At 36.2% G+C, this 61,377-nt stretch overlaps 1 protein-coding gene across 1 annotated transcript; it reads right to left on the bottom strand.

Annotated features, from left to right (window-relative positions):
* Window positions 1-9,042: 9,042 nt before the first annotated feature.
* Window positions 9,043-37,305, bottom strand: ZNF484 (zinc finger protein 484). Its single transcript, XM_007468180.1, has 5 exons — window positions 37,266-37,305; window positions 27,153-27,197; window positions 18,721-18,847; window positions 18,350-18,445; window positions 9,043-11,832 (listed from the first exon to the last, which is right to left on the bottom strand). Exons 2-5 carry the CDS (start codon window positions 27,165-27,167, stop codon window positions 9,506-9,508), a joined length of 2,565 nt encoding a protein of 854 aa, XP_007468242.1. The 5' UTR covers window positions 27,168-27,197; window positions 37,266-37,305; the 3' UTR covers window positions 9,043-9,505.
* Window positions 37,306-61,377: the final 24,072 nt, after the last annotated feature.

Genomic DNA, 61,377 nt, shown 5'->3' with positions numbered 1-61,377 from the left:
AAGAGTTGAAGTAAATGTAGTTAAATATTAACATTCGGTGAATCTGGGTAAAGCATATATGAGAATTTTGTTTTTTCAAATTTTCTTTAAATCTGAAATAAAGATAATCTTTATAAATAAATTTATTTCTTTATAAATCTTTATAAAGAAATAAATCTTTAAATCTGAAATTATATCAAAATAAAATTTGATGCATAGCTGAATGTATCACAAGCAAAATCAATAGAGAAATGACAGATTAGTAAGAACCATATGCATGGTATATGACAAAGGCATCATTTCCTAAGTATATGGAGCCAACAAAGAAACAATAAGACAGTAAACAATGGGCAAAGAAAATAAGTAGGCAGTTCATAGTAAAAGAAAAAAAATGGCTTCTAAACACACAAAATTCTATCACATTCATATGAAAATATAATTTAAAAATATATACTTACCTTTTTCACTTATTAAACTGTCAGAAAAATTTGACAATCTTTTAACTTCTATGATGTATAAGTTTAAAATATCCCCAACCTGGAAATTCTCTTCATTAAAAACTATACACTTTCTGACATATAAAAATACTAGATACAAACAGATACCCATCAGAATGTGGGTAAATAATAATGGTACACCCATTATTAATGTATATATAGGATATATACAAGTAAGATTTTAAAAATAAGTAATACAGATATACGGGTTCTAATATCTAGACTAATTAACAAGCCATGCCTACTTTCTGCTTACATTTTCAAAGATTATAATCGGCAGAGGAATGTGCAGACCATGAAACAGTGGAGGTAGCATTTACCTGCACTTTCTTTTGTAATGTTTTAAATATTTCAGGCTGGTGCATATATTATCAATAATAAAAAATGAATCACATTTTCTCATAGAATTAAATGCCATGTCTGCTGTTTTAAAAAAACCCTGCCACTAAAATCTATTCTTAATTATGTTTCCAATGTTTGTACCAATACTTGCATTTTTCATCTTATTTCATACGTCATATTTTCTAATAGTATGTTAAACAATAATGGTATCAGTGGAAATCTCTAATTACTGATTTTAATTCAACTATTTATTTCCATTTAAAATATTTTTTGTTGCTATTAGAGAATAACTATATTTAAGTAGTTTTCTACTATGCCTATTAGTAAAGAAGGATGAACTAATCACTTTTCAGTAAATATTGATATCAACATATTGCTTTTCTCTTTTAATTTAATTATTCTAATTTCTTGATATTCCATCACTGTTGAGTTTTAGAATTAAAATCACTACTAATTTTCATTTTATATACTGCAAGATTCTATTTGCTAAAATGCATGTGTAGTCATACATAACACGAGTCAATAATTATTTTTGTATTGTATTTACTATGATGGCTGTATAGTGACAGCATATTTTTAAACCACAAATGGTGCAATGAAAATAGTAAAATGTACTGGGAAACACTATCTTTCTCTAGGACTTGGAAGATTTGAATTAAATTATCTTGTCTTTAAACATGAGCTAAATTCATATATAAGTCCATCTTTTCATGTTATTTTTTAAAATCAACTTTATTGATTTAATTTACATACAATAAACTGCACCCATTGTGTTGAATTCAATGCATTTTGACAGTTGCGTACACCAACACAATACAAATACAGAACATTTTCATCATCCCCAAAAGGTTCCTTGTACCCATTTTCTGGCCATTCCTCCCTCTGCCCCTAGCCCCAGGCAACCACTGATGTGATTTTTGTCACTTCACTGTATATTAGTTTTCATTTCTAGAATTTCATATAAATGCAACCATTCAGTATATAATACTCGTTTGTGTCTGCTTCTTTTACTCAGAATGGCTTTGAAATTCATTTATGTTGTTACATGTATCAGTAGTCCATTCCTTTTCATTGCTGAATAGTATTGTAGTATTCATTTATGAACATACCACATTTTGACTATCCATTCACTTGATGATGGACATGTGGGTTATTTCCAGTTTGAAGCTATTATGAATAAAACTGATATCAACATTAATGTACAAGTCTTTGTATGGACATAAGTTTTTATTTCTCTTGGGTTAAATATAGGAATGGGATGGCTGTGTTGTATAGTAGTTGTATGTTTAACTGTTAAGAATTTGCCAAACTATTTTACAGTGTTTGTGTCATTTTATATTCCCATTTGCCATGTATGAGTTCCAGTTGCTTCACATCTTTCAACACATGATGTCAATCCATTTTAGTGTTTTTAATAAGTGTATAGAGGTGTCTCGTGATTTTAATTTGTATTTCCCTGATGGCTAATGTTGAAAATACTTTCTTGTCCTTATTGGCTATTTCATATATTTTTTCATGAATGATCTCTATTTGAATTTGTTGCTGCTATGGGGGGGCGGTTATCTGGGTTTTTACAATTGCGTTGTAAATTTCTTTATATTTTCAGAATACAAATCTTTTGTCAGATGTCTACTGCAAATATTCTCTCCCATTCTGTATCTTGCCATTTCATTTTCTTAACAGTGCCTTTCAAAGGACAAGTTTTTAATTTTGAAAAGTCAAACTTAACATTTTTTCTTTTATAGTTCATTATTTGTGTGTCCAATCTAAGAAGTATTTTCCTATGGTCCCGGTACATTTTAAATGGTTGCTCTATAATGACATTTACAATTTTTTATGATTGTTGACTTTTTTCAGTTTTTTCTTTTTCAATTTTGATCAATTATGTCTTGCTAGGAAATCATTTACTCTTGGTAGTATCCTCTTCTGGTCCTATTGATTGACCCAGTATCTGTGGTTGTTTTTACTCATTACACAACTTGTTTAATTTTGCTATCTGTCTACTTCATTTCTGTTTCTGTGGGATATCTAGTTTACTGGGTTTTAAAAAATCTTTTCTATTTATTTTAATAGAGAAAAGATGAACTACTTTATAAATTTGGTGCCTGAATAAATTCAGGCATACTTTCCCATACAAGAGAAATCTAAAATAGAATGGTTTATACAAAGCATGTCTATTTTTATCACATAGCAAAAGTCAGGAGGTAACTTGCTGTTAGTGTTGATTACATATATGTCAGGACACGTCTCTGATTCTTTTGGCCTCTCCTCTATGGTTAAGAAAATGTTGCCTCTGCCCCAGGCATCATGTAAAAGGAAGAAAGCATAAATTGATGACAGCAGCTAAGTCTGTCCTTTTCTTTAGGAAAGCAAAGGTTTTCCCAGACCTACCAGTGTTTTTCTTCTCCTGGCCTGAGTCAGTTCACTTGGCCACTACCAGCTTCAAAAGGTGCTAATGGAGTAAGCAGTGAGAGAGGAGTACTGGAATTGCTCAGCACACCAACAGTGTCTACAACTGTGAAAGTGACTATCCATATCCAAGAAAAAAGATATACAAAGTATACAAAAAACCCCACAAACACTTAAAAATCTTATAATATGTGAAGATTAACTAAGACTAGAAATTCAGAAACTGTGGAAGAATTGATGGGCATATTTAAACATGTAAAAAGGGCTTCCCTGGTGGCGCAGTGGTTGAGAGTCCGCCTGCCGATGCAGGGGACACGGGTTCGTGCCCCCGTCCGGGAGGATCCCACATGCCGTGGAGCGGCTGGGCCCGTGAGCCATGGCCGCTGAGCCTGTGTCCGGAGCCTGTGCTCCGCAACGGGAGAGGCCACAACAGTGAGAGGCCAGCGTACCACAAAAAATAAATAAATAAATAAATAAATAAAACGTAAAAAATAAAATGGGAAAATATCATATACAAAGTCAAGAGACAAACAATAGGCTTTTTTCTTTTTAAAGGAGTTACTACCTTTAGAACATAAAAAGCTGTTACAAATTGACAAGACAATCCATAAAGAAAAATTTAGGATGGTTTATAAAGGCAACTTTGCAGATTAGCAAAGTGGCCAAGGAACTTTTAAAGAGGTATATTAACATGTCAATTAAAACTAGTTATCACTTTGAAATCATAAAATTCCTCAAGGTTAAAGAGTAACAGCTACTTGTAATACAGGGGAAGGGCATATTTTTATACTAATGTTAGAAATATGAAATGCTAGTCTTATTCCAGAGAAATATGGCAACATCTATTAAAATAAGAAAACACAATTCAGCCCATCAATCTCACTCTTACGGGGGGGGGGGAAAAAAAGCTCCAGTAGGTAAGGGCATGATTATGCTTGTCCACTAACCTATTATGCTATGTCGCCTCTTGAAGATGTTTATCAGATCATTTTTCCTAGTGACAAAAATGTCAATAAACAGTGGCAAAGTGGTTGAACAAATTATGGCATTCCACCATGACTCCACCATGACTCCACCATGGAGTCTTCAGCTGGTTAAAAGTACTGTTGAGTGCAAAAGATGCAAAAATTTGTGTATAATCCCATATTAAGACAATTGAAACACACACTCATATATGTGTGCACAGATAACATATTAATGTGTCTACATATGGTTATGAGTATAAAGAAAAATAAAAGGAGTTCATCAGCATTGCTTGTCTGTTGACAGACTGTTGAGGGCTGGAGTTGCTGAGAATGGAGAAAGTACAAAATTCAAGAGATAAACTATATTATGTCACATTTATACAAAGTTTTATGTGTGTGCACATGTGTCTTTAAATATTTTTTTTAATTAAAAGAAAGGAGATTTTTGGACTGACCTATTTGTCCACACTGGTTCTAGAAACATGGGAATGAAATTAAAGCAACAAGATGAATCATATTTCTTGAGGAATTTGCTTCTATAGGAAGTCTTCTTCCACTGTATCAAATATATAGTTTCCTCCCACTATGAATTTTGTGACATTTTAAGAAAATGATGTATTTTTAGAAGACTTATTTTTCTCAATTATTTATCTGATGTCCAGTAAGGTGTAACTCATGGACAAAGACTTTTTGACATATAACGTACAATATACAATATCATAGGGCCTCTCTGTAGTATGAATAACTTGTAATTAATAAGTTATAATTCTGACTTGTGTAAGAATACTTTCTCACTTTTAAGAAATATACAATTTTACTTGTGTATAATACAGAATACTGAAAACTGATTTCTGAATGAAGCTATTCCCATATTTAGTGCATTTGTCTTCCTCTAGCAGAAATTTTCTGATAACTTCCAGGTGTAGTGTTTTCTAATCACTGCTTTTATAGGTTTTTCTCTCCAAAATGAGTTTCTGTAATGAAGTATGATTTGTGAATGCAGCTCTACCCACATTTAATCAAAGTACTGTCCCCTATGAATTACCTGATGTATAATTAAATACTGGTTCAAGTGACCATTTTCTTACATTTACTGAATTCACAGAACAAGATTCCTTTTTGAAAAATTAATATAAAGTGCATTTTTAATTTAAAAATTTCTATTGTAAAACTGCCTTAAAATAGTTTTGCTGTAAATACAAGTGAACTGTATTATAGTGCTGTCATAAAAAGATACAGCTGCAGAGAATGGACTTGAAGACATGAGGAGGGGGAAGGGTAAGCTGGGATGAAGTGAGAGAGTGATATGGACATGTATACACTACCAAATGTAAAATAGATAGCTAGTGGAAAGCAGCCGCATAGCACAGGGAGATCAGCTCAGTGCTTTGTGTCTACCTAGAGGAGTGGGATAGGGAGTGGGGAGGGAGAGGCAAGAGAGAGGAGATATGGGGATATATGTATATGTATAGCTGATCCACTTTGTTTTATAGCAGAAACTAACACACCATTGTAAACAATTATACTCCAATAAAGACATTAAAAAAAAAAAAAAAGATATGGCTAACTCACACTACTTTCCCAAGTCAAGTCTATACTCCACATTTCCCCCAATCAATTTATACCGACTTTGGGGTTTACCTACTTAAGATTTAGCTCTCATATTCCACTGATAATTTTCCATCATCCATTCCTCAATCAATTCCCAAGTATCCCTTGAGATACATGGAGGCCCACAAAACACTCTTCCTTTCTCCTAGAGATTAATTGTGTGTTTACGAAAGGTAAAGTATCTTTTATTTTTTTGGCTTGGTAATGTAGAATTGCATTTTTAAAAATGTACCTGAGAATAAAAAAGCTGAGGGGCTTCCCTGGTGGCGCAGTGGTTGAGAATCTGCCTGCTAATGTAGGGGACATGGGTTTGTGCCCTGGTCTGGGAGGATCCCATATGCCGCGGAGCACCTAGGCCCGTGAGCCACAACTACTGAGCCTGCGCGTCTGGAGCCTGTGCTCCACAACGAGAGGCCACGATAGTGAGAGGCCTGAGCACTGTGATGAAGAGTGGCCCCCGCTTGCCACAACTAGAGAAAGCCCTCACACAGAAACGAAGACTCAACACAGCAAAAAATAAATTAATTAATTAATAAACTCTTACCCCCAACATAGAAAAAAAAAAAGTTGAGAATTAAACCTCTGGGCTTTTGTCACCAGTTTTCATTAACTTAACTTTCTATTAATTATCCAATGGGGGGGCATACTATCAAAGAAGAAATCTGAGAGGCTCTTAGTCAAGCTCCTCCTTTTGCTAAAGTTTGGCAGCTACCGTAATAAAACTTGACACCACCAAAAGTAATTTTCTCATATGTATCAAAGTTTATAAAGTGTTTAACAAAAGAGTGAATGCCTTAACATTTAGCAGCAAAAATTGGGAATAAAGTCATGTTGCAAATCAGAGCACTTTCATTTTTTGGAAAGTTTGGAGAGTTTTGGTCATTAAAAATACATATTTCTGGACTCTGCATTCCTTAAGTAGCAACAGCTATCTCAGTGAATTAAAAACTTCTGTTAATGGCAATGTAGGTGGTCTGTACCAGTACTCCCTCTGAGAACTAAAAAAGGTGGAAGAAAATATTAAAAACGTTTGGCTTTGTGACAGCACTGGAGAGCTACCAAGGAAGTGAGAAACTGCAAGAATAAGATTAAAGACATAACCTCTGGAATTTGGAACTATTTATTAAAAAGAGTTGTTTGCTAATTCCTAAAGCAAATACTGGTCAAGAGAAACTTAAGACAGTTTTTTGACAAACTTATGGGACTAAAGAGACAAATAGTAGAATTAAGTTCCCTCTAAGGAGGAGCGTCCTGATAAATCTCCCAAAGTTCTAAGTCTTGAGGGTACCCCCTAAGAATAAGAGTGAAAAAAAATAGACAAGCCCTCACAGGGACCACAGCCGTTTCGAATAATCTCAGTACATGATTAGATGAAGGTAATCAGGGATTGCTCGTGTTCCTAGGCTGGTCACCTGTTAGAAGCAAAGGAAATCCTCTCTGAAAGATATATCCAGGCCATCTAATCATATCTACAATTTTTAATATATAATGTCTAAGCAGTTCACTTAAAATCACCAGGTATATGAGAAGACAAGACATCACCAAAACCCAAGATAAACAATAGTCAACAGAAAAATACTATTGGGATCTAGACAATGGGGTCATCATTAGGAGGAGAGGAACATAATGAAGTGAATGCATAATTTGAATAAATAATAGCTAGAAATTTCCCCAAATGTGCAAAAAAAAAAAAAAAACCAAAGAAAAAAACCATTAAGCTCCAGATTTTAAAAAACACTGCAAACTCCAAGCAGGATAAATACATAGAATATCATACCTAAGCATATCACTGTCCAACTGTTGACAGCCTAAGACAAAGACATAGATTTTAAAGGAGTGAGAGAAAAGAATAATTTTTAAAAAACATAACCTTCAAAGGTAACTGGAAAGCTTACTTTTCAACAAAACAATGAAATACAAATCATAACAAAATATCTCAAAATACTAATAGAAAATAACTGCCAACTTAGAATTCTATACTCAGTAAAAACATCCTTTAAAAATGAAGGCAAAATTAAGACATTTTCCAACAAATGAAAAAAAATTGTCACTAGCAAACATACACTAAAAGAAATACTAAAAGGTGTTCTTCAGTCAGAAAAAACAAATGATTCTAGAGGGAAAATTCAAGAAGAAGAGGGGAAAAAAGTAACAAAAAGGGTACATATATGGATTAATTTAAATGCATATTGACTCTGAAACAGTAATGATTGTTTCAACTACATTCAGAATTAAAATGCATGCTACCAATACCATATAAGTCAAGAAGGAAATAAAGTTAATGTTCTAACTCTTCACCTTATACAGAAAGTGGTGTACTAATTTACATTAGCCTTTAATAAGTAAAGTATGCATATTGTATTATCTTACATAGTAAATTTTGAGACAAAAAGCACCATCAGAGATAAAAAACAGACATTTTATAATGATTGTTTCAACTAACCAGAAAGAGTATAACAATTCTAAATATGAATATATGTAAAGACAAAGACTTAAAATATATAAAACAAAAACTGGTAGCTCTAAAAGAGAGACAAATTCACAATTATTCTGGGAGATTAGTACACACATTCTTTTAGTATCTGATACAACATAGAGGATTAAGAATTTAAGAATATAGAAGATTTGAAAACAATTGATTAATTTGTAGAGATTGAAAGGAAATAGGAGTACTCTTCCAAATGTGCAGCTATCTTCTAAGAATACAAGCTCAAATGCAAGACAATTACCTCATAATAACCTAGTATGTAATAATAAATATGTAGAGAATGCATTAATGAAATTGGAAGGAAAGAATTCTAGGTTTTAAAACTCATTTTCTTAATTTGTCTCTTTTTCAAACAGAAATCAGTAAAAAGTAGGGGTTTCTGTGGAAGATGCTGAGAATTCAGAGTGCTAAATCTGTAACCTGCAGCTAAATTCCATGATCTCAGGGATAGTTCTAGTGTGACAGGTAGTCTATGGGGTGCTGCTTACATCATTGATCACTTTTGGGATACAGGCTGGGAGCAGTTTATACCTCTTGGCCATGAGTTACCTGCTGCCATGGCAGGGAATTAGTAAACGAGGGAACACATTGGTTACCTAAAGATGCCTGTGAATATTCAGGTAAGTCTGTGGTTCTGATTTGCCAGTCTCAAAGTCAAATTGTTAATTTTAAATTTAAATATCAAAATTTCCACACACTAGTAAACATTATAAACAATAAATAATACTGACTTCCCAAAGAAAAAAAAAAGTAGAGTCCTTCTTTGTGCCTTTAATGTCAATTTTCACAAAAACGTCTAGCTTTTCTTCATTATGGACCTGAATTGTCTATACTGTTGCCTTGATTTCAGTGTCCTTAGGGTGCTTGGACAGTGAAAAATTTTCTTAGAACACTGTTCATTAAGAAATTCCTTTGGTCAACATTGAATATTTTTGCTATGCAGGGCATGAAAAACTCAACAGCCCTGATTTATAAAGCTCCTTATCCAAAATGTGAAACAAGAAAGATTTCCAAGTTACCTCCTTCCAAATGTACTATTATTTGCAGGGGCTTGACAATCCCAAGTAACCAAGCATGGCCATTAAACACTGCTTAAACACTTTCTCCAGAGTGTCTCCCCATATGTATAAAACTGGACGTCAGCTATGAGATCCAGATATTCATACTTCTGACTAGATAAAGTGACTTTGGTTACCTCTTGCTTCTTAGTCAAGCTATAGCCCCTCAAAACTTTTATCCCCACACCATGATTGTGGCATTGAGCATTCTTCTTCCCCAGTATCAGATTTCTGATGTATACTGAGTTGTACTTTCCAGTTGAAGGCTTTCTTAAAGTCACTACATTTATAGGGTTTCTGTTTAGTATGAATTTTCTGGTGTTTAATAAGATTTGATCTGATGGTGAAGGCCTTTCCACATTCAGCACACATATATGGTTTTTCTCCTGTGTGAATTCGATGGTGTTCAAGGAGTTGTGTCTTCTTAATAAAGGCCTTCCCACAGTCACTGCATTCATAGGGCTTCTCTCCAGTATGAATTCTCCGATGTCGATTTAAGTGTGACTTCTGGATGAAGGACTTCCCACATTCAGTACAAATATAAGGTTTCTCTCCTGTATGAATTCTCTGATGCATAATTAGTGTTGATTTTCTTGCAAAGGCTTTCCCACATTCACTGCACTCATAATGTCTTTCTCCAGTATGAGACTGCTGATGTATATGGAGGCCTGACTTCCGAGTGAAAGCTTTTCCACAGTCATTACATTTATAGGGTTTCTCACCAGTATGAATTTTCTGGTGTGTAAAGAGATTTGATCTGTCAGTAAAAGCCTTTCCACATTCAGCACATCTGTAGGGTTTCTCTCCTGTGTGAATTTGCTGATGTACATGAAGCTGTGATTTCTTCGTGAAGGATTTCCCACAATCACTGCATTCGTAAGGTTTCTCTCCAGTATGAATTCTCTCATGTGTAATAAAATGTGACTTATGGAAGAAGGCCTTCCCACATTCAGTGCAAACATAGGGTTTTTCTCCTTTATGAATTCTCTGGTGCATACTCAGTGTTGACTTCTGAATAAATGCTTTCCCACATTCACTGCATTCATAATGTCTCTCTCCAGTATGACATTTCTGATGTATCCTGAGCCGTGACTTCCAGGTGAATGATTTTCCACAGTCACTGCACTTATAGGGTTTCTCTCCAGTATGAATTTTTTGGTGTTTAATGAGATTTGACCTGTCAGTAAAGGCCTTCCCACATTCAGTACATATATAGGGTCTCTCACCAGTATGAATTTTCTGGTGTATAATGAGATTTGTCTTGTGGGTGAAGACCTTCCCACATTCTGAACATATAAAGGGATTCTCCCCTGTGTGAATTCGCTGATGCACATGGAGCTGTGACTTCTTTATAAAGGACTTCCCACAGTCACTGCATTCATAAGGTTTCTCTCCGGTATGAATTCTCTCATGTGTAATAAAATGTGACTTCCGGATAAAGGCTTTCCCACATTCAGTACATACATAGGGTTTTTCTCCTGTATGAATTTTCTGATGCATACTTAGTGTTGATTTCCTTGTGAAAGCTTTTCCACATTCAGTACATTCAAAGTGTTTCTCGCCAGTATGAACTTTTTTATGTATATTGAGGTTTGAATTCTGAGAGACATTTTTCCCACATTTATTATAATTATAGGGTTTTTTCCCACCAGTATGAATTCTCTGGTGTCTGAACAGATCTGACTTCTGGATAAAGGCTTTTCCATGTGGACTGAATTTACAATCAGTCTCCTCAGTGTGAGGAGTTTTCTCATGGTTTGAGTTGAGGGAAAAGTCCTTCCCATATTCAGTGCATATATAAGGTTTCTCTCTTGTATAAACCTGAGGTACAGCAAATTGGAACTTCCGAGTGAAGACTGTTTCACATTTGCTGCACTCATGATGTTTCTCTTCAGTATGAATCCTTTGATGTGCAAAAAGGTGTGACTTATGGGTGGAAAGTTTTACACAATCAGAAAATAAATAGAGGTTATCCCCATGAAATTTTTGATGTTGAATGAGAGTTTGCTTATGACTCAGAAGTTTCTTACATTGATTATATTCACAAGCATTCATTTCTGTATGAGAATTCATATGAGTAAAGATATTACCATATCCAATAATCTTATCAAAATTTTCTGTTACATTGTGTCTATTATAATTACATAGGCTTACAATAGGCTTCAAACTCTTTTGAAATGCGTCATAGTTATGGAGTCTTTTTCTTGAAGGAACAAGGTATGTGTTTAAATGAAACATTTTCCTAATGTCTTTATTATATTCACAGTCTCCCTCGTTAGCTAGTGTATCCTTGTTGATGAAGGCAACATGACTTAAATGTTTGTTCTGGTTTTCCTCACATCTCCCTGTCTGTTCATCATCTTGCCACAATTCTTCTAAAATGGAATACAGGTCATCTCTTGTGAAGAGATTAATTCTCTCAAATGGGATTGAAACTTCTTCAGACATTCCCTGTTGTGACGTTTCAAAACCAATACCCTGATCTAAAAAATAAAATAAAATAAAACACACAAAGAACAGTTAGCAGAACACAGAAGGGATGATACATAGAGTGGATACAGGGTGAACAAAGAGAAATGGAAGAGGTTTATATAAACATAATACTAAATATAAATATATAAAATATGAATAAATATATGTGTAGAAATCTCTTTATATATAATAATATGCAATAATAAAATAAACATTTACATTACATTTACTGTCTGATAAACAATAGCATTTAGATTTGCCAGGCATTTTTCCAAGTTCTAACTCATTTAAACATCATCACAAGCTTTTGATATTGGTGTTATTATTGTCCCTATTTTACAGATGAGGAAACTGAGCCACAGAAGAGTTAAGTAGTGTGTCCAAATCAAATGTTTAGTAATTGGGGAAGATGAGATTCAAACTGAAGTACATCAGTTCTGTGCATGTAGCAGAACTACATAGTAAGGGGTCAGAAAAACAAAGTGACAAACTAAGTGGCTAAAAAGAAGTGTTTCTGAGTCTAGATTCTTACTATCCTTCATCTATAAATCTTAATCTCCCTGCTTTCTCTTTTCCCTATTAACCACTGTGCCCTATATACCAACTTATTTATGTTTAGAAAACTATTGTAGCCTCAGTCATCCTGAATTAGCTTTACCATTACAAACAATAAATGTATGTATATGATTCAATTCTTTATGTCCTGTTTAGGGTGCACATACATGCATCTAATAGGAAGAATATAACAGCAAAAAGGGCCAGCTCTGAAGCAGAGACTGAAAGTTGTCCATCTGTCCCCTTCCTTCAACAGTATTAAGCTTGTAGCCAAGCATGTATCTGCCTCAAAACAATAGGTCTAAAAAAAACAAAAAAACAATAGGTCTGTGCAGCCTCATTTGTCATTAGGTAAAGCCAAGTAATTCAGTTATCACCAATCAAATGGGAGTAAAAATTATATTTGTTGTAATCGAGCCAAGGTCTTAAGGAAGTGGGTGTGTCTCCCAAAACCCTCTCCTCTTCCCACTGGCTATATTCCAGACTTGCAGCTGGCAATGCCCAAGGCAGAGATCAGAAAACTACAGTCCTCAGGCTAAATCCAGGCCTCTACCTAAAAGCTAAGAAGAGATTTTACAGTTTTGAATGGTTGAAAAAACAAAAGAAGAGTAATACTTCATGGTACATGAAAACTATATGAAATTCAAATTTCCATGTCCATAAAGTTCTTATTGGAACACAACCACATCCATTCATTGATGTATTGTCTATAGATGCTTTGGGGTTTCAAACCAAAATTGAGTAATTATGACAGCAATCACATGCCTCACAAAACCTAAAATATTTACTTCTGGGCCTTTACAGAAAATGTTTGCTGACCCCTGCTCTAGGAGATCATGGTGCAATGACTTTCTAGAAACTCTGTCCCTAAATAGTCATTGGAAGCAGAGTGGCCTGGCAGACCTGGACCACTCACTTTGGAACTGTCATGTGATGGGTCAATGTTTATATTCTCTAAGTCACTGTTTCTTGGGGGTCTCTCAGTGACAGGGGCTTAGTTTTACTCCAGTATACCATTCTTGCCCAGAATAAGAATCACTAATATTCCAAATTCTGGAATAGTGTGTAAGACAAGACTCTCAGTAAATATTTAAGTAAAAATTAGATTATTCTTGAATATAGACACAGTCTAACCTCATATCCATTTCATTCTATCTCTAGGGCCTTGTAATGTCCCCAAACACATTCTTTAATTTTTACATTACATTTTTACTCACACACATTAATGGCTTTCATTAATCCTGAGGACCTCTAATACTGATTTCTAAACATGGATTTTCATCTTTTGCAACCTTTCACTTTCTTTAGCTTATAAACCCATTGCTACACCTGACAACATTTACATTATTACCAACAATGTTCAATGTAAAAAGTTTATCCATAATTCCTCTGTCACACATTGAATTACTCATTCAATAAAATACAGAGTCATAATTCAGGCCAATAAAATGAATGTATGCAAGCTATCTTTCCACCAGTCACTAAAGTCTATTTTATTACTGAATCCAAACATATATTCTTTTCCTTTTCCCCATTAAACTTCCTTTTTCTGGTCCTCTGTTCCTATTCAAAATTCATTTTCTTCATGGATCATTTAGGGTTCTATGCTCTGAAAATGAATCTCAAATCTCAGCACAACTCTAGGAAGACTCTCTTTTCTTTTAACTTAAAAACAAACACAGATATTTCTGAGCCTTTCATAGTCATATTTAATTGGCATAGATTTGCACAATAACAAATGCTTAATGCTCAAAGCCTGAAATTTTAAACATTTCTTGCAGTTATCTTCCCTTTCTAATTACAATTATTGGCCCTTTGAATTACTCCTAGCAGAAAAATTTTCAAATCCCTCTGAAATAGCACAAAATAACCTCCTCTGCCTATCACATAAATTAAAGAAGTTAATTTCACTAACTATTCTCTAAGGAAACATTTTTAAAAAGAGGTAAAAGACTCAGTTATCACACAAATTAATGTTGTTTTCTCTGAATTTCTGGGGGTTGAAGAATTAGAAAAGGGAAAAGCAATGTATGCTGTAATAGTTAGGTCCAATTCAAGGAGTAAGTGAAACCTGAGAGCAAAGCATAAGTATGTGGATTATCTGAATAGGCAGATAGGCCGGAAAATAAAGGGTCAGGCACAGGGGTATCATTAAAGAAAATGTTAAAACAAAGTAAATATGATTATGGAAACTAAATACAGATAAATGTGAATTGCAAATATGAGGCATGTTCTTCCTTTAGTTTATAAACCCATTGAGAGAGGAATTTGTCATATGTTAGATAATATTTTGCACCATGTAGCTATGACAAGATAAGCAGAATATTTTAATCAGCATCTAAGAAAAAAAGTTAAAAAAAAAAAAAGGAAACAGTACATCCAAATAGGGTTAGAATAATCCAGGCATAAGTAAATACAGACATGGTTTTGGTGATATCACTGGAAAGTAAAAGGAGGAGGGCATCTAACTGATATTTTACAAAAGAGAAAAATTAGTAGAAGAGCAGAAAGAATTGTTTGAGAAGATGAGTCACAGAGAAATGCAAAATGCACAATAAAATATGACAAAATTTTGAAAGGTGTACCATCTGCTGTTAGCATGCTGCACTGTAACTGCTCTTCCTCCACACAAGCAGCCACCTGATTGGCCCTTATATGTGTAAGGTATCAGTTGTTCCCCTGAAAGCTCTATACAATGGGGGCCAATGCCTCCTTGAGACACCCAACCAACAGTGACAGGTTAAGACTTGTTCCTGGTTCTGGAGCCAATCATGGCTTATGCCAGAATTGAGACACATGATTCAATCTGAGACACACAGATAGGTCTAGACCACTTTAAGGAAGGCGTTGTCCTTTACATATGTCCCATAATGCCAATAACTCCCAACTTCAATTGGTTAAAAATATGACAGAGCATTATAATTTATTTATATTGTTTAAAATCTTATGAACACTGCTAAGGTCTGTGTGTACATTATATGTATTTAAACTCTGTGTTGATTATTTGTTTTTGCTTCTTTCACATAACATTTCATAGTACATTTCTGTATATTAGTACTTCCTATACTTATAATTGTTTTTATAGCTATGGTAGCTTTTCCTCTGTTTGGACCATTTGGGATGTTTAGTTTATCCTCATACATAGTGTAGCCATAAAAATCTTTGTGTCAACTTCTTGACTTTTCTTTTGCTTACTTCCTTGGAGTATGTCCCCAAAGTAGAATTTCCAGGGCAGAAAGCATGTTCAGTTTAATATCACTTATTATATGTTTCCAGAGTCCTTTCCAGAAAGATTTAGCTAAACTTACAGTGCTCTCAGCATTGTATCTGTTTCTCAATGTACTTGCCATCATTGTTTTAACTGTTATTTGTTTTTTGATGTTTTCGTGTTTGGTATTTTTATTTCAATTTCACTTATTGCTAATCAGCCTACAAAATATACATATAAATGTGATTATTTACTCTGATTCTTATTTCCACTTATTAAGTATACTCTGAGAGAATAAATATATCCTCACCCACCCACAGAGGAAAAAAAAAATGTGACAGAGACTTGTGGGACTCAGCAAATGCAGCACAAAGTAGCACAGCTCAAAGTGTATACTCACCAGAGAGCAGTAAAGCCACAGAACAAGAGAAGAAAGACCCCCTGGTGGTGGTTATCGTCTAAAGATCCTGCTTACTACACCAACTGTTAAGTCACCTGTGGAGGAGGAATGGACTCCCACCCCAAATTTGGTTCAAATGTCAAGAGTGATGATTTGACACACATACCAATAAGGTGTGAAAAGGTTCATTACTCACACAATGAGGCTTTTAAAGGGAGAGCTCCCAAGCAGGTCCAAAAGTGACTTAAGAGAGCAAGAAAAGGAAACTGGCTTGGGTTTTTTATGGTGGTTGGGATATGGGGCTAAGCTGACTGATAGAGTGCAAATTCCCACTAGTACCAAGGGAGAGAGCACCTGGGCTTTCTTGTCAGTTTGCCCAGATGTGGGGCAGAAGGTGAAGAGACAGTGGTGAAGTTTAGAAGGTGTCAGCAGTCAAATACCAAAAATGAAGTCAGAATCTACTACAAGGTACATGATAAGATGTTCAAAATATTTTGTTATTAGAGAAACACAAATTAAAACAATAGTTAGAAATTAAAATCCATCAGATTAGCCACATTATGTGAAATTATTAAAAATATGGGCAGGGATGTGGAGAAACTGATGCCCTTTTATGTTCAGGGGATTGCAGACTAATACATCCAATCTAGAAAACAACATGTTTATACTTAGTGAAATAAAGTACTAGTATACTCAGTAATAAAACAATCCCACTACTCTTCCTCAAGAAATTCTCATTTCCTATAAGAACAGTTCATGAAGACATTTATTACAGTACTAGTTGTAGTAGCTAGAAAGCTGGACAAGTAAATGTGTTATATATACACACTATGAAATGTATGCGTCAATTAGAAGAAATGAACTAGAAAAACACATTGTAACATGAACCAATTTAGTTCTGAGAGAAAAAAATAAGAAACTGAGTAGGACATACAGCACAGTACCATTTCTATAAATTAAAATGACCAACAATTTAAATTTTACAAATACAAAGATAGATTGCAAACATATCAAATATAATAGAGCAGTTGCCTCTGGGAAGAATAAAAACAAATAGGGAGTGAGGATTAAAAGGGATAAGTAAAGAAATAAAATAAAAAATTTTTTAAATTGTAAAATAGGGAATTCCCTGGTCATCCAGTGGTTAGGACTCTGAGCTTCCACTGCAGGGGGGCATGGTTCGATCCTGGTCAGAGAACTAAGATCCTGCATGCTGCAGGGTGTGGCAAAAAAAAAAGAAAAAAGAAAAAAGTTATGAAAGAAATAAAATAAGAAGGGGAGCTTAAACAGAGTGATGAATATATTGACTACAAACTGAGGACTATAATTTATTCAATTTCCTGCACACAAGGTACAGAAAGTTTTTGTAAAATACCAAGATTAATAAATTAATCAGAAAGACCTAGTGAGTGTTGTGTTACACTAGCCAAGTAGGAAGAAAATGTCAGGAAGCATAATTACTAATGTCACATACAACAAAAAGCTGTCCCCAAATGTAGGTAATGGTACCCTCAAAGTCAACAGTTGGAGGAGAAGCATGGGAGAAGATATAATAAGGCCATCTCTAGGTGACAATTCTGAAGCACTAAGGGAAAAGAAAAACAATGAAAAGAAATCAGCAGGAGTGTGACCCACAGTAATTTGTTTAAAAAGTAACTCTATGAGCCCCTGAATGTGTAAGAAAACAATTTAAGACCTTGATGGAGGTAAAAAGAATTTAAAAATGCTATAAAAAGGGGGGAAAAGCAAAAAAGCAGTATCCTAAATCCAACATACCAGTAGATGTAGCACATCCCTCCTAAAAAGGCAAGCAAAGTGGGATGAAGAGAGTGGCATGGACATATATACACTAGCAAATGTAAAACAGATAGCTAGTGGGAAGCAGCCACATAGCACAAGAAGATCAGCTCAGTGCTTTTTGACCACCTAGAAGGGTGGAATAGGGAGGGTGGGAGGAAGACACAAGAGGGAGAAGATATGGGGATATATGTATATGTATAGCTGATTCACTTTGTTATAAAGCAGAAACACATAATTGTAAAGCAATTATACTCCAATAAATATGCTTTTTAAATTAATTAATTAATTAATTAAATTAAATAGACAACCAGCAAGGACTTACTGAATAGCACAGGGAACTCTGCTAAAAAAAAAAAAAAAAAAAAGGCAAGCAACAAAGACACTGATATTGGAAGGGGCCTGAAGTGGGGATGGCACTTAGATGTCCAAGGGGCCAATATCAACTCTATCCATGCAGTTCCAAAAGTTCAGAATGTTGAGAAACATCATATTAAAGTTGTCAGCCTCTGCCAGTACAACTGCAGTTCGGTTGTGCTATCTCTTATGCTGTTTGTTCCCTACTCACCTAGATAGCTCTGGCTTGAGATTTCACCATCCAACATACATGGCTCTTCTCCCCGCTCCAAGTTGAAAATGACTTCTGGTTTGGGAACTTGACACCCTAATAACAGGAAATGATAAAATACTTGATTTCAGAGGTCATACAATGAAATATTCCATTTACTTTCCAGAAAAGTTCATGGGGAACAGAAGTATATTCCTAATATTGTTAAGAACATAGGACAAAAAATAAGGACAAAACTATTACACACTTCAGATGTCCTGCAGTCTTTAGAAGTCCCATGTACCTCAGAAATCTCACAGATTTCAGAAATTCCACTGAGAAAGAAAATACACGCAATTAGGTACAGCCTTACCCAGCAGAGCTGTGCTTACCCACTGAGATCAAGTTGAAATAGTTTTCCAGCATTACATCCCTGTATAGACTTTTCTGAGCAAGGTCCAACTGTTGCCACTCCTCCCTGCTGAAGTCTACAGTTACATCCTTGAAAGACACTGATCCCTGGAAAAACACATGCTTATTCAATGTAAAGGATCAGGATTGCAGGACAGGAACAAGATATTTAGAAACTTATTTTTAATAATTTTTAACATGATATGACATATCAGATTCCCACTAAATACCTAAATTTTACATTATTATTTCAAAGAAAAAATAAATATTAAAAGTATCATGCCATTCTTTCTATGGTTCTGATAATATTCTGGAGTTTTATTTTGTTTTGTTTTTATCTGTGTGCTGGTTACAAAAGAATAAGCTGTGAAAACTCATCAAGCTGCATACATGATTTGTGCATTTTTTTCTATGTATCCCATATTTCATTAACACTTCACTTAGAATATATCTTCTGCTTTTCACTTTGCACTCATCAATCTACTAAGTCAATTCTTTCTTTAAAAAAGATAAATAAAATAGGCTTCTTTTTCCAATAAACTGTGTGGTATTGGTATAAGTATAGACGATAGAATTCAATGGAATGTAACCAAGAATCCAGAAATAAACCCTCATATTTAGGGTAAACTGATAATTCAACACAGGTGTCAAAACAATTTAAAAGGGGAAAAATAGTCTTTTCAACAAATGATGCTAGGACAAGTGGACATCCACATGGAAAAAAATGAGGCTGGACTCCTACCTCATGCCATATTAAAAAAATAAACTCAAAATGGATCAAAAGACCTAAATGTTCTTAAGTTTTAGCTAAGAAGGGTATATCTTTGTGACATTGGATTTGGCAATGATTTCTTTTTTTTTTTAACAGATCTTTATTGGAGACTAATTGCTTCACAATACTGTTTTAGTTTCTGTTGTAGTTTCTGTTGTACAACAAAGTGAATCAGCTATATGTATACATATATCACCATATCCCCTCCCTCTTGAGCCTCCCTCCCACCCTCCCTATCCCACCCCTCTAGGTCATCACAAAGCACCCAGCTGACCTCCCTGTGCTATGCTGCTGCTTCCCACTAGATAACTATTTTACATTTGGTAGCATATATATGTCAATGCTTGGATATAAAATCAAAAGCACAAGCAACCAAAGAAAAAAATAGATAAATTGGACTTTATCAAAATTAAAAACTTTGTGTTTAAAAGGATACCATCAAGAAAGTGAAAACACAGGGAGAATTCTCTGGTGGTCCAGTGGTTAGGTCACTGCAATTCCACTGCAGGGGGCATGGGTTCGATCTCTGGTTGGGGAACTAAGATCTCACATGCCCTGCGGCGCAGCCAAAACAAACAAACAAACATATAAAAGGTGTACTTTTAAAAAAAGAGAGTGAAAAGACAACCCAAAGACTGGGAGAAAATGTTTGCAATTATATATCTGACAAGGGACTTGTGTACAGAATAGATAAAGAACTCTTACAACTCAATAAAAAGATAAATGATCCAATTAAAAATGGATCAAGAATCTGAATATACATATCTCCATACAAATGGCCAAAAAAGCACATGAGAGGGTCTCAATATCTTTAGTCATAAGGGATATTGAAATTCAAATCAAAGAGATACCCCTTCAAATTCACTAAGATGATTATAATTTTAAAAATGCTGTTTGTGCCTATTTGTATTTTTATTATTATTTTGTAGCAAAATAATAAATGACATTAAAATTTTCATTCTGACATTTAAAAAACTGCTTAAATCATTAGTCATTAGTCATCAGAAAAATGCACCCATTAGGATGGCTATAATTAAAAAAAAAAAAGATACATAATAACAAGTGTTAGTGAGGAAGTGGAGAAACTGGAACCCTCATACAGTAAAGGTGGTAATGTAAAATGGTGCAGTCACTTTGTAAAACAGTCTGCTACTTCCTCAAAAGGAATAATATGTCCCAACGGTTCCACTTCTAGGTACATACCCAATAGAAATAAAAACACTTATCCACATGAAACTTGTATAGGAATGTTCATAGTAGCATTATTCTTAATAGTCAAAAATAAAACCAATGCAACGTCTGCCAACTAATGATGAATTTTAAAATGTGGTATATCCATACAAGAGTTTATTCAGCCATAACAAGAAATGAAGTACTGATTTATGCTACAATATAGATGAATCTTGAAAATACTATGCTAAGTGAAAGAAGCCAGTCACAAAAGACCACATATTATATGATTCTATTTATATGAGGTGTCCAGAACAGGCAAACCTATTGAGACAGAAAGAAGACTACTGGTTGCCCAGGGCTAGGGGGGAATGGAAGGATGTTGGGGGGGTGGTGTATGACAGCTAAAATGTATGAGTCGGAGTAGGGAGGGAAAGAAAATGTTCTAAAACTGTGAAAAAGGGTGCACAACTCCATGAATATACTAAAACCCACTGAATGCACACTTTAAATGGGCAATATATATGGTATGTGAAGGAGACCCTTTTGAGGCACTGTCATTTCCAGATGGCATACAATAGTTTGTGGCAGTCCAGTGTTTTTTCCAAGAATAACTATAAATGCCAGATGAAATACCGAAATCATCTGTTTGGAAGTACTGGAAGCTTGTTAGGTACTAAGACTCTCAAGAGAACATTGAAGATTTAAGTTGATGTACGCAGACACTTTTACACTGGGAGTATTTACCAATTCTGGGTGTGGCAAAAGGTGAAAATCCAGCTTTGAACAAGTAGAAGGCTACAGTTGGGTGACAGAGAAACCAGAACTCAAGCACATGGCCAATTTTCCCCTCAGGACATCTGCCAAATTCTAGGGTTGTATGGGCAGAAGACTAAAAACTTAAGCAGAATAACCTCTGAAAAGCAAAGCAAAATTTTAGTAGTCTGGTAAGAAGACAGAGTTGGCATCTATCAGGAGGGGCCACAGAGGACAAACCAGGCTCTCAGCTGAAAATCTTAGATGGCCAGAGTGAACCAAAGGTAGACTATTATTAGGACTTAAACTCAGCCTTGATTCAACATAACACTGTGCCTGACTGGATAAAGATGTTCGTCTTCTACTCTATCTGCTCAGGGAAAGATGAATCCACTACTGAGAAAGATATCATAATCTAGATCTTCTACAATGCTTTATACATGTTTTGATACAATAAAAGAAATCCTATGCCTATCAGAAAACAGGGACAAATATCCAAAACCAGAGGAAAAAAATTCAAAAGAAACAGTCCTACAGTGCTTTGGAGTTAGAATAAAAGATGGAAAATTTCATTAGAGAAAATGGGACTTATAATAAAGATATCAAATGAAAACTGAAAAATTCAGTATCTAAAATTAAGAACTGAGGGAGGTTTAATAGCAGAATACAGAATTACTGAAATGGAAGACAAGCAAACAGAAAATATACAAACCAGACCACAGACTTTTTTTTTTAATAAACACAAGTGCATGTGACGTATCACATGTACAACACAGTGAAAAGGAATAACATATTGTAGTCTGAGAAGATAAAGAGAGAGAATATGAGGCAGAAGCAAAATTTGAAAAAGTAATGGTGAATGACAGCAACTCAAAGTTTCAAGAAGTTTCTCAAATCCCACTTTACAATACTGTAAATACTGACTATGCAAAAACAGTAACAGTAATATCTTGTGAAGTTTAAAATATGTGTAGAATTTAAATGCAGCAAATGGAATTAAGGTGTTTTAGTATCTACTGAGAAGGGGGCAAGGTAATAATGAGTTAAAAATGGATATTGTAATATCTAGGGAAACAAATAAAAGAATGTATAACAAGCAAGTTAACAAAATTAAAATTAAAATTTTGACTAATCTAAAAGAAAGTCAAGAAAGGAATGTAAAAATAATATTAAACAGACAGTTCAAACATAAAACTAATAAAACTGGATATAGGACTTCCCTGGTGGCATAGTGATTAAGAATCTGCCTGCCAATGCAGGGGACACGGGTTCGAGGCTTGGTCCAGGAAGATCCCACATACTGCGGAGAAACTAAGCCCTCACACTACAACTACTGAGCCCGCGTGCCACAACTACTGACGCCCGTGTGCCTAGAGCCCATGCTCCACAACAAAGAAGCCACCACAATGAGAAGCCCGGGCACCACAACGAAGAGTAGCCCCCCCTCACCACAACTAGAGAGAGCCCGTGCCCGGCAACAAAGACCCAACACAGCCAAAAAAATTAATTAATTAATTTAAAAAGAAAGAAAGAAAGGAAAAAAAAAAACCTGGATACAAATTCAAGTATATCAGTAATTGCATTAAATATAAATAAACTAAACAATCAAATTAACAGCAAAGATTGAGACTTCCAGTTCAAAAAAAAAAAAAGTTAAATGCATTCCACCCTATTCATCCTGCTAAATACCTAGGTTTTTTTTCTAAAAACCTAGAAATATATACAAGCATCTTTCCACACCCTTGACTTTCTCTCAAGAGCATACTTTCCTACAGTGAAACTAATTTTAGCATCTTTTGGAATCTTGATAGCCCCCAAATTTCCCAAAACATCAAATCTAGTTCCTTTTTGCTCAACAGTTCTTCCTTCAATCTGTCTCTTAACATTCATACTTTACTATAAGCAATAAGAAGAAACCAGGCTACATCTTCAACCTTTTGCTTGAAAATCTCCTCAGAGAAAAATACAAGTTCATCATTGACAAATCTGCTTTTCACATAACTACAGGACAAAATTCAGCTAAGCTTTCTGCCACTGTATAACAGAGATGTCCTTTTCCTCTAGTTTCCAGTAACATGTTCCTCATTTCCTTCTGAGTCTTCAGCAGCGGCACCATTAACACCCATATTTCTATCAATAGTCTGTTTATAATAATTGAAATATTCTCTAAAACAATATAGCTTTTTTCCTAGTGTGCTCCTCACTTCATTCTGGGTCCTCTAGCGGAGTTAACATTCATATTTCTATTATCAGTCTGTTCGAGGAAATCTAGGCTTTTGTTATTATACTCTTCAAAATTTTTAGTTTCTATTACCAAATTCTGAAGCCATTTGACATTTTTGGGTATTTGTTACAGCATCATTCCACTTTCAGGTACCAAAATCTGTAATGGTTTCCTATTGCTGCTGCAACAAATTGCCACAAACTTAAAACACAAATTTATTATCTTATAGTTCTGGAGGTCAGAAGTTGAAAATAGGTCTTACTGGGCTAAAATCAGTGTGTTGGATGCAGTCCTTCTGGAGGCTATAAGGGAGAATCCATTTCCTTGTCTTATATGACTTCTAAGAGGCTCGTGGTCCCTTCCTCTATCTTCAAAGCCAGCAGAGTAGCATCTTCAAATCTCCCCTTGACTCTGACCCTTCTGGCTCCCTCTTTCACTTATAAGGAACTGTGATTACACTGGGCCCTCCCAGATGACCCAGAATAATCACCCCATCTCAAAATCCTTAACTTAATCACATCTTCAAAGTCCCTATTGTCATGTGAAGTAACATATTCATGGGTTTCAGGAATTAGGATGTGGATACCTTTGGGGACTATTATTCTGCCTATCACATCCAGTAAGAAAAGATGGGATAGTAAAAGTAAAAAGAGTGGCTTAAGATTTCTGAGTAAAAATGACTTACAATATAGAATTAGCTATGAAATTACTGAGGGTAAAATAAAAATATTTCCAGACATGCAAGGTCTCAAAAAATTTACTTTCCACACAATACTTTCTAGAGAGCTACTGGATAATATTCTCTAAAAATGAAAGCATAAATCAGGAAACAGCCAGAAAACAAGAGCTCCAATACTTGAGAGACATGAAAGGAATTCCTAGTATCATGCCAAAGGGAGACTCCCAAGTCAGTGGATGAGTATCAAATAGAGAGCAACTTCAAGCAGGTCAAAGACTCTAAGGGAAGCTTCTTTCAACAGCTGAAATAAATACCTATATTCTGGAGCCAAATTGCTTGGGTTTTACTTCTGGCTTCACCACTTACTAGCAGTGTGACCCAGGGCAAGTTACTTCTCTGTGGGTCTGTTTCCTTCTCTGTAAAATGAGGATAATGATTATAGATACCTCAAAGGGGTTATGATTAAATCAGTTTATAGAGAATGTTTTTAGTGCCTAGCATATAGTAAGCCTATATTAATGTTTGTGATTACTGTTATTATCTAATATATTTTAACATATTGAGAAGATATTTAAATACCTGGGAAGAATGTGGAGTTGAATTAGTGATCCAAATATGGAAAATGAAACAAATGATTAAACCAAACAATAATTAATTCCAGGCAAAACAAAAAATAGTGCATAAAAGGTAAAATAAATGGTTCAGCTGTGAATATAATTAAAATAATCATAATAATAAATACAGCCTCTTGATTTACCCAAAATTATGATATACCTATATTAGAAGGAGGGGAAGAAGAAATGTGCATATAAGTGTTGAAGCCTTAAGTGTCTGAAAGAGAGTTAAATCCCTATTTTCCATTGTGCTAAGTCAGTAGAAACTGCCTAAAACTGAAAACCAAAAGGTACCAATATAAACATGTTATTTAGACATGGGAACGTAAATACTAAAAAAAATTAGTTCAATTGAGTTCAGAGTGATGTGATTACCTTTAAGAAGCTGCAATTTGAGGGATAAGAGAGCAACTAACAGGTGGTTTTTTTTTTTTTTAAATGAAGCTTCAAAAAACTATTTGATTGAGTAAACATATCTATAGCCTTAATGATATTCAAAATTAAATATTTACTTTTAAAAGTTAAAATGCAGGGCTTCCCTGGTGGCGCAGTGCTTGAGAGTCCGCCTGCCGTTGCAGGAGACGCGGGTTCGTGCCCCGTTTCGGGAGGATCCCACATGCCGCGGAGCGGCTGGGCCCGTGAGCCGTGGCCGCTGAGCCTGCGCGTCCGGAGCCTGTGCTCCGCAAATGGGAGAGGCCACAACAGTGAGAGGCCCATGTACAGCAAAAAAAAAAAAAAAAAAAAAAAAAAAAAAAAAAAAAGTTAAAATGCAAAGAACAAAGAGGTAAAAAAATTGAAAACAAAAAAGACCATGCTTAATATATAAATAACTCCTCCTTTAAAAAAAAAATCAATGAACTGACTTCAACCCCTGGAAAAACAGGGTAGATGCATTTGTCCCTATTCACCCACTAAGTACATCTAGTAACCATAGACATTATCCATAAAGCAAACATAAGAAGACTGAAAGCTTAAAGAAAAAAAAGCAAACTGTCTAGGGACCTCAGGAACCAAGGAACTACACAGCATGAGTTTCCTGAAGTCTATTGACTCATACAGCCCTGACCAAGTACTAGAAAAGCCTACAACCCAGAAACACCAACAAAGGCACAACAAAAAAACTCAGAGAAAAGTCTGCTCTCTCTAGCTAAAAAACCAGGAAAGGGGCAATCTAGAAACAGAAAACCTTTAGGCAAAACATGCTCCAGCCAAACATAACAAATAAACAGAAAACTCTGGGCCTGATCCCATGCCCATCAGCAAAGACCCAGTGGGTAGCTTAGATTCCCACTCTTGCCTGGATGAACAGAGGGGCCCCGTCACACTCCAATGGAGTGGTATGGAAAAAGAAAAAAGCCAAGTGGAGTTTTGGGACTTTCATCCATGCATAGTAGTAATGAAAGAAAAAAATAGAACAATATCCCTCCTAAACATGATACAAAATCCTTAAAACATATACTAGCAAATACAAATATATAAAAAGAAGTGTATGTCATGACCAAGTGGAAATTATTCAGAGGTTGCAAGGCTGCTCAATATGTGAAAATCAATCAATGTAATCTACCACAGCAATAAGCTAAAAAGGAAAATCACCTGACTATGTCAACTGATGCAGAAAAAGCAACTGACAAAATTCAATATCCGTTCACTCAGAACTTTGCCTCACAAGGTGGTCCTTGCACCAGCAGCACTAACATCCTGTGGGAATCCCAGTCCTATTAAATCAGAATCTGAAGTCATGTGCAAGTGTGAAAAGCACTGCTTTGTAAGTCACTATAGAAAACCTGTTAGTGAACTTCTAACAGGGTTGTTAAAGACACTGTCCTATCTCCATTCACCTGAAGATCTATCAAAAATTTTCTCAAACATCAAAAACCAGGAAATAGTTACTATAGATGAAATAAATTACTTTTCAACAATATAAACCATGTATTTAACTTCCATCAGTGCTATGTCTTTCAGGAAGATCAGAGACAATTTTACAGTTCAAAGTTCGTAACTGTGTGAAGCCACACAACTCACATATACCTATAATCCAAGTTTGACTTGGAGTTGATAATCTCTTCTTTACTTTCTCTGATCTTAGTTTTCATTTATTTATACTTACACATTTACTATATGGGTTAATAGATGCCTCCTAAAATCCACTAAAAAATAAAGAAAGCAACAAATAAATACATGAACAAATAAGAACTCACCAGGGACTCGGTCATTTCTGGTTCTTCTGGGAAAGGGGCAGAGATCTGAAAAAACAGATTGACAGAGGGACAGATGAGAGAAGGAAGTTTGTCAATGGCACACATGGACATATACATCATGTAGTGTCCATGCAACTGACCCAAAAACTTATTCCTATAATTACATCATAAAAAAATCATCCTGTGTTGCACAAAGATTTAAATCCAGGAGTTTTACCACAACTAATACCAAAAAAAAAAAAAAAGTTTAGAAATATCTTGATAACAATAATTGTGGACAGCTTTAAATACTTTATAGGGCATCCATAGACATAATGTCATGTAAAATTAAACTACTGTAGAAAAATATGTTAAAATGGTAAGTAAAAATAAAATGTACCAAACAGTATGAGTCCATTTTCACTGAACAATATGTGTGTACATACACACATACATGAATGCATTCATGCACGTAGAGAAAATTATCTGGAAGGAACTATATGTTAACAGATATAATATTTGGGTGATGGTAAAATTATAAGTAATTTGAATGTTTATATCTTTCTTATTTGCTAGTAAAAAGCAAAGTAACTTTTTAATGATTTTGCTCTGAGCTTCTGTGACCAGCCCATCACAAGTAGTGAGAACATCCATAAGTAAGACCAAAAAAAGGGAGACTGCTAGCTTTTTCACTGTTCTTTGCTTACAGTTCTTTTTTGGGGGGGCCACACCCCGCGGCTTGTGGGATCTTAGCTACCAGAACAGGAATTGAACCAGGACCCAGCAGTGAAAGTGCTGAGTCCTAACCACTGAACCACCAGGGAATTCCCGCTTCCCATTTTTAAAAGGGAACTATCAATGGAAACTTTGTCTTAACTACAATATAGTAAGTGGATTTGGTTCTAGTTAATAAACCTTAAGACCTAAGTCACTTACTGACTGAAGCCACTATTTTCTAATTTTTTTTTTTTTTTTTTTTTTTGCGGTACGCGGGCCTCTCACTATTGTGGCCTCTCCCGTTGCGGAGCACAGGCTCCGGACGCGCAGGCTCAGCCGCTCCGGGCCTAGCCGCTCCACTACATGTGGGATCTTCCCGGACCGGGGCACGAACCCGTGTCCCCTGCATCGGCAGGAGGATTCTCAACCACTGCGCCACCAGGGAAGCCCCTCTAATTTTTTTACTGAGTTTTCTAACATAAACAGTTGAATTATTAGTACAAGAAATACACATATACCTTCCATCTAGTTTCAACAATTAGTATTTTGCCATATTTGTTTAATCTTTCTATATACACATATAGTTACATGTAAATGCATACATATATATGAGCATACTAGTGTATATACTTTTTTTTTGGCTGAACCATTTGAAAGTTGCAGATGTTATGACACTTCATGCCTAAATTCATAACATCAATCTCCTAAAAGATTATTATCATGCCTGAGAAAATTATTAGCAATTCTATAACACTTTAATATTCAGCTCATATTCAAAATTCCCAATTACCCCAGAAAAACCTTTTCTTGCTGTTTTGTTGAAAGCATGTTCCAATCAAGACTCCTACATTGGGACTGTGTCCCTTTTACCCTAGACCTATCCTCCCCAGTATCTTTTTATGATGGACTTTTAAAATTTTTGCTTCTAACATACACTTTCTAATATAAATAACATTTTGGTTACTTCTTTGCTAATTTTTTTGTGTGGTATAACTTATGTAAAGTACATTAATATTAAGTATACAGCACTTTCCCCTATTTTTCACACCTGCCATCCAGCTCAAGAGAGAGAACATTTCTAGCACCTTTGGAAAGTATTAGGGAATCAAACCGTTATTTTTGAAACTTGTCAAAAAGCAAAAGAGTCAGTCAAGCATAACCAAACACTTCATGAAGGAATTTCTTTTTCTGCTTATATAATTATTCCAGCTACAAGTTGCCAACTAAAAATTGGCACTTGCCATCTGCCTCTACAAGGGTTAAGTCACTAGCCACTGCAGCTGCTGACCTTCAACACATCCTGAAAGGAGTTCAGGGTGGAGATCAGGAATGAGGCACTTGATGCTCTGGCAAAAACTGGCAGAACAGCCCTGCAGATAGTAAGATATTTTCAGGAGAATATTTTATGAGCCCAAATTCTTGCATCTCCTCATACCTAGAAAGGCATTAAAATCATTAACAGAGACATCTGCTCCTTGTGACTAGCAGCAACCTTCACAGGACTAGCAGCAAGACTTTGCCAAAATGTGTGCTTGACTGTACGTACCACCCCCTTCACCTGAATCATATATGATACTGACCCTCTCCGCTAGCTCTCGGAGCAGTTTCTCAGAGCTATATAAAACAGTCTCCTGGGCTATAGTCCTCATTTTGCCCCAAATAAGACAACTCTCAACTCTCACATTATGCATTTTTATAAGTCGACAAAGTAAAGGAATGGTAGAAATAGAAATAGAAATGTCCATTTTGCACACATAATGAAATATGGATCTAAGAAACAATGATCAATGGCTGCTCACATCACAAAACAGATAACCAGACATTATGTGCCTCATATCACCTGGGAAGTAGTCTTGCTCCCCAAAAAACAAAAATAAAAAAAGGGATCTGAATCTGATCAAGCCTCTAAATCTTACCAATCCAATCCACATAAAATGATACTTTAAAATGTACTGTAATTTTTTAAGGTGTGATAATATCACCGTGGCTATTTTTACTAAAGGAATTTTACATATTGAAATATTTATGGATAAAATGACAAAATCTTTGAGATTTGCTTCAAAATAATCCAGCAGAAGAAAAGAAATATTGGAGGAAGGGATAGACGACAAATGACTGGGCATGAGTTGATAATTGTGAAAATTGACGGGTAATTGCTGCGCGAGGGCTTCTCTCTAGTTGTGGCGTGGGGTTTTTCTCTTTGCTAGTTATGGCACACGGGCTCCAGAGCGCATGGGCTCTGTAGATTGTGGCACATGGGTTCTCTAGTTGAGGCGCACAAGCTCAGTAGCTGTGGTGCACAGGCTTAGTTGACCCGTGGCATGTGGGATCCTAGTTCCCTGACCAGGGATCGAACCCGCATCCCCTGCATTGGACGGCAGATTCTTTACCACTGGACCACCAGGGAAGTCCCCTAAATGGAGCTTCTTTATACTACTTTCTCTACATTTGTATTTTTTTAATTTTCATAGGAAAAGTTTAAAAAGTCATTTTTTAGATAACATCAGCTGAAAAAAATGCACAACCTAAAAGGTGAGAATTATGTTTTATTCGGCGGACTTGTTGAGAAATTAAGCCCAGGATGCAGCCTCTCAGATAGCTCTGAGGGACTGTTCCGAAAAGGTAAGGGAGGAGCCAGGATCCTAGCACAGGGAACTCTACTCACTACTATATATAAAATAGATAACTAATAAGAACCTAGCACAGGGAACTCTACTCAATACTCTGTAATGGCCTATATGGGAAAAGAATCTAAAAAAAAAAAGTGGATATATGTATAACTGATTCACTTTGCTGTACACCTGAAACTAACACAACATTGTAAATCAACTATATCCAATAAAAATTTTAAAAAAAGAAAAGAAAAAGAAAATCCAGACATCTCAAGTTAATGAATTTAGCAGTTCTCTATGTATGGGAAGATTCGAGAATCTGGGCTCATTAAATCATGGCTTTGATATGCACCTTAAATATCTAGGGCCAGTATCCTGGTTTTTTTCCATCCTGAATCCCCTCAGGGTGCACAGTGGGGGTGAGTGCAGTGGCTGATGGATTGTTGACCACAACTTCCTTTGTTTACTGATACAGCAGATGACAACTTTCTTTGTCCACAATAATCAGAGAACTCTGACTATAGACTGAATAGCAGATGATATTAAGGAGTTACCATAACTTTTGTTAGGTGAGTAATGGCCTGGGGGTTATGTGGGGGGAAAAAGTCCACATCAGTTGGATTTGCATGCTAAAGTATTTGTGGGTGAAATGACATGGTATCCAAGATTTGTTTTAAGATATTCTAACTAGAACAAAGCAAGTGAGAAGAGATAGGTGAAACAACACTGGCAAATAGTTGATAATTATTGAGACTGGGTGATGAGGGCATTTGTGGGTTCATTATAACATTTTCTCTACTTTCCTGTATGTTTGAAATTTTCTATAATAAAAACTTAAAAAAATAAATCCTCTCCCACTACAGGGAACAGCCTTTGAGTACATGACATGAGCCATGCATTGTTCACATTGCAAAGGATCATGCTTTGTTTCAGCAAGTCCACCTCTGAGAAGATTCGTGCTTCTGGGCTTCCCCCTCCCCACTCACAGGAACTGTCATATTCCTGCCAAGCCAGGATTTGAACTGGAAATGGGATCTATGAGACAAGCTCTTTTTGGCTGGCATGTTCACAATGAGCTTCACCTCTGTGTTTTCTTAGAACTCCAGTCTTCCCAGGAGCCCTAAGTTGAGTGAGGGTCCAAAGACTGCCAGTGATTATCGGGCCAAGTTGGGCTGCAGTCTGAAAAAAACAATTCTGAAGGTTCAACTAAGTGGTCTGACCTCAGGGCTCTGTGGAAACACAAAGGGATCCTGACAGAGAGAGTGCCACTCAGTGACAGCCTCTCAGCTGTCCTCACAAGAGTGCATCAAACAGTATGGAACAGGGTGGCACAGGGGAAATATATGAGGTGTGGAGCCAAATCAATGTACATTTGAATCCCAGGTCTTCCACCTTCTAACTGTGACAATCGGAAGAACTTACTTCAGTCTCAGTTTCCTCATCCTTATACTTTTAAGATAAACAAACCAATTTTATAATACTTAAAAAGCACTCAGTCCATGTGTGGCACATAAGTGCTTGTTACATATTAATTACTGCTATTATTACAAAATCAGTAACCCACATAGAATACAATTACTGTATCAAACATTATCTGACTTCACCAGCCCCTCAAGTCATCACCAACCCTGACACTCAATTCCTCACTCCCACTCCTCAATCTGCTTACTACAACTGTCAACTGCTGCACACTGACCTCACCCCAGCAGCCATTACTCACACATCAGAATCACTGGTTCCCTTGTCCTGCTTCCCACAGGCCGCAATTGAGGCAGAATATAGATGGGTTCCAGGCTAGACATTTACAACCATCCTCTGTTTATATTTCTTGAGGCAAGAAATAGATGGGCTCCAGGTTAGACATTTACAGCCAGCTTCCTGTTTACACTTCCAGATAGAAAGAATACAAGAACAGGGTAAACAGCTGCACTTTGCCTCCAGTGGACACTTTAAGATAACAGTAATGGCAGGGGCAGACAGGAGCTGAGTCCTGCCCAGATAAACGATAAAGAGACCACATATTTCTCATGTTTGAGGTCAAGGAGACCTCCCCAACTACACATGCATAGAAAGGCTCCTCAGGGGTCAAAAAAGGGAGGGGGCGCCACCCCATAATAGGTGGTGTCAACCTTCCCACAGGCTTCTGCACTGGAATCCATCTTGGCAAAAAGATGTGCATACATGTGAGGGAGGGACCTAGGATAGGTCAGGTGTGGAAAAAAAAGTGAGATAACTGGTTAAAGATAAGCAAAGACCCAGATGAAATGCCTTATATAAATGATTTAACCACCTCTTTACTTCACTCCTCCTCATTAGAGAGGATGCCCATACTCTTTCTCTCCGGGTGTGTATCTCTGCCTTGCTTCTGTCTTAACTACACAAACTGTTTCTCTATGTCTCTCCCACATGTTGTGCTGTGTCTCTAATAATAAACTTTGTACCTGTTTTTACGGTTTCTGCCTCCTTGAAACATTCTTGCTTTCAAACGGGGCAAGAGCCAGGGAAACTTTGCCCTTGCTGGTCTAGGGGCTAGGATTCTTGGTTTTCAGCCAGGCTACCCAGGTCCAATTCTTGGGCATGGAACTAAGATCTCGCTTCAAGCCACCACTCACTGCTCTCTCCATGAGATCACAATCACTCATTCTACAGTCCCTGATCACAGAACCTCCAACATCTCTACCTCATGGTCCTGGTTCTACATCAATCACGCCCTGAAAAGGAAAAACTCCTCCTGTGTGTTTTTCCTCTATTCTCAACACTTCTGGCCACCAAATGTGTGTGTGTGTGTGTGTGTGTGTGTGTGTTGTGTGTGTGTGTTAGGAGGAGGGGGCCGCAAACCAAGCAATTCTACAACACCAGCTGGGTGTCCTACAATTTAACTCAGTTCTGACACCATCTACTTAAGAGTTAGCACTAGATCACACAGGTTAAGGGCTTAGTCCTACGAGGCTGTCCCCACCCCAACTTCAGGTGCCAATCACAAGTTCAGGTTGTTACTTGTCCTCTGACCAACCGGTTATAATCAGAGGTTCCCACGACCTCCTCCTCAGTCTCCATTAATTTGCTAGAGCAGCTCATAGAACTCAAGAAAATATTTTACTTATTAGATTACCAATTTATTATAAAAGAATATAACTCAGAAACAGTCAGGTAGAATAGAAGAGATGGTTATGGCAAGATACGTCGGAAGCAGTGCATCTCTCTCCCAGAATCTCAACATGTTCAATCCAGAAACTCTCCAAACCCCACCCTTTTGGGTTTTTATGAAGGCTTCACAATGTACAAATGATTGATTAAATAACTGGCCATTGGCAACTGATTCAACCTCCAGCCAGAGAGTGGGTTTCAAGTTCTAAAACTCTAATAATTTGCTTGGTTCCCCTGGCAACCAGCCCCCATCCAGCAATTCACTAGGGCCTTTCCAAACATCACTTCAGGTGTGGTTGAAAGGAACGTTTTATAGCAAAAAAACCCCCACTAATTTCACCCTATCCCTTTGATGCTATTTCAAGACACAGGAACAAAAGAAGCCCCTATAGCCCTTATCACTTAGGAAATAATAAAGGTGTTAGGAGCTATGTGCTGGGAACTGTGGATGAAAACCAAAATATATATTTCTTACTATATCACAATACCACATGTACCAATAACTGGCCTCCACACTGTTAACACTACTGTCGACTGAAAAAAAAATGCACAGCCTAAAAGGTGAGGATTATTATTTATTCGGCAGACTCACTGAGGACTTAAGCCCAGGATACAGCCCCTTAGATAGCTCTGAAGGACTGTTCCAAAGAGGTAAGGGAGGAGCCAGAATATATATGAGTTTTTGCAAAACAAAACAAAACCAAAACCATCTAATTGGAACATCAAAAGATTACTGTCAATTAAAGAAAATCCAGACATCTCAAGTTAATAAATTTAGCACTTTCCTATATATGGGAGATGCAAGAGTCTGGGCTCACTGAAATCATTTCTTTGACATGCATCTAACTATCTAGGGTCAATATCCTGCTTTTCCCCATTCTGGATTCCCCTCAGGATACACAGTTGGGGGTGGCTGCAGTGGCTGATGGCTTGATAGCCACACCATACTTTGTTTACTGAAATGGCAGGCAGTGTTCTTTGTCCACACTACCCACAATGCATCTCCATCAGTGATGCCAAGACTCCAATTCCAGACATACCTGCACCTGTGATGGACTCTGAGAAATCACCCAAGGACTCCTACCACTATCCACACCACTCACTAGGCCTACACCATTAGCCTTTCCAACAAATTTACACACAAACACGCACACCAGTTGGAGCTCAATCAGTGAACAAATCTAGGAATATTCTTGAATTTTAAAGGTAAACTTTAAAATCTAAAACACATCTAAATCTAAACCATGTGTGAAAGAACAGATTATTTACAGAAAAAGAATTAAGAAAATCAAGATGCCCCATCTGCAGTAATGAAAGATAACTGACATCAGAAGTAGCATCTAAAGGACCACTTCTGTTAGGGCCAAAGACATTTTCAGAAATAAAAGCACTTGAAGAATATCTCTTATCATTACCTGAGGAAAATACCCACAAAAGTATTCCAAACAAATGTAAAATAAATCAGATGAGAAACAGCAAATAGAAAAATTGTTCAGCAATAATTTTTGCAAGAGATATATAATTATTTAAAAAGATGATGATTATGTGATAAGGAGGGCATTAAACAGAAAATTAATAATACTATCCTATGACAAAACATTTTTAACTATCTCAGGAAAAAAACAGGAGTTATCTGGCGTGTACAATGGAAACAATGAACAGAAATTTCATCAATCCAATAAAAGTATGAAAAAGGAAAATAAAATGAGTTAAAATAAATAGTAAACATTAAAACAGAAGGTATAAAAATCAGGTAAATCATTATTACACTAAACTGAAAAGGTAAAATTATCCAATTGACAAACAAAGACTAGGTTATAGGTTGGATATGAGAAAACTAAAATGTATTTATTATAAGTAGTTAACCTAAACAATGAGACAAATAGAAATATGAAATAAAGAACTGGGCAAAGATAAATCATCCAAATGAAATGAAAGTGAAAGCAGGGATAGCAATATAAATACCAAAGTGAAATTCAAAATTGAAATTGCTTTTTGTTGAAAAGAGGGATCCTGTAATAATAGCATCCAATAAATGAAAAAAAATGATACAAAATGCTTTAACCATTAGGTTTATGTGTGTCTCTCCCCCAAACACACACAAATAAAGCTAGCAAAAAAGCACATAGAACTACAAAGTGAATTAATAGTGAGAGATTATTTTTATATATTTTTCAGAATATGATGAATCAAGTAGACCAAAATTAGGAAAGAAAAATACTAACAGGCTATATTTAATATACATTAAGAGAAGTTTGTACCACACAAACAGAAAATATACTTTCTCCTATAGCCATTGAACAAAGTTCAATGTAACTTGTGTAACTTGTCTTCAAGGAAAATCTTGACAAATTTTTAAAAGTTGAGACTTTGTAGTCTACAGTTTATGACAATATAATAAAATTTAAAATAAACAAAACATATCAATAATTTGGGAATGAAGAAACTCCAATAACTCAGGATCAAAGTGGAACATCAAACTGAAATTGTACATTTCAAAGATAAAGATGTATATAAAAGAAACTTTATACCCCTAAACGTATCCAGTATAAAACTGGGAAAATAAGGGAAAGAATAGCAATTTACATAAAATGGATATAAAAGAGAAACTATCTAAAAATACAAAGATAAAATTAATAGAAAAACAGAAGAGAGTATAAACACAATCGGTACTTCAAAATGACCAGTAAAGTAAACCTTGAGATGACTGATAATAAAAAAGGGAAAGAAAACTAATACATAAATATTAGAATGACACAGTAGCTACTAATCTGGATATGGAAGGGATCAAAAAATCTCTAGCAAAGTGTACCATGATAACGATAAAGAAAATTTTCACATACAGAGGTATGGGGAAGTCATTCTGGCTTATACATGGTTCTGCCTGAACTTGTGTGAACACATACAGCACATCTGCTTTAACCATTAAAGTAAAGAAGTCTGTTTCGAAGATAAAAATAACTCCCTTTCCATGGCATCCCCTTCCTAGACACCAAGGTCCTGCTGTCTCACTTTATATGTACTAAATCTGGTGCTCTTAAAACCTTGAAGGAATATATCCCTGTCATGTTTGATGTATGATAAGGTATAAGACTCTGATAAGGTATAAGACTATGCTAAAAATCATGCTTCAACCCAGAGGTTCCTCAGAGCCTTCTGAGACGCTATCTCCTGCGCTACAGTCCTCAGTTTGGCTCAAATAAAACTCTTTTCTACTCCTATTATGATTATTTATTATTTCCATCGACAACTTTTAAAATATCAGAAATAGAAACAAACCAGTAAGCAGAAAAAAAGAGAGGAAATCAATGAAGATCTAGCATCCTTCCCCCTCAGAGCCTTCATTACTCAGGCCCCACAGTTATCCTCCCCAACCCCCACAGACTCCGGGAATCCGTCCACAGATCCAACATCAAAGATCCCACAGACCCCATCACTCCGCCTGGGAATCCACCATCATAGACCCCATCACTCCCACCCCATGTCTCCGCGGATCCACCATTAAAGACCCCACTATTAATCCGCCGGGAAGCCACCATCAAGACCACACCGACCCCTATTATTCCATCCACTGACCGCCTCCATCACTGACCCGATTGTTCTTCACGGACATCAGAGACACCTCTTCACTCAGCCCTCGGAAACTCCCTGCACTCACCAGCCCCTCACCCACGCTCTTTCAAGACAGTGGTCATTTAATCACTGGAACGACAACAGCACCCACTTCCTTTTTCTGGATCCCTCCCTGTCCTTGCGGAATTCCTTAGGCGCCTCCTGGGTGTACGCATGCTCAGTAGCGGCTTCTTTGCCAAAACTTGCCAGTATCCAACATGGCGCTCTGCCGACCCCCGCCCCTCTCTAAATGTCTTAAATTTGAAGTCATTATGGCGGCGCCCCTGTAGTCACTCAGGCCTGTGGGCGGCCATGTTGAAGTGACGTAGACTTGTGTGTAGTTAAGAGTTGTCAGGAGGAAAGGTGGACCAGAGGTATGTATCCTGGAATTAAGCCAGGAACAACCCAGAGCTCTGGGTGACCAGAGTCGGTCACCCCAAGCAGCCCCAGGCCTTTCCCTTACTCCTGTGGCTTCAAACACCATCAAACAATAATATCTAATCAGCAATTATTAAACACTCCACCCCCAAACAGTAGAATAAACATTCTATGCAAGCACCTATGGGGCATTTACCAAGGGATACCATAAGCTGGGCTGTAAAACAAATCTTATCAAATTTAATAGAACTGAAATCTTAGAGAGTATTGATGGAAATAATAAGTACACAATCTAAGACAGGAATATAAAAGAGTTTTATTTGAGCCAAACTGAGAACTGTAGCCCAGGAGACAGCTTCTCAGATAGCTCTGAGGAACCACTCCCCTGAAGCATGGTTTTTAGCATAAGCTTAAACCTTAACAGAACAAAGAGCATACATCAAACATGACAGGGGTATATTCCTTCAAGCTTTCAAAAGAGACAGATTTATTACATATACAGTGAGACAGCAGGACCCTGGTGTCTGGAAAGGGAACTTTATCTTTGAGGGAGTGTTAACATTGGAAGCTATAGGAAGGGAGTTATTTATCCTTATCTTTGAAACAGACATTCTTTACCTTAATGGTTAAAGCAAATGCACTGTGTGTACTTGACAGGCCATGAGTCAGGCTGCTTTAGTTCACCCAAAATTCAGGCTGAACCATGTATAAGCCAAAATGACTTCTCCATACCTCAGTATGTGAAAATTTTCTCTATCAAGAGTATGTTCTCCGGACACAATAGAATCAAATAAGAAATCAGTAACAGAAAGACAATAGGAAATTATCACTTGTAAATTAAACAACACAATTCTAAATAATCCATGGGTCAAAAGAGAAGACTCAAGGAAATTTTTTTTTTTTTTTTTTTTTTTTGCGGTGTGCGGGCCTCTCACTGTTGTGGCCTCTCCCGTTGCGGAGCACAGGCTCTGGACGCGCATGCCCAGCGGCCATGGCTCACGGGCCCAGCCGCTCCGTGGCATGTGGGATCCTCCTGGACCAGGGCAAGAGCCCGTGTCCGCTGCATCAGCAGGCAGACTCTCAACCACTGTGCCACCAGGGAAGCCCTCAAGGAAATTTTTTAAATATATTGAAATGAATGAAAGTGGAAACGAAATGTATCAAAATTTGTAGTTGGCAAGTAAAGTAGTGGTGAGAGGAATTTTATACTGCTAAATGTTTACATTAGAAAAGAAGAAAATTCTCAAATCAATAACCTAAGTTCCCACATTAATAAACTAGAAGAGGAAGAGCAAAAAAAAAACAAGAAGGAAGTAAATAATAAAAATATGAGCAAAAAACAATAAAAATGAAAAAAGAATAAACAATACAGAAAACAAAACAATAAGCTAGTTCCATGGGAAGTGTGATAAAATCAACAAGCCTCTAGAGGAGACATAAGTTACCAAAAACAAGAATGAAATGTAAGATACCACTGTATATCCTACAGATAACAAAAGAATAAAATACCAATAGAATTACCATATGACCCAGCAATCCCACTACTGGGCATATACCCTGAAAAAATCATAATTCAAAAAGAGTCATGTACCACAATGTTCATTGCAGCTCTATTTACAGTAGCCAGGACATGGAAGCAACCTAAGTGTCCATTGACAGATGAATGGATAAAGAAGATGTGGCACGTATATACAATGGACTATTAGCCATAAAAAGAAACGAAATTGAGTTATCTGTAGTGAGGTGGATGGACCTAGAGTCTGTCATACAGAGTGAAGTAAGTCAGAAAGAGAAAAACAAATGCCATATGCTAACACACATATATGGAATCTAAAAAAAAAAAAAAGGTCATGAAGAACTTAGGGGCAGGATGAGAATAAAGACACAGACTTACTAGAGAATGGACTTGAGGACACAGGGAAGGGGAAGGGGAAGCTCGGACAAAGTGAGAGAGTGGCATGGACATATATACACTACCAAATGTAAAATCGATAGCTAGTGGGAAGCAGCTACATAGCACAGGGAGATCAGCTTGGTGCTTTGTGACCACCTAGAGGGGTGGGGTAGGGAGGGTGAGAGGGAGGGGATATAGGGATACATGTATATGTATAGCTGATTCACTTCATTATAAAGCAGAAACTAACACACCATTGTAAAGCAATTATACTCCAATAAAGACGTTAAAAAAAAAGAGGATACCCCAGACCATTCTACACACATAAATTTGACAACTTAGAAAAATACACCAATTGCCCATAAAAGCACAAACTCCAACAACTTTCACAGCAAGAAATAAATATGTTGAGTAGCTCTATAATTGAAGTCAAAATTTAAACATCTGAAAATGAAATCTTCAGGCCCAGATGTTGGAGATTGGAGATTTCTAACAAACATTTAAAGATTAACACAAATTCTACACAATCTCTTTCAGAATAAACAATTAAAAGGAACGCATTCCAACTAACTTCATGAGGCCAGTATTGCCCTGATACCAAAATGAAGGACAGTACCAAAAAAAAAAAAAAAGAATACAGATCAATATACTTCATGAATGTTGATAAGGAAAAAATCCTTAACAAAGTATTAGCAAATAGAATTTTTAAATATATTAAAAATAAAATTCAACTGAGTAAATTTTAAAGATCTTATTGGCTTTATTCAACGATTCATGAATCTGGCAGCATCCAACGTAGCAGATAGAAAGGAGCTCTGAGAAGCTGTGCAAAATGAAATTTTTTTATGGGCAGAAGAGAGCAGGAACAAGGAAGTTATTTCTATCAGGCAGAAAGCAGATTGGTTATTGCAAGATTACTTTCCTTTAGGGAATGACAGGGGTCTATCAGGCAGATTACCTAACAAGTGCTGATCAGGAGATTCCGTATTGACTGGTTTAAGATTTTATTTCTTGGAGAACTGGAACTGTAATTAAGGTATGTGTCGGTTTGGTGACATGAGGTTTAGCATAAGTGACTCCATTTTGGGCCTGTTATTTTGTTTTTAAGAAACATATAAAAATAATCATACACTATTACCAAGTGGTGTTTATTAAGTCATGGAATAAATTAAACCAATGTAATCAATCATTGTAATCCATCATATTAGCAGGATAAAATTAAAGATATTACATGATCATATCAATTGATGCAGAAAAGGCATCTGACAAAATTGAACAGTCATTTCTTGTTTTCTTTTAACTGTCAGGAATTAAGAGTAGAGGTGAACTTCCTAACTTCATAAGTTAGGGGGGGAAACTATAGCTAATATCAAATTAAATTATGAAAGACTGAATGCTTTCCCCCTAAGTTTGGGAACAAGGCAAATATGTTTGTTCTCACCACTCTAATTCTACCTAGCCCTGGAAGACCCAGCCAGCTCAATAAAATAATTTTGAGACAAAATAAAGTGGAAATCATTCTACTCATTTTTTAGACTTATTATATAGCTACAGTATCAAGACAGTTTGATATTAGCAAAGAGACAGACAGTTCAAAGAAAAAGAATTGGGAACCCAGAAATAGTACACAAGTACAGCCAACTTATTTTTGACAAAAGTGCAAAAGCAATTCAATGGCAGGATAGTCTTTCCAACTGTAACAGAGGAAGAACAGAACTAACACCATGTTGGAACAGCCTCCCTCATTTTTTAGCTTATACTCTATTACTCTAGTCCTGTGCACAAAGAGTTAAATATTAGAGAAATATTGCTTGTGCCCAAATAGCTCATTAAGTTCCCTGAGGAAAGTTTCCATCCCCTGGACCCGAGCTAGTTATGGCTACTACTTGTTGTAGATAAGTTCGCTTTCAGCCCAGAAATCTTGCTAATAAGCAGAGATAAGAATGGTAGAGTAAAAATAACTGCTAACAATTTTAAGTTTTTACAGGGGGCTTGTGATCCAGCCTACATGAGCAAGCAGAAGGACAAAGAAATGTTATGTTTCCCTTGAAGGCCAGGTGGCTCCAAGAAGTCTGCACTCCACTTTTACCATTTAATCTTGAATCCTCCTGCTTCCCCTTTCCCTTAACATGAAAGAAGCCTGAATTCTATTCCAAGTTAAGATGGTTCTTTAGGACATTAGCCAGCCATCTTCTCAATTTTCTGACTTTCCAAATAAAGTCGCTATTCCTTGCCCCAGTAACTTGTCTCTCGACATATTGGCCTATTGTGGGCAAGCAGTACAAGCTTAGACTCGGTAACACAACAAATGGTTCGGAAGCTGTGATATTGTGATTTATAAAAAGAAATATATATATTTGGTCTTTGTCCCTCCACTCCTGGCACAAAGCTACTAAAACATTTGGAATTTCCTGAGTGATAAGAATGAAACAGTTGTCTTTTGTTATGTTAATGAGGTGACTTTGGGAAACCACCTAAGGATGGGGGCTAGTTATCAGGGGAGCTAACCAGGGGCCCCTGACCTCCTACCTAACTTTCAGTCTCACCCCACTGACCTCCAGGGAGGGGAGAGAGTCTGAATCAAGCACCAGTGGCCAACAATTTAATCAATCATGTCTATGAAATGACACCTCCGTAAAAATCCAAAAGGGTGGGGTTCAGAGAGTTTCTGAATTGGTGAACACATGGAGATTTGGGAAGAGTGATGCTCTCAGAAAAGACATGCAAGTGCAGTGCCTATTCCCCATACCTTTCCCTTTTATAATAAACTGGTCATCTAGTAAGTAAAATGTCTCTCTGAGTTCCGTGATCCACTCTAGCAAATTAATGGAAACCAAGGAGGAAATCACAGGAACCTCTGATTTATAGCCAGTTGGTCAGAAGTACATGTAACAAAACCTTACTTACCATTGGAATCTAAAGTCTGGGAGGGAGTAGGGGGGCAGCAAAGGGGGGAGCATTTAACCTGTGAAATCCACTACTATCTCCAGGTAGAGAGAAATGTACACTTTAAACTTACACAATGTTATATATAAATTATTTCTGACAAGGGGTTAATATCCAAAATATATAAAGAACTCATACAACTCAATAGCAAAAAGACATAATTCAATTAAATAATGGGAAAAGGATCTGTATAGACCTTCATATGTATATATAATGGAAAATTATAAAAAGAAGAAAGAAGGAAACCCTGCCATTTGCAACATCATGGATGGACCTTGAGGGCATTATGCTAAGTGAAATAAGTCAAACAGAGAAAGACAAATACTGTATGATTTCACTACATTTGAAAATTTTAAAAAGAAAGAAGGAAAAAATTGAACTCAGACAAACTGGTGGTTGCCAGCCATGGGGGTGGGGGTGGTTGAATGAGGTGAAGGGAGTCAAAAGGTACAAATTTCTTGGATTTCCCTCATGGCACAGTGGTTAAGAATCTGCCTGCCAATGCATGGGACATGGGTTTGAGCCCCGGTCCAGGAAGATCCCACATGCCACGGAGCAACTAAGCCCGTGTGCCACAGCTACTGAGCCTGCACTCTAGAGTCCGCGAGCCACAACTACTGAGCCCATGTGCCACAACTACTGATGCCCACACGCCTAGAGCCTGTGCTCCACAAGAGAAGTCACCGCAATGAGAAACCCCTGCACTGCCATGAGGAGTAGCCCCTGCTAGCCACAACTACAGAAAGCCCGTGAACAGCAACAAAGACCCAACGCAGCCATAAATAGATACATACATACATACATTTATTTTTTTAAAAGGTACAAACTTCCAATTATAAAATAAATGAGTCCTGGGGACATAATGTACAGTATGGTGAAAATAGTTAATAATAGTGTACTGTATATTTGAGAGTTGCTGAGGGTAGATATTAAAAGTTCTCATCACAAGAAAAAAATTGTGGGCTTCCCTGGTGGCACAGTGGTTGAGAGTCCGCCTGCCGATGCAGGGGACGGGGTTTCGTGCCCCGGTCCGGGAGGATCCCACATGCCGCAGAGCGGGTGGGCCCGTGAGCCATGGCCGCTGGGCCTGCGCATGCGGAGCCTGTGCTCCGCAGCGGAAGAGGCCACAGCAGTGAGAGGCCCGCGTACCGCAAAAAAAAATTTAAAAAAACAATAAAAAAAAAAAAGAAAAAAAATTGTTACTGTGTGGTAATGGATATAATTAGACTTATAATAATGATCATTTTGTTATATATATATGTACGTATGTATACATATATATCAAATCATTATGTTGTACACCTGAAACTGATATGTTGTATGTCCATTATATCACAATAAAAAACTGTAATTGTGTGAGATGATGGATTTATTAACTAATCTTGTGTGGTAATCATTTTCTAATATATATGTGTATCAAATCATTACACGGTACAGCTAAAGTTTACATAATGTTATATATTAATTATTTCTAAATAAAGCTTTGGATTCAAACTAAACAAAAAATATTTTAAGACACAAATAGATCAAATTAAAGTAACAGAGAAAGATATAGCATGCTAACATTAATCAAAATAAAGCTAGAGGTTTTGCACAGCAAAGGAAATCATCAAAAAAATGAAAAGAGGGGACTTCCCTGGTGGTCCAGCAGTTAAGATTTTGCCTTCCAGTGCTGGGGTGCAGTTTTGATCTCTGGTCGGGGAGCTAAGATCCCACATGCCTCATGACCAAAACACCAAAATATAAAACAGAAGCAATATTTTAACAAATTCAATAAAGACTAAAAATGGTCCACATAAAAAAAATCTTTTTAAAAAAATTAAAAGACAACCTACTGAATGGGTGAATATATTTGCAAATGATATTGCTTATAAAAGGTTAATATCTAAAATATATAAAACTCACTATCAAAAAACAAACAAACAACCCAATCTAAAAATAGGCAGAGGGAAATTCCCTGGTTGTCCAGTGGTTAGGACTTGGTGCTTTCACTGCCTTGAGCCAGGGTTCAGTCCCTGGTTGGGGAACTAAGATCATGCAAGCCATGTGGCATGGCCAAAAAATAAAAGGGGGGAGGGGGCAGAAGATCTGAATAGACATTTTTCCAAAGAAGACTTACAGGTACAGGAAAAGATGCTCAACATCACTAATCATCAGAGAAATACAAATCAAAATTGCAATAACATAGCACCTCACACCTGTCAGAATGGCTACGATCAAAGAGAACACAAATAACAAATGTTGGCAAAGATATGGGAAAACAAGGAACACTTGTACACTGTTGGTGGGAATGTAAATTAGGGCAGCCACTGAGGAAAACAGTATGGAGGTTCCTCAAAAAACTAAAAATAAAACTAGAGTCTGTCATACAGAGTGAAGTAAGTCAGAAAGAGAGAGACAAATACCATATGCTAACACATATATATGGAATTTAAGAAAAAAAATGTCATGAAGAACCTAGGGGTGAAACAGGAATAAAGATACAGACTTACTAGAGAATGGACTTGAGGATATGGGGAAGGGGAAGGGTAAACTGTGACAAAACGAGAGAGAGGCATGGACATATATACATCACCAAACGTAAGGTAGATAGCTAGTGGAAGCAGCCACATAGCACAGGGAGATCAGCTCGGTGCTTTGTGACCGCCTGGAGGGGTGGGATAGGGAGGGTGGGAGGGAGGGAGACGCAAGCGGGAAGAGATATGGGAACATATGTATATATATAACTGATTCATTTTGTTGTGAAGCTGAAACTAACATACCATTGTAAAGCAATTATACTCCAATAAAGATGTTAAAAAAAAAAAACCTACCATATGGGGCTTCCCTGGTGGCACAGTGGTTAAGAATCTGCCTGCCAATGCAGGGGATGCAGGTTCAAGCCCTGGTCCAGGAAGATCCCATGTGCCACAGTGCAAGTAAGCCAATGGGCCACTACTACTGAGCCTGTGCTCTAGAGCCCACAAGCCACAACTACTGAGCCCATGCACCACAACTACTGAAGCCCACGCACCTAGAGCACCTGCTCTGCAATGAAGAGTAGCCCCCGCTCACCACAATTAGAGAAAGCCCATGCCCAGCAATGAAGACCCAACACAGTCAAAAATAAATAAATAAAATAAATAAATTTATTTTTTTAAAAAAGCTACCATATGATCCAGCAATTCTACTTCTGGGTATAAATCTGAAGAAAACAAAAAAACTTAATTCAAAAAGATACATGTACCCCAATGTTCATAGCAGCATTATTTACAATAGCCAAGATATGGATGCAACCTAAGTGTCCATCAATAGATTGAATGGATAAAGAAGACGTACGAATATCTATATATTCACACAGACACATATACATACAATGGAATACTACTCGGCCATAAAAAAGAATGAAATCTTGCCATTTGTAACAACATGGATGGGCCTTGAGGGTATTATGCTAAGTGAAATAAATCAGACAAGGACAAATACTGTATGATTTCACTTATATGTGGACTCTGAAACAAATGAACAACAACAACAAAACAAACCAGAAAGACTCATAGATAGAGAGAACAAACAGATGGTTGCCAGAGGAGAGGAGGATGGGGGGTTGAGTGAAATAGGTGAAGGAGATTAAGAGGTACAAACTTCTAGTTACAAAATAATTGAGTCATGGGAATGAAATGTACAGTCAATAATATTGCAATAACTTTGTATGGTCACCAATGGTAGCTAGACTTACTGTGGTGATCATTTTGTAATGTACAGAAATATTGAATCACTGAGGTGTGTACCTGGAACTAATACAGTGCTGTAGGTCAGTTATACTTCGATTTTTTAAAAGGATATATAATCACAGTATTCTAAAATGTTCTGCAGTGAGCTATATTTACATTGTTATAATGACGCAAACACTAATTATGATATAATTTTAATTATGATACAATTTAAAGTATGATAAAATTTTTGGATAGAAGATGAGGAATGACAGGAGGAGGTATTAAATTTTCATCTCATAATATTTATAAATTTAAAGATTGTTTCTTTTCTCTTTATGTATCTATGTGATATGATAGATGTTAACTAAACCTTATTGTGGTAATCATTTCACAATATATATAAATCAAACCACCATACTGTACACCTTAACCTTACTTATACAGTGATGTGTGTCAATTATTTCTCAATGAAACTGGAAAAAAAAACTGGTAGAACTGAAAAGAGAAGAAGTCAAATTCACTGTTACTATTGGAGACTTCAGTATTCCTCTATCACTAATTGAAAGATCCTATAGGCATAAAATCAGTAATGATATATTTGAACTCACCAACACCATCAATCCACTGGACATAATAGACATTTATTAAAAATTCATCAAACAACAGCAGAATACACGTTGAACTCAAGCTCACATGGAACATTCACCAAGATTGGTCACATTCTAGGCCATTAAACAGGTCTTAACAAATTTACAGGAATACAAATTAAATAAATGTGTTCTCAGACAACAGTAGAATTAAACAAGAAATCAGCAACAAAAAAGGAGCTGAAAAATCCCAAAAATTTTGGAGACTCTGCAATACACTGCTAAATAACACATGTATCAAAAAAGTCTTAGGAGAAAAATTTAAAGTATTTTGACATTTTTCTCAAGTGCTCATGAAACATTCTCCAGGATAGATCACACCTTGGGTCACAAATCAAGCCTTGGTAAATTTAAGAAAATTGAAATCGTATCAAGTATCTTTTCCGACAACAATACTATGAGACTAGATATCAATTACAGAAAAAGATCTGTAAAAAATACAAACACATGGAGACTAAACAATACACTACTTAATAACCAAGTGATCACAGAAGAAATCAAACAGGAAATCAAAAAATACCTAGAAACAAATGACAATGGAGACATGACGACCCCAGATCTATGGGATGCAGCAAAAGCAGTTCTAGGAGGGAAGTTTATAGCAATACAATCCTACCTTAAAAAACAGGAAACATCTCAAATAAACAACCTAACCTTGCACTTAAAGCAATTAGAGAAATAAGAACAAAAAACCCCCAAAGTTAGCAGAAGGAAAGAAATCATAAAGATCATATCAGAAATAAATGAAAAAGAAATGAAGGAAACGATAGCAAAGATCAATAAAAGTAAAAGCTGGTTCTTTGAGCAAAAAACAAAATTGATAAAGCATTAGCCAGACTCATCAAGAAAAAAAGGGAGAAGACTCAAATCAATAGAATTAGAAATGAAAAAGGAGAAGTAACAACTGACACTGCAGAAATACAAAAGATCATGAGAGATTACTACAAGCAACTCTATGCCAAAAAAATGGACAACCTGGAAGAAATGGACAAATTCTTAGAAATGCACAACTTGCCAAGACTGAATCAGGATGAAATAGAAAATATGAACAGACCAATCACAAGCGCTGAAATTGAAACTGTGATTTAAAATCTTCCAACACACAAAAGCCCAGGACCAGATGGATTCACAGGCGAATTCTATCAAACATTTAGAGAAGAGCTAACATCTATCCTTCTCAAACTCTTCGAAAATATAGCAGAGGGAGGAACGCTCCCAAACTCATTCTACGAGGCCACCTTCACCCTGATACAAAAACCAGACAGAGATGTCACAAAGAAAGAAAACTACAGGCCAATATCACTGATGAACATAGATGCAAAAATCCTCAACAAAATACTACCAAACGGAATCCAACAGCACATTAAAAGGATCATACAACATGATCAAGTGGGGTTTATTCCAGGAATGCAAGGATTCTTCAATATACACAAATCAATCAACGTGATACATCATATTAACAAATTGAAGGAGCAAAAACATATGATCATCTCAATAGATGCAGAGAAAGCTTTCGACAAAATTCAACACCCATTTATGATAAAAACCCTGCAGAAAGTAGGCAAATAGGGAACTTTCCTCAACATAATAAAGGCCATATATGACAAACCCACAACCAACATCATCCTCAAAACACTGAAAGCATTTCCACTAAGATCAGGAACAAGACAAGAACAAGGTTGCCCACTCTCACCACTCTTATTCAACATAGTTTTGGAAGTTTTAGCCACAGCAATCAGAGAAGAAAAGGAAATAAAAGGAATCCAAATCGGAAAAGAAGAAGTAAAGCTGTCACTGTTTGCAGATGACATGATACTATACATAGAGAATCCTAAAGATGCTACCAGAAAACTACTAGAGCTAATCAATGAATTTGGTAAAGTAGCAGGATACAAAATTAATGCACAGAAATCTCTGGCATTCCTATACACTAATGATGAAAAATCTGAAAGTGAAATCAAGAAAACACTCCCATTTACCATTGCAACAAAAAGAATGAAATATCTAGGAATAAACCTACCTAAGGAGACAAAAGGCCTGTATGCACAAAATTATAAGACACTGATGAAAGAAATTAAAGATGATACAGATAGATGGAGAGATATACCATGTTCTTGGATTGGAAGAACCAACATTGTGAAAATGACTCTACTACCCAAAGCAATCTACAGATTCAATGCAATCCCTATCAAACTACCATTGGCATTTTTCACAGAACTAGAACAAAAAATTTCACAATTTGTATGGAAACACAAAAGACCCTGAATAGCCAAAGCAATCTTGAGAACGAAAAATGGAGCTGGAGGAATTAGGCTCCCTGACTTCAGACTATACTACAAAGCTACAGTAATCAAGACAGTATGGTACTGGCACAAAAACAGAAAGGTAGATCAATGGAACAGGATAGAAAGCCCAGAGATAAACCCACGCACATATGGGAACCTTTTCTTTGATAAGGGAGGCAAGAATATACAGTGGAGAAAAGACAGCCTCTTCAATAAGTGGTGCTGGGAAAACTGGACAGGTACATGTAAAAGAATGAAATTAGAACATTCTTTAACAACATACACAAAAATAAGCTCAAAATGGATTAAAGACCTAAATGTAAGGCCAGAAACTATCAAACTCTTAGAGGAAAACATAGGCAGAACACTCTATGACATAAATCACAGCAAGATCCTTTTTGACCCACCTCCTAGAGAAATGGAAATAAAAACAAAAATAAATAAATGGGACCTAATGAAACTTCAAAGCTTTTGCATAGCAAAGGAAACCATAAACAAGACCAAAAGACAACTCTCAGAATGGGAGAAAATATTTGCAAATGAAGCAACTGACAAAGGATTAATCTCCAAAATTTACAAGCAGGTCATGCAGCTCAATAACAAAAAAACAAACAACCCAATCCAAAAATGGGCAGAAGACCTAAATAGACATTTCTCCAAAGAATATATACAGACCGCCAACAAACACATGAAAGACTGCTCAACATCATTAATCATTAGAGAAATGCAAATCAAAACTACAATGAGATAGCACCTCACACTGGTCAGAATGGCCATCATCAAAAAATCTACAAACAATAAATGCTGAAGTGGTTGTGGAGAAAAGGGAACCCTCTTGCACTGTTGGTGGGAATGTAAATTGATACAGCCACTATGGAGAACAGTATGGAGGTTCCTTAAAAAACTAAAAATAGAACTATCATACAACACAGAAATCCCACTACTCGACATATACCCTTAGAAAACCAGAATTCAAAAAGAGTCATGTACCAAAGTGTTCATTGCAGCTCTATTTACAATAGCCAGGACATGGAAGCAACCTAAGTGTCCATCATCAGATGAATGGATAAAGAAGATGTGGCACATATATACAATGGAATATTACTCAGCCATTAAAACGAATGAAATCATGCCATTTGCAGCAACATGGATGGACCTGGAGATTATCATACTAAGGGAAATAAGTTAGACAGAGAAAGATAAATATCATATCATATAGCTTATATGCAAAATCAAAAAAAATGAATACAGATGAACTTATTTACAAAACAGAAACAGACTCACAGACTTAGAGAATTAACTTATGGTTACCAGGAGGGAAGGAGGAGAGGGAGGGAATAGATTGGGAGTATGGGGTTGACATGTACATACTACTATATTTAAAGTAGTTAACAAACAAGGACCTACTGTAAAAATAAATAATTAATAAAGTTAAAAAAAAATAAACTTCCACCTTAGGAAGTTAAAGAAAAAGGGCAAGGTAAAACTAAAGCAAGCAGAAGAAAAGAAATAAAAATTAGAGCAAAAATAAGTAAAATTGAAAACAGGGTATTAGTAGAGAAACTGAACAAAACCAAAAGCTTGTTTTTTGAAACGATCAATGGAATTGATAAGTCTCTAGCTAAGCTAACTAAGAAAAAGAGAGAGAGGACAAAATTACTAGTATCAGAAATGAAAGAGAGAACATTACTACTGATCCCATGGATATTAAAAGGACTAAAAAGGAATTTTTTAAAAGAATGTAAATTTCTGAGCAGTTTCAATTTCCTAGCAAAACTGAGAGAAAGCTACAGAGATTTCTCATATACTGCCTGCCCCCATACCTGCATAATCTCTGCCATCATCAATATCCTCCACCAGAATTGTACATTTGTTATAACTGAGCAACCTAGGTTGACACAACATAATCACTTAAATCCATAGTTTACATTAGGGTTCACTCTTGGTGTTGTCCATTATATAAGTTTGGAAGATGTATAATTACATGTATCCATCATCATGATACCCTCCGTGAAAATCCTCTGTGCTCTGCCTATTCACCCATTCCCTTACCCTAACCCCTGGCAACAACTAATTTTTTTCCTGCCTCCATAGTTTTTCCTTTACTAGAATTTCATATAGTTGGAATCATACAGTATATAGCCTTTGGCTTCTTTCACTTAATAATATGCTTTTTAAATCCCTCCATAGATTTTCATAGCTTAATAGCTCATTTCTCTTTAGTACTGAATAATATTCCATTGCCTGGATGTACCACAGTTTATTCATTCACCTACTGAAGAACATCTTGGTTGCTTCCAAGATTTGCCAATTATAAATAAAGCTGCTACAAACATCCATGTGAGATTTTTGTCTGGGCATAAATTTTCAACCTTTGGGTTGAAAGGAGCACAAATGCTGTCATATGGTAAAATGTGTTCAGTTTTGTGAGAAACTGTCAAACTATCTTCCAAACTGGCTGTACAATTTTGCATTCCCACCAGCAATGAATGAGAATTCCTTTTGCTCCACATCCTCATGAGCATTTGGTGCTTTCAGTGTTCTGGATTTTAGACATTCCAATAGACGGGTAGTAGTATCTCATTGTTGTTTTATTTTGCATTTCCCTGCTGACATAAGATGTGGAGCATCTTTTTATATGCTTATTTAACATCTGTATATCTTCTTTTTTTTAATCATTGAACTGTACATTTATTTATTTATTTATTTGGTTGCACTGGGCCTTAGTTGTGTCAGGTGGGCTCCTTAGTTGCAGCATGTGGACTCTAGTTGCGGCATGAAAACTCTTAGTTGTGGCATGCATGTGGGATCAAGTTCCATAACCAAGCAGGAATTGAACCCGAGCCACAGCAGTGAAAGCTTGGAATCCTAACCACTAGGCAACCAGGGAACTCCCCCAAATAAAGTTTAGAATCAGTTTGTCAGTATCCACAAAATAACTTGCTGGGATTTTGATTGGGATTACAATGAATTTATAGAGCAAGCTGGGAAGAATTGACATCCTGACAATACTGAGTCTGAGTCTTCCTATCCATAAACATGAAATATCCCTCCTTTTATTTAGCTCTTCTTTGATTTGATTCATCAGAGTTTTGTAGTTTACCTGGTACAGATCTTATGCATATTCCGTTAGCTCTATATGTAAATATTTAATTTGGGGGGGGTGCTAACGTAAATGATACTGTGTTTTTAATTTCAAGTTCCACTTTTTCATTGATGATATATAGGAAGGTGATTGACTTTTGTATTTTAACCTTGTATTCTGAAACCTTACTATAATCACATATTAGTTGTAGGAGCTTTTTGGTTGATTCTTTCAGATTTTCTACATGGTTTATCATGTCATCTGTGAACAAAGACAGTTTTATTTCTCTTTCCAAATCTGTATAATTTTATTTACTTTTCTTATCTGATTGCATTAGCTATGATTTCTACTATGATGTTGAAAAAGAGTGGTGAGAGGAGACATCCTTGCACTGTACTTGATCTTAGTGGTAAAGCTTTGAGTTTCTCATGATTAAATGTGATGTTAACATAGGTTTTAAAATAAATATTCTTTATCAACTTGAGAAAGTTCCTCTCTATTCCTAGTTTACTGAGAGTTTTATCATAAGTGGGTGCTGGATTTTGTTAAATTATTTTTCTGTATCTATTAATATAATCATCTGAATTTTTTAGCCCATTGATATGAAGGATTATATGAATTGATTTTCTAGTGTTGAACCAGCCTTACATATTTGAGATAAATCCCACTTAGTCATGGTGTATAATTCTTTTTATACATTGTTGGATTTAATTGGCTAATGTTTTGTTGAGGAGTTTTGCATCTATATTTATGGAAGATGTTGTTCTTTAGTTTCCTTTTCTTGTAAAGTTTTTGTCTGGTTTTTGGTATTAGGACAATCCTAAGCTCAAAGAAAGAATTAGGAAATATTCCCTCTGCTCTTATCCTCTGTAAGAGACTGTAAATAATTGGTTTAATTTCTTCTCAAAATAGTTGTTAGAATTTACCAGTGCAACCATCTGGACCTAGTGCTTTTTAATTAAGAAGGTTATTAATTATTGATTCAATTTCTTTAATAGATATAGGCCCATACTTCTTTAATAGATATAGGCCTATACAGAGTGTCTATTTCTGCTTGTGTGAATTTTATCAGCTTGTGTCTTTCAAGAAGACACATGAAGGAAGGGAAATACCCAACTCCAGTTGCCTCAAGCCTTTCTGACCCACCTAAAGGGTAAACAATCTGAGGAGCCTCTGTGAAGGTCACAGCCCAGGAGCACAGACTCACTAAAAGTGAAACATAATCAGAGGGATATAGAATGAATACCCCCTCACACACATTTACCACCACATCAATAGCATTTTTGCACAAAAGGGGAGATAAAACCAAGGGCACTAGAGGAAATAACCTCTGATACATTCAGCTACAGCAAACTCTAAACACAGCTTAATTCCTCTCCTGATAAACATAAATCCTCATACTAAAGACCTATTCAGTTACTTTTACCCAGTACATCATGTCCAGCTGTCAAAAAAATCACAAGTCATACTAAAACAACAACAACAACAAAAACAGTTTAAAAAGATAGAACTCAACTGTCAAAACAGACTCAGATATAGCAGAGATGTTGAAAATTTCAGACTAGGAACTTAATACAATTTTGATTAATATGCTAAGGGCTCTAATGGAAAAAGTGGACAACATGCAAGAATAGATGGGTGATGTAAGCAGAGAGATATAAACTCTTAAGAAAGAATCAAAAGAAAGCGCTAGATATAAAAAACACTGTAACAGAAATAAAGAATTGCTTTCATAGGCTAATCAATAGAGTGAACTCAGTCAGACAAGAATCAGTAAGGCTGAAGATATGTCAATAGAAACTTTCCAAAATGAAAAGCAAAGATAAAAAGGAATGGAAAAAATAGAACATATTATCCAAGAACCAAGGGACAGTGAAAAATGGTGTGATATCTGATTAATGGGAATAAAAGAAGAAGAAGAAAGAGAGAAAGGAGCTGAAGAAGTAGTATACAGTGAAATTACCTCCAAAAGTAACAAAACTTGAGGGAATTTGTCACCAGAAGACTTGTGTTGCAAGAAATGTTAAAAGAAATTCTTCAGAAAGAATGGAAATTATGTATAGGTCAAAATCTTGGATCTCATAAAATGGAAGAATATTACAGAAGGAATAAATAAAGGTAAAATAAAATCTTTCATTTTTCTTATTCTTAATTGAGGTAAGAGATAATAATTTGTTCAAAATGATAATAGCAACAAAATAATCAGTGACTATAGCCTATGGATAAGTGAAATGAATGACAGCAATGTTGTAAGGGATGGAGGAAGGAATTGGATATATAATACTCCATTATAAGGTAATTGCACTACCTGTGACGTGGTATTGTGTTATTTCAAAGAGGAGTTGGACTAGTCATAAGTGTATTTTACACACTCAAATCAATCACTTAAGTCTTTAAAAAGAAGTATAATTGACACACTAAGGGAGGAGATAAAATGGAATCATATCAATTGCTCAGTTAAACAAAAGAAGGCTGAAAAAGAGTAGAAACAAACAAAAGGAAACAAAGAACAAAGGCAACAAATAGAAAGAAAACATATTATTCAACTACATCAATAATCACTTTAAACATCAATGGTTTAAATACACACTGAGTACACATAAAAAACAAAAACTGTCAGAGTGGACAAAAAACAAGACCCAACTATATGTTGTCTACAAGAAACCCACTTTAAATACAAAGACACAGATAGATTAAAAGTAAAATGATGGAGAAAGACACACCATGCTAACACTCACTAATGAAAAGAAAGCTGGAGTATCTATTTTAATTTGAGACAAAGCAGACTTCAGAGCAAGGAAAATTATCAGGGATAAAAAGAAGCATTACATAATGATAAAGGGGTCAACTCTCCAAGAAGACATAACAACTTATAACACTAATGGATGTAGACAAAATTGCCCCCAAGCAAAGCCAGCTCTATTTAGCAAAAAGCAGGGAAGAAGGCAGTCCAGAAGGACAGAAACATTTTGACCTGTCTTAATCTGGTCAGGTTGCTATAAGAAATACCACAGACTGGGTAGCTTATAAACAACATAAATTTAATGTTTATGGTGCTGGAGGCTGAAAAGTCCAAGATCAATGTGCCAGCATGTTTGTCTTCTGGTGAGGGCCCTTCCTGGTACATAGCCAGTGCCTTCTTGCTGTGTCCTCACATGGTGGACTGTGTCCTCATATGGTGGATGAGGCTAGGGATCTCTCTGGGGCCTATTTTATAAGGCACTAATTCCACTAATGATTGTTCCATCATCAAGACCTAAGCACCTCCCAAATGCTCACCTCCTAATATTATCATCTTTGGGGGTTAGAATTTTTCTAACTTCTCTTTATTTTATTTATTTTTTTCTTGAGGTATAGTTGATTTACAATATTATATTAGTTTCAGGTGTACAACATAGTGATTCATAATTTTTATAGATTATTCTCCATTTAAAGTTATTATTAAATATTGGCTATATTCCCTGTGCTGTACAATATATCCTTGTAGATTATTTATTTTATACATAGTAGTTTGTACCTCTTAATTCCCTACCCCTATCTGGCACATCCCCGCTTCCCTCTCCCCACTGGTAACCACTAATTTGTTCTCTATATGTGTAAGTCTATTTTTTTCTGTTATATTCAGTTGTTTCTTTTTCTTAGATTAATTATTTTTTAGGTTTATTTTTAAATTCTACATATAAGTAATAACACACAGTATTTGTCTTTACCTGTGACTTATTTCACTAAGCATACATAACACCCTCTAGGTCCATCCCTGTTGTTGTAAATGGCAAAATTCCATTTTTGGTCTGGCTGAGTAGAATTCCATTGTGTGTATATATACAACATTTTCTTTATCCATTCAACTCTTGATAGGCATTGAGGTTGTTTTCATATCTTGCAAATAATGCTGCCATGAATATTGGGGTGCATGTATCTTTTTGAATTAGTGTTTTCATTTTCTTCAGATATATACCCAGGAGTTGAATTGCTAGATCATATGGTAGTTCCACTTTTAGTTTAGTTTTGTTTTGATTTTTAATTTTTTCCCCAACCTTTAGTTTGCCTTTTCACTTTCTTTTTATTTTTTCTTTCTTTTCTCCTTTTTTTTCCCCCCACACCACGTGGCATGCGGGTTCTTAGTTCCCTGACCAGGGATTGAACCCAAACCCCCAGCAGTGGAAGCATGGAGTATTAACCACTGAACAACCAGGGAATTCTCCATTTTTAGGTTTTTAAGGAACCTCCATACTGTTTTCCACAGTGGTTGCACCAAAGTACATTCCCACCAAGAGTGTACAAGGGTTCCCTTTTCTCCATATCTTCACCAAAATTTGTGTTCTTTTTGATGATAGCCATTCTGACAGGTATGAGGTGATATCTCACTGTGGTTTTGACTTGCATTTTTCTGATGATTAGTGATGTTGAGCATCTTTTCATGTGCTCGTTAGCCATCTGTAAGTCTTCTTTCAAAAAATGTCTATTCAGGTCTTCTGCCCTTTTTTTTATTGGGTTGTTTGTTTTTTTGATATTGAGTTGTATGTGTTGTTTATATTTTTGGATATTAATCCCTTATGATCATTCAGTTGCAAATATATTCTCCCATTCAGTAGGTTGTCTTTTTGTTTTGTCAATGGTTTCCTTTGCTGTACAAAAGTTTTTAAGTTATGCTAAGTCCCATTTGTTTATTTTTTCTTTTGTTTCCTTGTGAAGGAATGTTCTAATTTTATTCTTTTACATGTAGCTGTCCAGTTTTCCCAACACTGATGTACTGAAGAGACTTTTTCCACATTGTATGTTCTTGCCTCCTTTGCCATAAGTTAATTGACCATAAGTGTATGGGTTCATTTCTGGGCTCTCTATTTTGTGCCAATGATCTGTGTGTCTGCTTTTGTGCCAGTACCATACTGTTTTGATTACTGTAGCTTTGTAGTATAATCTGAAGTCATGGAGCATGATTCCTCCAGCTCTGTTCTTTCTCAAGATTGTTTTTGCTATTCTGGGTCTTTTGTGTTTCCATACAAATTTTACAATTATTTCTTCTAGTTCTATGAAAAATGTCTTTGGTATTTTAATAAAGGTTGCATTGAATATGTAGATTGCCTTGAGTACTATGGGCATTTTAACAAAACTAATTCTTCCAATCTATTAAAATGGTATATCTTTCCAACTGTTTGTGTTGTCTTCAATTTCTTTCAACAGTGTCTTATAGTTTTTCAAGTCCAGGTCTTTTATCTCTTTATGTAGGTTTATCCCTAGGTTTTTTTTTTTTTTTTTTTTTTTTGATGAGATGGTAAATGGGATTGTTTCTTTAATTTCTCTTTCTGATGGTTTGTTATTAGTGTATAGAAATGCAGCAGACTTCTGCATATTAATTTTGTATCCTGTGTCTTTACCAAATTCATTCATGAGCTCTATTAGTTTTTTGTTTCTGTCTTTAGGATTTTTTATGTATAGTATCATGTCATGTGCAAACAGTGACACTTTTACTTTTTCCTTTCCAATTTGGATTCCTTTTATTTCTTTTTATTGTCTGATCACTGTGGCCAGGACTTCCAATACTATGTTGAATAAAAGTGGCAAAAGTGGGCATACTTGTCTTGTTCCCGATCTTAGAAGGAACTCTTTCAGCTTTTCACTGTTGAGTATGATGTTAGCTGTGGGCATATCATATATGGCCTTTATTATGTTGAGGTATATTTCCTTTATATCCACTTGATGAAGAGGTTTTAATCATAAATAGTTGTTGAATTTTGTCAAAAGATTTTTCTGCATCTGATATTTGTGTGCATCTGATTTCTGCATCTAATTTTGTGTGTGCCCTTTAAGAGCGGAGTCTCTATTTCCCACAGCCCTCTTGCTCCTCCAAAAGTAAGCCCCACTGGTCTTCAAAGGCAAATGTTCTGGGGGCTTGTCTTTCCAGTGCAAGACCCCCGAGATGGAGAGCCTGATATGGGGCTCAGAACCCTCACTTATTGGGAAGAAACTCTGCAATCATAAGTATCCGTCCGTTTGTGGGTCGCCCACCTTGGGGTATGGGTATTGACTATACTGCGACTCTGCTCCTCCTACCTGCCTCATTTTAGTCCTTTCTTTATATCTTTAGTTGTAAATCTTTTCTGGTAGATTCCAGTCTTTCTCATCAATAGTTTCTCTGTAAATAGTTGTAATTTTGGTGTACCATGAGAGTACACCACTTCTTACTCCACCATCTTGGCCAAGCTCTGTTCCTCATTAGGATTTCAACATATGAATTTTGGAAGGTCACAGATATCTAGGCCATAGTACTACCCAATTCCAAGTAAACACCACAAAAAATCTGTGCCCTTCTCCTCACCAGGTTCTGAGGCTCCGAGAATATGTGTGGTGCCCTGTATTTCATCCCTGCCCTATAATAACAAGGCAGCATTGAAGCCCCTCCCTATTGGTGGCCATGGTTACAGACATGGGCCACCAGCACCACTCTTACTTTACATTTCTTATGTGATTTTTTCAAACTAAAACTGTGCCTTCTGCACACAAATCACCTACTCTCTTTCTCTTTTCTCACTCTAATGCTAATTCCTAAGTGTACCTTTCTAATGGGCACAATTAGACACCAAGAACATTTTGGAATTACAGTGGCCACTTCTGCAGAACTTGAATATGAACAAGTTGTTCATATGAGAGGTGCCTTAGAACAAGAACAACAAAATATTTTTACTGTTCAACTGTCTGTTTCATATGCGGAGGCTCCAAAATGAAGCTTAGACTCAAAAATTGCCTCCCTATAATAGTATATAAATTTAATATGAGAATTATGAGGAAATATGAGAAACTGTTTCCCTAAACAGTAACTTTAGACAATATTCAGAACTAGCTTCTACTGTTCACATTTCTAATGCTCTGTTGACTTTTTTTCTTGATTACTCAGAGCCAGAAATTACAAATATGGTATGTAAACAAAAAATTGACTGAAAAATCATCCCATGGCATGAAATTCAACATTTTGCTAAACATTTTAGAGACTTGAGGTAACAACAACAAAAAAAGGACCTGAGGAAAATATTTGTTCTCTTTATCTAAAAAAGAGATCATTTTGTTTAATATGGGAGGCACCCCTTACTTCATTTCCCTATTTGGGGATTAAAATACTGGCTTTTAAAAAATTGAGGTAAAATATACATATGTAAAATTTACCATGTTAAACATTTTTAAGTGCACAGCTCAGTGGCATTAAGTATGCTCACATTATTTTGAAAACATCACCATCATTTATCTCCAGAATTTTTTCATCTTCCCAGCTGAAACTGGACCCATTAAACAATAACTGCTATTCTTCCTTAATCCCAATTCTGGCAAGAATCATTCTACTTTTTTCTCTAGGAATTTGACTATTCTAAGTACATCATATAACTGGAATCATACAATATGTGTCCTTTTTGTGCCTGGCTTATTTCCCTTAGCATAATGTCTTCATGTGTCATCCATGCTGAACCATGTGTCAGAATTTCCTTCTTTAGGTTGAATAATATGCCATTGTATGTACAGTATATATCACATTTTGTTTATCTATTATATGAATGAACATTTGAGTTGTTTCCACCTTTTTGCTATTAAGAAAAATGCTGCTATGAACATTGGTGTGCAAGCATCTGTTTGAGTCTCTGCTTTCAGTTCTTTGGGATATATACCTAGAAGTGGTATTGATGAATTATATGGTAATGCTATGTTTTACTTTTTTTTTTTTTTTTTTCGGTACCTGGGCCTCTCACTGTTGTGGCCTCTCCCGTTGCAGAGTACAGGCTCCGGACGCACAAGCTCAGCGGCCATGGCTCACGGGCACAGCCGCTCCGAGGCATGTGGGAACTTCCCGGACCGGGGCACAAACCTGCGTCCCCTGCATCGGCAGGCGGACTCTCAACCACTGTGCCACCAGGGAAGCCCTATGTTTTACTTTTTGAGGAAGTGTCAAACTGTTTTCCACAGTAGCTCCACTATTTTACTTTCCCACGGACAATGCAGGAGTGATCCGATTTCTCCATATCCTCTCCAACAGTTATTTTGTTTTTTAGTTTTTTGTTTTTAAACAATAGATATACTAATGAATGTTAAGTGGTATCTCACAGTCTTGCTTTTCATTTCCCTAGTGACTGGTGATCTTTTCATGTGTTTACTGTCAATTTGTATATCTTTTTTGGAGAAACATCTATTCAATCCTTTGCCCATTTTAATGACCTTACTTGTTGCTCTTTATGGCATCTGTATTGGGTGCTAAGAAATGGGTAGCTCATTTTCTTGGAGTCCTAATCACACCCTGGGTTGCTGGTGCTGTTATCTCCTTTACCCAGAGGCAGAAACAGGTCAGAGGCGTTGAGTGACTCTTCCAAGGAGGTGCAGGACTCCAAAACAGAAAGGTAATTAAGAAAGACCCTACTGGAGAGAGTTTGATGGAACCAGAGAGTTAGGAGTGCCAGATGAAGTATAGGATGTACTTAGACTACAAGACTGTTTGTGTTTATTCTTATATTTCTTTATATATTCTGAATATCAATCCCTTGTCAGATATGATTTGCAGACATTTTCTCCCATTCCATGATTTACCATTTACTTTGTTAATACAATCCTTTGATTCACAAAAGTTTTTCATTTTGTTGAGGTCCAATTTATTTTTTTCTTTGTTGATTGTGTTTTTAGTGTCATAAATGAGAAATCATTGCCAAATGCAATGTCATTAAGCATTCCCCCCAAGTTTTCTTCTTGGAGGTTTATACTTTAAGGTCTTATGTTTAGGTTCTTAATCCATTTTTTTCTTTAACATCTTTATTGGAGCATAATTGCTTTACAATGGTGTGTTAGTTTCTGCTGTATAACAAAGTGAATCAGCTATACATAAACATATATCCCCATATCTCTTCCCTCTTGCGTCTTCATCCCACCCTCCCTATCCCACCCCTCTAGGTGGACACAAAGCACCGAGATGATCTCCCTGTGCTATATGTGCTATATGTGGCTGCTTCCCACTAGCTATCTATTTTACATTTGGTAGTGTATATATGTCCATGCCATTCTCTTACTTCATCCCAGCTTACCCTTCCCCCTCCACTTGTCCTCAAGTCCATTCTCTACATCTTTATTCCTGTCCTGTCCCTAGGTTCTTCAGAAGCTTTTTTTTTTTTTTTAGATTCCATATATATGTGTTAGCACACAGTATTTGTTTTTCTCTTTCTGACTTACTTCACTCTGTATGACAGACTCTAGGTCTAT

Source organism: Lipotes vexillifer, unplaced genomic scaffold (genome assembly GCF_000442215.2).
Source record: "Lipotes vexillifer unplaced genomic scaffold, Lipotes_vexillifer_v1.1 scaffold466, whole genome shotgun sequence".
NCBI lineage: Eukaryota > Metazoa > Chordata > Mammalia > Artiodactyla > Lipotidae > Lipotes > Lipotes vexillifer.
Note: the sequence above shows the minus strand (reverse complement) of the source record. Positions and strands in the feature narration are given on the sequence as shown.

Coding starts and splice junctions, on each gene's coding strand:
- ZNF484 (XM_007468180.1), bottom strand. Junction 18,446..18,720: donor TTTCAACTTGATCTCAGTGG/GTAAGCACAGCT, acceptor TCCTGTTATTAG/GGTGTCAAGTTCCCAAACCA. Junction 11,833..18,349: donor CTCAAGCCAGAGCTATCTAG/GTGAGTAGGGAA, acceptor TTTATTTTTTAG/ATCAGGGTATTGGTTTTGAA.